Below are 60,948 nucleotides of genomic sequence, written 5' to 3'. Positions count from 1 at the left end.
TTTTTTCACACAACACATAGTCAATCTGTGGAACTCCTTGTTATACTATAAGACTATAACAGGGTTCAAAAAAGAACTAGATAAATTCATGGAGGATAGGTCCATCAATGGCTATTAGCCAGGATGGGCAGGGATGGTGTCCCTAGACTCTGTTTGCTAGAAGCTGGGAGTGGACCACTGGGAATGGATCATTTGATGATTACCTGTTCTGTTCATTCCCTCTGGGGGACTTGGCCACTGTTGGAAGACAGGATGCTGGGCTAGATGGACCCTTGGTCTGACCCAGTATGAACACTCTTATGTTCTTCGAAGGCACCATCAGTCCATGGTCTGTTTGACTTATTTGCACTAGAGCTGACACAGAGTTTCTCTGCTCTGTGGCTCCCAGGGGCTTTTGTAAGAACTGGGGATCGTCCTAAGCCGCAATTTCTCTTTCCGTGTAGTGCTTTGTGGAGTTTAAAAGCTGTGAGATGACTGCAATTCAGTGCTACAGTTAGTGAAGTATTTCAGGATGAAAGGGGCATTATAAATGCAAATTATTAAAACTCTTGCCAGCAGAATTACTCACTTATTAAAGCTTTTTTCTTTTATACTTATTTCTGGTTTCAGACTATTAAAGGAAAAGAGCAGTTGGGGTTTAAATGGTTCAAATAACAAAGCACATGAAAAGTACTATAGAAAGTTTTAAGATGTACTAAGTGCTGTTAAAGGTCTGTTCAATCATATCACTTCCTCAGAGGGGAAATCAGCTTCAACTAAAATATTACAGCTAATTTCCTTGGGTGCAAGCATTTGCAAATTAATGATAATGACATAGCAAGAATTGGGAAATTGGAATCTATTAAACCAGCATTGAGACAACATCTGAACAGCTGACATTTTTCATCTAGTCTAATATAAAGGTCTCTTCTCAGAATCAAAGTCAGGGCCAGTTTAATGAGCAATACCAGCTGAAACCTTAGTATTTTATTAACCCAAATTAATATTGGGCTTCACAATTTGCAAAAAAAGCCTACAAGCATAAAGAAAATGGAAAATTATCTTTCCTTTACTTGAGGAGTCTTCAAGAAACTGAGGTTAGAGCTGAAACAGTTTTATTAAATCTAGTAGATTAATATGAGATAGCACAATATTAACTGAATTGACCATAAACCCAAGATTATGGATTTCCTGCAGGAGTTGAATGTGCCTCTAGCTTTGCAATACACACATTCTTTGTGTCGGGGTTACATTAGAATATGTAATTTTTTTTAAATCATACACATGAGGGAAATCCAGCCTCATTATCCATGGCTGTAGAGATCTTCATATTGGTTCCACTGCATGAGTAAGTGGTGGGAAGGCTGCAGATGGAAGGTTGTGTATATCCCCTAAACAGAGCTAAGCCTTCGTCCTACTGAACAGCTGCAGAAAGTAAAGGTGGGCAAACCATGGAAGAGTTAGGAGCAATTAGTTTGCTACTGCAGAAATATGTGTCATTGCCCTCAATATAGGGGCCATCCGGAGGATTTGTACAGGCCACTTCAGTCTGTACTCCTGGAGTCACTCTGCAGCCTGGCACGCATTGAGGATTATGTTTTTCCACAACAGACCGAAGCTCAACCCAGCAACTGTGGATTGGACCCTTGGTGTAGTTCAGACCCCAGAACCTGCACCCCCAGCCAGAGCCCTCACCCCCTCCCACACCCCAACCCCTTTCCCCAGCCCTGTGAATATGAGTGAGGGTGGGGGACAGCAAGCAACAGAGAGAGGGGATGGAGAGAGTGGGGGCATGGCCTTGGAGAAGGGGAGGGGTAAGAGAGTTTGGTTTTCTGCAATCAATGTGGATTTACTATTTAAACTGCTCTGGTGTACTTTGATACAATTCTAAGTGCTGTCCTGGTTTTAGTATTTCTTATTATTCCACTGATGGACATATGTAACATCAACAGATCCCAGTCATGGACAGGTGAGATCAAACCTGGGGCTCTGGAGCTAAATGCATGAGCCTCTGCTACATGAGTTAAAAGTCACATGGCTATTAGCTAAGGCTGTCACCGATTCATTAATCTCAAAGTGGTCTTGGTCCCACTAGTGGGGACAGAACACCACACCCAGGAGATAGTAGCAGCAGAAAAAGCTACAGAAGTAGGTTCTGAAGTTGAGAGCATTTACACTTTGGTAGCCTGTCTGAGGTGTGCTTGGCATCTTTATACTACAAAAACATAACGCAGTATTTTCTGATACTGAATATCAGGGTTTCAGATACCTCCAATGGAGAGAAATATACTACAGAGATGTGGAGAAACAGAAGGGCTGGAAAATGTTTAATCCAAACTAGTATTTGTTATATATCTTCAGTTAAGCCATTTTCAGTAATAATCACAAAAACAGAACTGGAGGCCTTAACTTACATTGTTCAGAATGCATCTGTTATGTTTGAGTTGTACCAAGAATGTTTTTAAAGACACTTTTGACATGAGCAAAAGTTACCCAAATGAGTTAGGTACGATTAATTTCAATTGAATGTTTATGATCAATAACACACCAAACATGGTGGGAAATGAACAGTGAAAGGGTTAATCAAGAATGTGCTTCTGGATTACATACTGGAATTTGGTGCCCTAAAAATGGGTTTAATGTAAAATCTTGGGCTCATCCTAATTTCTCCTCTGCTTCTTCCTTTGAGTCACCTAAGATAATAAAGGAGATGTATCTTTAAGTGGCTGAAGATCTGTCCAACTCACAGTTAAGAGCCATAAGGGACATCTGCTGTGAAACAATCAAATGTTTTTGCAACCGTATTTTTTTTAAAAAACAAACACTTGTCTGGAAACTCTGGACTCACTTAAATAGAATGATCATATTTTTTAATAAACCAATGACCTTTTACATAGAAAACAGATTTCATGTTTTCCTGGTATATAATATTGTATGTGCCTGCCTGCAAAACAAAGTGAAATAGAAGTCAAGTATCCCGTCATGTCATAGTACTTACATTGACTACTGTCATTCTCTATTGGGATAGCTCCCCTTGTGGAAAGCAGTTATCAATCTGACAAATTAACTGACTAAAATATCAACATTTCCCTGTTGGGACCCTCTGTTTTTAATCTAATCTGTTTGACAGTTCTGGCTACAAGTGAATTAGACTTTTTGGATTCCCTTTATTCCCTAGTCAAATAATCTATTTCCCAAAGCAGTCACAACCTATGTTTGTCTAATCCAGGGGTAGGCAAACTTTTTGGCCCAAGGGCCACATCGAGGTTGAAAAACCTGTATGGAGGGCTGGGTAGGGAAGGCTGTGCCTCCTCAAACAGCCTGGAATCCATCCCCTATCCACCCCTCCACTTCCCGCCCCCTGACTGTGCCCCTCAGAGCCGCCAACCCATCCAACCCCCTCTGCTCCTTGTCCCCTGACCGCCCCCTCCCAGGACCCCCTCCCCCTAACCGGCCCCTGGGACTCCACCCCATATCCAACCCCCCTGCTCCCTGTCCCCTATCCACACCCCTGCCCCCTGACAGGCCCCCCAGGACTCCCACACCTATCCAGTCTCCCCCTGCTCCCTGTCCCCTGACTGCCCCCTGGGACTCCCTGCTCCTTATCCAACGCCCCCACTCCTCATCCCCTTACCATGCTGCTCAGAGTAGCAGGAGCTCGCAGCCTGACCGGAGCCAGCCATGCCATGGTGCTGCCCGGTAGGAGCAGCAGGCCAGAGCACTGGCGGCACGGTGAGCTGAGGCTGTAGGAGAGGGAGGACAGCGTGGAAGGGGCCGGGCGCTAGCCTCCCCGGCCGGGAGCTCAAGGGCTGGGCAGGATGGACCCATGGGCCAGATGTGGCCCACGGGCTGTAGTTTGCCCACCTCTCGTCTAATCTCTGCTCAGGAAAGGCCAGGGGTGAAAGTAAGCTGGTATGGGCCGGTAAGGCATACCAGGGAAAAAAGTGCAGCAGCATACCGGTAAGAAAGTGGCTGAAGCATTCAGTAGTGGCTTACTTTCACCTCTTTAGGCTGCATAATAGCTTAAACTTAGAGCCAATAAAAGCCTGGAAAGTGAAAACTCACTGTTTCTCTCCTCCCCCTTTCTCTGGCCAGGCTGCAGAAGGCGGCTAGGCTCTGCGCTTCACCCCCATCTCGCATTCAGCAGTGACTGCAGCTCCTCTCCAGCTTGCAGCCCAGCTTTTGGGTTTCTGGGAGCTGCTTAATGGTGTCCTGCCCTGGGGGGCTGTTGGTCCTACAGTGAAAAGATATCTTTGAGAGATCCATTCATACTGTACATATACATTTAGAACATACATGTATCAGAGATATAGGTCTGTCAAGCAAGACAAAAAGATTTTGTTTTTACAAGAAGACATTCACGTGGTTGTTCCAAACATTAGCTTTGAGTGCTATACCGCCACATGGTAACCACACAAGCTTGCTTCTTATTGGTCAAGTCTTGTCAGGCACGCAATTAACTGTAGGACAGCAAGTTGTGGGGGAAAATGCAGCTTAAGACGATATACATTCAATAGACCCTAACAGGTATGTTTAAACATAAGTGAGGAAATGGGGGATTGTCAGTCAAAAAGAACAGCAACAAATGAAGACGCTGAAACTAGTTATCCACAGGGAAAAAAACACTGACACTTTTACAATCTTTGTCATGTGGGAGCAGCAGCCACCACAAAGAGGAGACAAATGAAACTGCTAAATTGCCTGGTAAGAAAATTGATATTCCACCACCATACCTTGCTGAGTGGTCAAAAACGCAATTTGAGGAGTTCAAAAAGAAAAAGCTACTGGCTTTTTGCTTCAGGTGGTAAACTTGGGTGCACAGTATGTCACAACGTTTCTGATTTGAATCTGCATTCTGCAAGAGGGGTTAACTTCTCTGCAAACTGGGCCTCTTGTGAAATATCCTCGTATGGAGAGAATAAAGAGACAGAGCTGCCCTCCCTTTACAAAAAAAAAAAAAAAAGGAACATAAGAAATCTGCAGCTTCATATGGAGACTGAAAAAATTCAAGCCATGGCTAAAAAATCTTAATCTGAATGCTAAAAGTGAAGCAGCATTTGAAACTACTGCTCGTGTATTCTGAGCAGCCTACTACATTGCCAAAACAAATCAACCACTCAGTGACCACGAGAGCCTCACTGACCTACAGAAAATCAACGGAATTGAAATGGCACGTTTGTTGCCGAGTAGAACAGTTTGTGTAGATGTAATCAATCATATCCACTGAAATGATAAAAGAATGGTCAGCAAAATCATCAATAAGTCAAAAATTATAGTACTTGTCGATGAATCGACTACTCTCGCTGAAAACTCAACTCTTATTTTTTTGAAAGCCAGTACAGATGGAATTATGAGGCCACTTATGTTTCCCCTGGACTCGATTGAGCTGCAAAGCTCAACAGCAGCAGCCATTAAATGGGAAATTTTAAAATGCTTGCTGCGTTGTGAGTTCACTAAAGAACTATTATTGGAAGTGTTGATCAGCTTTTGTAGTGACGGTGCAAATGAGATGTTAGGAGTCAAAGCTGGTGTTGGAAAACTACTACAAATGGACTTTCCTAATGTGATATTATGGTATTGTCTCAATCACAGACTGGAACTTGCTGTTGATGAAGCTTTAGAAGTCACCGTAGGTACAAATGACTTGCCTTTTTTGGATGTATTATATTCCTTGCACAATCACCAAAAAAACTCTCATGAACTGAATGCTCATGTCAATAAATTACACATTGTACTTCAAAAAATCAGCAGTGTTCAATTTAAGGTTAGTGGTGTCAATGTGGAGAGCAGTCAGTGTAGTGTGGCAAACATACACTGCTTTGGCAAAACACTTTGAGGCAGCCCCACAAGACCGGTCAAGAGTCGGAAGCGAACGTATTAAATTTCGAGGACTACACTCAAAGCTGTGTTCTGTAAATTTCATCAGAAGCCTTTCTTTAATGCTGGATGTGCTGACAGAACTGAAGAACTTCTCATTCTTGTAACATCTCAGACAGGACCATTCCAAAAGCAGACAACCTAATGAAAACATACATCAAGAGAACCGAACGTCTAAAAACAGACCCAGGAGTTCACTCTATAGAAGTTCAGCAGGCTGAACAATCCATGATGTTCAAAACCAGCAAATTAAATGGTGCTGGAAAGCCCCAGAATCAACTCATCTCAATTCATTCAAGCAGTCATTGACAACATTAGGACAAAACTATTCACAACTGCCTCAAACAAAGCCTATCAAAGCACATGCGAAGAAAGGGCTTCCAATTATAAGAACTTAATTAACAATTTGTCGGTTTTGAACCCTGAAACATGGCAAGAGAATCCAAAGAATCCCCACTTTGGAGAAAAGGAAATAAGAGCATTGGCTGATCAACTGAGAATCAACCAACAGGAAACACACTTGGGATTTGTGGAATTCAAGGCTTCTGAAGGAAAAAAAATATTCCTGGAAAACTTAAACTCATCCTTGCAGTGGACACCCTTGCTGCTAGCAACGCTGACTGCAGAAGGGGATTCAGTGCGATGAACATAATTACAATGAAACAGACTGTACTTACCACTAGTCATGTGGTGGACTTGCTATTAATTTCATGTGTGGGACCTCCTTATACTCAGTGGAATCCCATGCCATATATGAAATTGTGGCTTGGAAAGCGCTGACGTGGCCTTCAAAGGCACATTCATCTCAAGACATGGCATGACAACAGAGAGAGAGCAGCGAGGTCAGCTGTACGGCCCAACGTGGGAGTTTCTATAAGGATGCTTTGCTCCGTCCAGTCCCTCCCATGGATGCCCCTTTCCTGCCCCTGCTGGCGCCTTCTACATGCCAGGACTGAGCTGGAGGCTGGGGCGGCTTTGCTGTGGGTAATGGTTCCCCTTGGAGCTGCAGCCCTCACCTGCCACCCCCTACTGTGTGTGTTGCTGCTGCATGTCCCCCTGGACCTCTGTCTCCTCCCCTGCCTCCCGGGCAGCTCCTGTGCATGGCTCTCTCCTGCAGCCTGGCAGAGCAGCAGCTGCTGAGGCCTAAAGTTTTCCTGGGGACACCATTAAGCAAAAAACAACCCAAAAGCTGCGTGCCCACAGATGTGCTGGCGGTGCCCAGCCAGACCTTGCCTCTTGCAGAAGTTCCTGAGGTGTTAACTGCGGAAACACAGTCTCCCTCATCCCCCCCACCCCCACCCTCAAAAGGGCTCTGCTGCCCACCCCACTCCAGAGTCCCAGGCTGCGCACCTGAAGAATGCCCCCAGCCCCTGGAATGGGTGGTTGCTTGCTTGCACAAGGACAGTAAATATCAGTAATATTGTATGTATGTGTATGAATGTGTCACAAACAATGCAGCTGCAGCCTGCAGCCAACTAGCAGCAAACCCTGCAAACAGCCCTTGCGGGCTGCTGCCTGCAGAGAGCTAGCAGATGCCGCTGCGCCTGGCACTGGGCTAGGCCCTCCAAGGAGCAAGTAACCAAGGTAAAAACCACAGCCAGCCAGCCAGGGGGCAGGGAGCTGTGCTGCGCCATGCCCGCCAGTGCCCCACCTGCCCTAGACCCTCCCAATTTCCTAGCAAGTTAACAGATCTCAGGGATAGTTTAATCTCCCTCCCAGGCACATAAAAGAGTGCAGGGGGCACACCAATGGGTGGCTAGTAGTAGGGTGAAGGAGAATTGAATTAAGAACAACTGAAATAGCCTTCATTAAATGTACAAGGTACTTAGAGAAAATTTTGTCAGTTTCAGCCTCCGCACTCCTCAGGACACTGAAACAAAACAAAAAGATCTGAGATCCTTAGGACATTTCAGGTGTTTAAGTCAATATATAAATAGGTTGGAGTGGAAAATATTTTTTCTTTCAAAGGTGGCACAATAATTTCCCTGAATATCCAGTTTTCCCCACCAATCTTTGTGGTTTTGTCTATCAGGCTATTTGCTTTCCCTATGATTCTTTAGTTGCTTAGCAAAATTTCTTTGCCAAAAATAAGCCCCAATCATCATGATACATCTTCCCATCATGTTCTCCATGTTTTTTTTAAAGTAACATTTCAAGGAGGATCTGCAAGCAGTCTGGGCATCACAACCATCCTCTGATGGGGAGGAAATGGGATAGATTTGAACTTGGAAATGGTCCCTGATTCTAATTGTATTTGTTTATTATTGGTTCCCCAATCCAGGGCAGAAAAGAACTGCCCCTTGGTCACACCAACTGTGACATAAATAAGGATGCCAGAAATGGCCCCTAATCCTGTGGGTTGAACCGCAAAGGGAGCAGCTGAGTTTAAGCTGTTATGCAGGCACCCTGGGCAGGCTTCTCCCTCGGCCAGTCCCTGTCCTCCCTGCCGCAAACTGGAGAGGAGCCGCAGCAGCTGCTGCTGCATGCAAGGCAGGGGTGAAGTGCGGAGCCTAGCCGCCTTCTGCAGCCTGGCCGGAGGAGGAGGAAGGGTGAGGGGAGAAATGCAACAGTGAGTTTTCACTTTTCAGGCTTATTCCAATATTAAAGTTTCATTAGAGACAGTATTGGTTGTAGTAGCTTTAATTTCTATATCTAAGTCATGCAAAGGGAGGTATCCATGAAGTATGTAGGAGAGGTGGGTTGCTTGTGATACAACCATACCAGTAAGAAATGTAAATTACTTTCACAGTTGGGAAAGGCCAACATTATCATTACACGGAACGTGAGCAAACTTCACACCCAGTATAGAAAATCCTATTAGAAAAGTTACTAGCGTGAAGAGGGGCACAAGTAGCTAGCTGCACATAGCAGAGTTTCCCATCAGCTAAAAACAAAGGACAAGACAACTTCTGAAATGTACTGTCTACATTCTAGTGGAGTGGTCCTCAAACTTTTGAGAATTGCACTCTCCCTTACCCTTGTCTGTGCCACCTGGGAGCTGAGAACAGGGCCGCAGCTGCGGAGGTGGGGAAGGGAACGCATACAGAGGTATGGAGGCTGAGGTTGGGGCCGCAGCTGGGGGTAGGTCTAGGGCTAGGACAGAGCTGCGGTCAGGGCCCAAGGCTGGGGGGGGCATAAGCCTGAGGAGAGCTGCAGCCAGGCTGCTGAGAGGAACAGCAGCTGAGCCTGCGGCCAGGTGTGGCTCCGCTCCTAGACCTGTCCCTGCTCCCAGCCTCAGGCCTGGGCCGAGAATGGAGCTGCAGCCAGCGGCTAAGACTGGGGGCAAGGCCAGCAGCAGACTCATGCCGAGGCTGGGGACAGGGAGATGGAGATGTGGCTGTGGGCAGGACCAAAGCAGAGCTGGAGGCAGAGAGGGGCTGGATGACACTTCCTCCTTACACACATGGGGGCTAGCCCAGGCCCCTGCACAGATTCCTCCGTGCCCCCCTTTAGGGGGGGCATGTGCCACAGTTTGGGGACCTCTGTTCTAGAGGGAGCACCTCTAAAATCATTTATTCCTTGAGGGGCTGTGTAGTCTGGAGAAATGAGCAAAAGGTTTGGAGCCAGGATGTCTTGAGTTGTAATCAGCTATTTGGACAAGGTACTTACCCATGTTGTCCATTTCCCATATTAAAATATCTACTTCTCAGAGATGCTGTTAACTTTTATAGAAGCTTACTATCCTCCTCAGTTGCATCTCGTAGTCAGCAGTGCTTAACTAAGAAAAAAAGAACCTTCTACTACTCAGAAATACAGTTGTACTGTAAAAATACTTCATCACTCAGTGTGACCAACTCTTGCCACTTTTTATTGCAAATCTTGTCATTTTTGGTGTTTTGCTTAAATCCCCAACTCCTGTAATCATGTGAAAATTTCAGCTTTTATTCTAAGAGTTGCTAGCCCTCACGGTTGTGGAGAAACATTCAAAAACATGAACGAAGTGCATTCTAAAGTCTCAAACTAGAAGGTGAATAAAAAGAATCTACAATGAATTCTAACATATTGATTTTTAGTCAGACTCAAGATATTTCTTAATGCTTGTCAGTATTGCACTTTTAAGTCATTCTCCTACCTTCACTCTATTCTGTTGCAGACTGACAGAGGGCAGCATTGTTACTTCATGAGCTGATGGCAAAATCATTCCAAGAGACAAGCAGGAAATTTTTGCAGAAACATATTTATCTTCAAACCTTCTGTGTCATGAGCTCTTTTTAACCAGTTTGTTTTTCAAATTACTACTTGGGATCAACATTTTGTTACAGCTAGTGTGCCCAGTTAAATCATCTTTTAGTCTCTCCAATAGCATCCTGTACCACAGAATCATTTAATTGATCTATTCATTACTTCTCTTCTGTGATGTTACAAATGTGCTCTCGTCATGAAAGCATACAGACATAAACCCAGTTTCACTGTCCTAGGAGGTTTCCCCCCTTCATGTTGGGGACTTGTCTACTGGGATAGTGCCAGTGTGGCCCAGTCTCCTTCTCTCATAGGACACCTGTCTGTTGTTGATGGACCCAATGGCTGGATCCCATGTGCTTCTAAGCCCTCGGGGTTTGGGTACTGACTAGTCCACTCTTCCTCACTCTGCACCTCTCAGGTACACTTCCAGGTCCAGACCCAGTGTCTGACACCTTTCTTGGGCAGTGGTAACTCACAGTCTGGCTCCAGAACCTTAGACTCCAGAACGAATGCCCCAGCCCTCCTGAGCCTCCATTTGCTTATAGAAGCTCCCTCAGAATTCCACCTTGCTGTAGAGAACTCTGAGCTTCTTGATTAACCCCTCCAGACATCATTTGCTTCCAGAATTCCACTGAAAAGGTGTTCACTTCAGACTATGATTGACAGCTGTACTGTACAGCCACACCAGAAAAGTGGTGTGTAATATGCAATAGTGCATGGTAACCTTGGAGGTTCTGCCGTATTGCAATAGCACCTTTCACCTAGGAAGGTCTCACAGTACTTAACCTATTTAAAATGATACAAACTGTAGACAAGTTTTTTTGTCATTACTGAAATGAAGACTCACTCACCAAAGAAAGAAAAGGAGTACTTGTGGCACCTTAGAGACTAACGAATTTATTTGAGCATGAGCTTTCGTGAGCTACAGCTCACTTCATCAGATGCATACCGTGGAAACTGCAGCAGACTCTATATATACACAGAGAATATGAAACAATACCTCCTCCCACCCCACTGTCCTGCTGGTAATAGCTTATCTAAAAGCCATTTCCAGCACAAATCCAGGTTTTCTCACCCTCCACCCCCCCACACAAATTCACTCTCCTGCTGGTGATAGCCCATCCAAAGTGACAACTCTTTACACAATGTGCATGATAATGAAGTTAGGCCATTTCCTGCACAAATCCAGGTTCTCTCACTCCCTCACCCCCCTCCAAAAACCCACCCCCATACACACACAAACTCACTCTCCTGCTGGTAATAGCTCATCCAAACTGGCCACTCTCCAAGTTTAAATCCAAGTTAAACCAGAACATCAGGGGGGCGGGGGTAGGAAAAAACAAGAGGAAATAGGCTACCTTGCATAATGACTTAGCCACTCCCAGTCTCTATTTAAGCCTAAATTAATAGTATCCAATTTGCAAATGAATTCCAATTCAGCAGTTTCTCGCTGGAGTCTGGATTTGAAGTTTTTTTGTTTTAAGATAGCGACCTTCATGTCTGTGATTGCGTGACCAGAGAGATTGAAGTGTTCTCCGACTGGTTTATGAATGTTATAATTCTTGACATCTGATTTGTGTCCATTTATTCTTTTACGTAGAGACTGTCCAGTTTGACCAATGTACATGGCAGAGGGGCATTGCTGGCACATGATGGCATAAATCACATTGGTGGATGTGCAGGTGAACGAGCCTCTGATAGTGTGGCTGATGTTATTAGGCCCTGTGATGGTGTCCCCTGAATAGATATGTGGGCACAATTGGCAACGGGCTTTGTTGCAAGGATAAGTTCCTGGGTTAGTGGTTCTGTTGTGTGGTATGTGGTTGTTGGTGAGTATTTGCTTCAGGTTGCGGGGCTGTCTGTAGGCAAGGACTGGCCTGTCTCCCAAGATTTGTGAGAGTGTTGGGTCATCCTTTAGGATAGGTTGTAGATCCTTAATAATGCGTTGGAGGGGTTTTAGTTGGGGGCTGAAGGTGACGGCTAGTGGCGTTCTGTTATTTTCTTTGTTAGGCCTGTCCTGTAGTAGGTAACTTCTGGGAACTCTTCTGGCTCTATCAATCTGTTTCTTTACTTCCGCAGGTGGGTATTGTAGTTGTAAGAAAGCTTGACAGAGATCTTGTAAGTGTTTGTCTCTGTCTGAGGGGTTGGAGCAAATGCGGTTGTATCGCAGAGCTTGGCTGTAGACGATGGATCGTGTGGTGTGGTCAGGGTGAAAGCTGGAGGCATGCAGGTAGGAATAGCGGTCAGTAGGTTTCCGGTATAGGGTGGTGTTTATGTGACCATTGTTTATTAGCACTGTAGTGTCCAGGAAGTGTATCTCTTGTGTGGACTGGACCAGGCTGAGGTTGGTGGTGGGATGGAAATTGTTGAAATCATGGTGGAATTCCTCAAGGGCTTCTTTTCCATGGGTCCAGATGATGAAGATGTCATCAATATAGCGCAAGTAGAGTAGGGGCTTTAGGGGACGAGAGCTGAGGAAGCGTTGTTCTAAATCAGCCATAAAAATGTTGGCATACTGTGGGGCCATGCGGGTACCCATAGCAGTGCCGCTGATCTGAAGGTATACATTGTCCCCAAATGTGAAATAGTTATGGGTAAGGACAAAGTCACAAAGTTCAGCCACCAGGTTAGCCGTGACATTATCGGGGATAGTGTGGAAAAGAAGCCCTTGAGGAATTCCACCATGATTTCAACAATTTCCATCCCACCACCAACCTCAGCCTGGTCCAGTCCACACAAGAGATACACTTCCTGGACACTACAGTGCTAATAAACAATGGTCACATAAACACCACCCTATACCGGAAACCTACTGACCGCTATTCCTACCTGCATGCCTCCAGCTTTCACCCTGACCACACCACACGATCCATCGTCTACAGCCAAGCTCTGCGATACAACCGCATTTGCTCCAACCCCTCAGACAGAGACAAACACTTACAAGATCTCTGTCAAGCTTTCTTACAACTACAATACCCACCTGCGGAAGTAAAGAAACAGATTGATAGAGCCAGAAGAGTTCCCAGAAGTTACCTACTACAGGACAGGCCTAACAAAGAAAATAACAGAACGCCACTAGCCGTCACCTTCAGCCCCCAACTAAAACCCCTCCAACGCATTATTAAGGATCTACAACCTATCCTAAAGGATGACCCAACACTCTCACAAATCTTGGGAGACAGGCCAGTCCTTGCCTACAGACAGCCCCGCAACCTGAAGCAAATACTCACCAACAACCACATACCACACAACAGAACCACTAACCCAGGAACTTATCCTTGCAACAAAGCCCGTTGCCAATTGTGCCCACATATCTATTCAGGGGACACCATCACAGGGCCTAATAACATCAGCCACACTATCAGAGGCTCGTTCACCTGCACATCCACCAATGTGATTTATGCCATCATGTGCCAGCAATGCCCCTCTGCCATGTACATTGGTCAAACTGGACAGTCTCTACGTAAAAGAATAAATGGACACAAATCAGATGTCAAGAATTATAACATTCATAAACCAGTCGGAGAACACTTCAATCTCTCTGGTCACGCAATCACAGACATGAAGGTCGCTATCTTAAAACAAAAAAACTTCAAATCCAGACTCCAGCGAGAAACTGCTGAATTGGAATTCATTTGCAAATTGGATACTATTAATTTAGGCTTAAATAGAGACTGGGAGTGGCTAAGTCATTATGCAAGGTAGCCTATTTCCTCTTGTTTTTTCCTACCCCCGCCCCCCTGATGTTCTGGTTTAACTTGGATTTAAACTTGGAGAGTGGCCAGTTTGGATGAGCTATTACCAGCAGGAGAGTGAGTTTGTGTGTGTATGGGGGTGGGTTTTTGGAGGGGGGTGAGGGAGTGAGAGAACCTGGATTTGTGCAGGAAATGGCCTAACTTCATTATCATGCACATTGTGTAAAGAGTTGTCACTTTGGATGGGCTATCACCAGCAGGAGAGTGAATTTGTGTGGGGGGGTGGAGGGTGAGAAAACCTGGATTTGTGCTGGAAATGGCTTTTAGATAAGCTATTACCAGCAGGACAGTGGGGTGGGAGGAGGTATTGTTTCATATTCTCTGTGTATATATAGAGTCTGCTGCAGTTTCCACGGTATGCATCTGATGAAGTGAGCTGTAGCTCACGAAAGCTCATGCTCAAATAAATTCGTTAGTCTCTAAGGTGCCACAAGTACTCCTTTTCTTTCTGCGAATACAGACTAACACGGCTGTTACTCTGAAACCACTCACCAAAGAGTGAGACATGTTGCCTATTTAACAGCATGCAGTAATATTACAGATGGCCTACAAAAAACTGCACCTCCTCAGTAGAGTGCAGATGTATTAATATTTCAGACATTGTCACGTGTTGTATTACTAATACTCCTGTACTGCTCAGGTGTTATTTGGAAGACACTTACCCAAATACTGACTACCCATCCCACCTTTGTTTATCTTGTGGGATCAAAGGGAACAGCACTGCATTGTATGGGGTGAGGCAAGTGTAATGCCATCTGCCTGAATCACAAAGAGTTACATAATGCTGGTAGAAAAACAAAAACAAACGAGAGCAGTGCTCATGTGAACCACCTTTCTGAAAGTCTTAAGGCAAACATGAGATCTTCTTTCACATCAACATTATTATGGGATTTCCCCAGGCCTGTCCCTTATTTACTTAAGGCTTCAAGTGAAGTTCCCCCTCATGCTTCCCCATAAAATAATCTATTATGGTATGTCTCCTTTCAAACACACACTTCCTTTCTTCAGCTTTATCCGCTCACTTGAAAGAGTTTGTGCTACATCAAGGCAGTTAAAGCAACCAAGTAGAAAGACACACTTCCCTTTCTGCAACCAAACATGATTAAACTACAAATGAACCACAGTGTCAAAATGCTAAGGGTCTAGCTATAACTGACAAAGCAAGAATGTTCACTCCTTCCTTGTCTACCTCACTAACACAGATCCCATTCAGAGCAATAGGTATATTGTGCCAATATTATCCCTGGGGTAAGCCCCTTGAAGGTTAGAGAATTACAGCAGGGATGGATTTGGCTTAGTCGATACTAATGGCTGGCTGTTCCACTTTTCACTTCCTCCTTCTCTTCCTGCGAGCTAGGGAGTTTCAGGGCAAAATTCTCCTGTAGCAACAGATTTTTATCGATGTGTTATTATACTCCTTGTCATTCCTGCTTCTTGTTGTAGACAGAGAACTGGCTGTATTGTAGCTGAATGATGTCCTGCATTGCTGAGCACTAGCAGCCCCTCTTCAGATTAATAGACATTGGTTTGTGGCTTTGCTGTTCCTGTATAGGAGTAAGGGCTCTGTCCCTTTTCTTGGGACCTCTCCTCTCCCTCAAGCTGATCCTAGGTCCACATTGGCACCTCATTGCCAATAAGTCTTCATTCTGTACACTCCCATATCACCCTGTCTGGGAGCTTAATGCTGTTTGAAAACATAACTGCATCCTAGTGATTGAATATCCCTATTGTATTAGATGAGGCCCTGTTGTGGCTTCCCACTGCCTTTTCTATTCCCTGGTGACAGCACTCCCAACCCTCATGGCCCAGTGAACTAGAGGGATGCCCCACAACAAGGTAGTCAACTCTACCAGACACTAGAGGTATCCTTTCTCTGATTCCTTTTGGATCATGGCCCGTTCTACCTGTGCTAGGTACACAAAACTTCTGAGAGCTGACATACATGCATGATCTCAGCACAGCCTACTTTTGCAAACTGACTAGAAGGGATGAATATAGATGGGTTAGCGTGAGAGAATCTATTTAAACTTTTCCTTAAACATGCAAAAAAATAAGATGCACCAAATATTGAAAAAATCATAACTTAAGGTGGCCTTACTATAGGAGGGAGACCTTACCAAAGAAAAAGTCTGGGTGGTGTGACAAAGTTCCTCCTCTGCCTTGGTGGGTCCTGCGCTTATTGACGAATTTGCTTGCCGCAGAGATTCACGGCAGCCCTCAGCTTGGCCACATTTGCTCGTGGCTCAAACCTGCCAGTCACTCAGCTAACCTCATCACTGGCCAGCATGGGGAAAAGAAAGGAGAACAATCCCCATGGTCTCTGCTGATCCACCATGTGAGTCAGGGAACAGCCCAGAGATCTTCCCCTCTGGTGGAACCCACAGTCCAGGTCAACTCCTCCTGTGTCTGATCAGGAGTTGGGAGGAACCCGGGCCTACCCTCTACTCCGGGTTCCAGCCCAGGGCCCTGTGGACTACAGCTGTCAAGAGTACCTCCTGTAACAGCTGGAACTCCTGGGGCTACTTCCCCATAGCCTCCTCCCAACACCTTCTTTATCCTGGTATCTGATCATGCTTGTACTCCTCAGTCCTCCAACAGTACTCCTTCTCACTCCTAGCACCTCTTACTCCCAGCTCCTCACACACACACCACAAACTGAGGTGAAGTCCTTTTTAAACTCAGGTGCCCTGATTAGCCAGCCTGCCCTAATTGCTTCTAGCAGCTTCTTAATTGGCTCCAGATGTCCTAATTAGGCTGCCTGAGCGAATTTGTTCCAGCAAGTTCCTTCTTGTTCTGGAACTGCCCCTGTTACCTTACCCAGGGAAAATGGACCTGCTTAATCTGGGACTAATACATCTGCCTTCTAAGGTGAGCGGCGGGGCAGGGCTTGCTCTCCTGTCTCAAAGGGCTGCAGCTCAGGGGCTCGCGTGGGGGTGACCGTCCGCAGATCAGTCAAAATGCAGACTCCAGTGGCTCTCCTTGCTTCTCCAGCTCTGTTCCGCTGCTGTTCCAGGGCTCTGCAAAGGCCAGTTTCCATATCTGTACTGAGCAGGCCTGAGACTCTGACTGTACAGCTCTCTGGTGTTTCCCATCTACAGCTGGCTCACCGGGAGGTCCAACCGAGCACTACCTCTAGGGATATTGATATTGCTCTAAGTTCATTGGTGCAGGTGCTGCCACAGTTGGGGTGGCTGGTTCAGGAGCAGGTATTGGAACAGTGTTTGGCAGCTTGATCATCAGCTATGCCAGGAATCCCTCTCTCAAGCAGCAGCTCTTCTCCTACGTCACCCTGGGCTTTGCCCTGTCCAAGGCCATGGTACTCTTCTGTTTGATGTTGGCATTCCTCATCCTGTTTCCTATGTGACAGCCTCTGGGCCAACCCATGGCTTCCATCACTCTGTGTCCTGTCCGCTTTGAGTCTGTCTCCTTTACCAGAGCATTCCAGATTTATTATTGAACAAAAGCTTTCCTCCTAAACAAACAAAAAAAACCCAACACTCTCCTGTAGCCATCTGGCCTGACCCTGTCACAGTGAACATTGTTGTCATTAACTCTTGCTCTTCCCAGGCCAGAGGAATTGCACTATTTTTTCCATTAGAATTGGTGTCCAAACACTGCTTAGAGACTGTGAGGGGCACAAGCTCCTATTGAGATCTTATACTGAACAGAAAACTAACAGGCTGTGTTTAGGGCCCTCCAGAATTCTTCCACTATCTCTAAGTCACTGTTTGTGTCCAAAGGAAGGCTTGATTCATTGAAAGAAATTTCATACTCACAATTTGATACCCCATTGGTTCACTCTTTGGGTTGCCATCAGAGGTGAAAGTAAGCCGGTATGGTATGGTACGGCATGGCATACCGGCAAGAGCCGGTACATGGCTGACCGTACTGGCAGGGAGCAGCTTCCTCAGGCCAGCAATTTAAAGGGCCCAGGGCTCCCAGCAGTGGCCAGAGCCCCGGGCCCTTTAAATCGCCACCAGAGCCCCGCTGCAGGAGCCCTGGGGTAGCGGTGGCAGCAGCTGGGAGCCCCAGGGCTCAGGCAGAAAATTAAAGGGCCCAGGGCTCCCGGCAGTGGCTGGAGCCCTGAGCCCTTTAAATCACCACCCGAGTCCCAGGGCTCCCGGCAGCTACCGTGGGGCTCTGGCAGTGATTTTAAGGGCCCAGGGTTCCCAGCCGCTGCTACAGCAGCTGGAGCCCCGGGCCCTTTAAATTGAGATTTAAAGGGCTCGCGGATTTAAAGGCCACGCCTCTTCTGGTTGAGGCCCCGACCCCTGTTCATGACTCCAGCATACCAGTAAATCCTTTAAGTTACTTTCACCCCTGGTTGCCATGGACCTAAGCCCTGCAGTGATGTATGCACTATTAACGCTTCTCTTCAGCATGGCATTGCTAGAAATCTAGAAACTCAGACCATTCTCTGCCTCACCCCCACTGTGAGAGTGTACTCCTTCTCTTTCCTAGCCCAAAACTCATACTCAGCTGTGATATCAACTAACATTCTGATCCTATCTAATCATGTACCTGTTCTTGTAGGCTTACTGTATATTTCAGTACATTGCTAAGCCTAGACTTTCCACTTCCTTCCTACCTAAAACAGGATCTCTCAAAGGGCTTGTCTACACTGGTGCTTTACAGCGCTGAAACTTGCTTGCTCAGGGGGAGTGTTTTTTCACATCCCTGATCGAGAAAGTTGCAGCACTGTAAAGTGCCAGTGTAGACAAGCCCTAGTCTCTTCCTGGAGACCAATGAAGCCACAGCCCCTTCCAGGACATCTTGTGGAAGTCACTTAAGTTCTTTCACAACAAAATAATGTCATTCACATCTAAGAGAATCTGGAACGATTGAAACAATAGGATTTGACCAAATGCCTAAGAGTAGATGAGTAGTGTGTATACCAACCTAAACCCCCGTGTAGACAGCACTATAATTGTGGCAGAGCTTCTCCTGTCAAGAAAGCCACTGCCTCTCGAGGAAGTGGATTAATTACGCTGACAGCTGTGCTAATGTACTGCTGTATGTGAAGAGAAGCCCCTAGCTTACAACCCCAAGACTCTTTAGCCAATGGACCTAAAAGCTTGTGCACTCTCTCTCTCTCAATCTTTGTTTGCCTCTGCACTTCTATTCTTGTCTATCCTCAGGTTTCTCTGTGTTCCCCCTCACACCCACACACCTGGTCACAATACCCAATCGAACCCTCAGCCCACATAGTGCTAGTCTTTGGGCAGACTCTATTAGGCTTTGTTTTAGGTGTGGTCCCTTAACTGTCTCTTACATCTGTCTTAAATAGAGGACTTGTTCTCACATCTGTTTGAATGAGGTTTTAACTCAACCAATAACAACATTTCACCCGAGCTCATAACAACTTTCTGCTTGCTCCAGGCATTTTGGGAACCTAACATAAAAGCAGGCAGATTGCTTGTTGTCTGCTGCAGCAAACTAGCTCTTCAAATATTTGCCAGCAGGGATCCAAAGGAGAAGTATCACACCTCACAATTTAGCTCATACCCATTTCTTCTGCTTCTGACCCACCATATTCCACTGACACCACTCACTCTAAAGGTCTTTAGAAAGTCAAGGACTTTCATAGATTTTTAATTGCCTCACCTTCCCCAGATACTGCAGTGGCCTCAAGCTCCTTGTGCCTGCCCATCATCCTGGAAGAAGCTTAGGGAGCAATCCAGAGCATGAAGTTCAGGACAACTCTTGGTTTCTCAGTGTGCTTTAATCCATAAGGTTGTTGGTTACTTGCCCTCATTACTGTGCATGTTTACAGGAGGCTTAAGAAGGATGTGTTGTACCTCTCACCCAGCAAGTCACCCTTAGCTTGATACTGCTAGTCTGGCAATAGCCTAGTTTATTCATTTAGTGCCCAATATTCTTTTTTCAATGCTAGCTATGAGATGCTGGCAAAATTATTTATGAAGAGACAAGAACCTTCTCCCGAGTCCCAGCCATTATCCAAAACAACCAAATTGGCTAGAGCTAGAACACTCTTTTTGTTCCCTAAAGGTTTGGACCAGACTCCAAATTCTGCCCTTCAGTGCATCATCTTAATGCAGAGGTCTCTGCCTTCATACACTGGGATTCTGGATAGTTCTTGTCAGGCCACAGGATGGTGATACTTTTTACATAATTTAGCCTACAGTAATCTGCTTTCACCAGCATACAGACATGTATGGCATTAAAGTGAGACAGTGAGCATAAATTACCGTAATGTACTAATGGCCTCCTAGCAGGAGGCACAGCCTCTATGGAGTTGATCTTCATGTGGCTTTACTGCACTGTTTGTTACATAACCTTCTGTGAAACTGTATTATATCTAGTTATCTTCTATATAGTTATTGGAAGAAAAGATAGGGATAGGGAGGAGAAAACAAGATTCTCTTGTGAAATACATGATCAGGATGGAATCTGCTATTAAATCTGACTTACTGTGGGCAACTTTACAATAGCTTGAAACTCTTTACACCTTACTTTTCTTTTCTTCCAAGAAAGAAACTGTCTGCTCTTTTAAGACTGCCATCAATTGTGACTACTAATTACAGGTTTGTGTAATTGCCTTTCCTTATGAATAAAGTTATTTGCTTTTAAAGTGCCACTTACATGGTGTGCTTGCTTAATGTTCTACTGACATTCGATATACTGCCATTTGCAAAAAGAATTAGAGCAGTTTGGAGAAGTTACAGGTCTCTAAATCTGATGTCTACAGGGGCAGAATTGCTAACAGTTACGTAATCGGTAATTATAAAGTTGATGATCGAAAACACTACCATATGAAAGTGGATAAAAAATAGTATTTTGTCCTAGGCATATATTAACAAATAAGCATATACTGTGTTCTGCTTCTTATTTAAATAATATGAACACTTAATGGATGGTCAAAACCAAACTACATTTCACTAAATTTGTTCATAGTGTCTTCTCTGAACCAGCATTATATTCAGTCATTTTTTTCACGTCTATGCTAGAAACAAACATCCTTAAAGACAAGCGACCTTAAGACATGCTGTTAAAAATTAACTCAGGTAACTGTATGCATGGGCAACTTGGAATGATTTACAGGGCTCTATCATATAATCAAGTGGAAGAGAATAAAATTTCCAAATAACTCAACTCAAGTACAAGTTAAATAAGTCTGACACAGCAACAGCTGTTAGTGCTGTTTTTAGTTTATAAACAACTAGTAAACAGACAGAAATATTTGCAGGAAAAGAAACTTCTAAGCTACTATTGGAGCATACTCATGGATACTCTTATACTGGTAAATGAAAATAATCACACTTCAAATCAGATAGTAAGAGTGTGTTTATCTAATGGGGGAAGAGAGAATACCATCAGACCTGTGAACAATCAAAATGTACCAATATAGCTCAAATTTTGCATATTGAAAACTGTTACAAGCTTAACTACCACCCTGCATTTAAAACAAGTTAATCAAAAACTCTCACCTAAGACAAAGGATATGTGAGCCCATACAGAAACTTGTAGAATAAATTAATTAAAAATTAGTGTCAATTCTGCTCCCATTTAACCTTTCTTGAAATCCCCATCCTTGTGAAAGGCAGCATAGGTAGAGCAATGGATTAGGACTCAAAAGAACAGTACTGTATTCCTAGCTGTCCCACTGATTTGCTGTGAGACCTTAAAATCACTTAATTGCCCTGTGCCTCAATTGCCTCCTCTGTAAAATGGGGATAATAAAACTTAGCTCTTTTTGTAAAGTGATATGAGACTTAGCGACAAAAAGTGCTATTGAAGTGGCAGGTGGTGTTCTGTGCTGTTCTTTTGGAAAGATAAAATTGATGTTGTAGCCTGACAATGCTTTTGTCTATGCTTTTTTGCTTAAAAATTGACTTAAGGAAATACTGACTGGTACATTAAACCAACAAAAAATAAAATGAATTCTAAAAGTGACTCTGAGTGAAATAGAAAAATGTGCACTAGTGTAGCGAGGCGGTGTGGTGCCCCACCACCCCGCTGAGGGTAGAACCTCCCCAGACACCAAAATGGGTGGAGCCAGTGGATCCTGTGCCCACCCCCCAGAGGTCAAGGCGCAGAACAGGAATTATAAAAGCCCAACCCCAGAGCTTACTTGGGCTGCTGCTGCCAGAGAGGCCAGATACCTGTGGCCTGATTCCAGCTTGGGAGACCCCGGCAATCCGCGGCTGACCCGAGGACTGGCCAACCCGGCCAATGCCGACCCGGCCACGGAGGAGCTGCCAAGCCTACCCGTTGCCAGCTACCCAGAGGAGCTGCCGAGCCTACCCCTTGCCAGCTACCTGGAGGATGGTGCTGGAACCTTCCGAGGATGCCACCCTGACCCAGGTACCCTACAAGGGGGAGTCCGGAAGTAGCCTGGGGACAGCCGACCTTAGTCTGGCTACAGCACTGCCAGAACCAATGTCAGTGTGTTGCGGCCAGGATCCCCACTGACGCAGCAGCGGGTCTTCTCCCACTGCTATGGCCCCAGGCTGGGACACAATGGAGTGGGAGGGCCTGTGTCCTCACGGGTGGCAGTGTCCCCCTCTCCCTGGTCGCTCAAAGCCAGGGCCCGGGCATATATCGAACTATTTGCTTAGTCCCTGCCTGAGGGCCTGAGCTTCTGGCTGTTTGTTTGGTGCCCTGCCCTGACCCAGGGCCCGGGCTTATATTGAACTATTTGCTCAGTCCGTCTGAGGGCCTGAGCCTGTGACGATTTGTTTGCTGCCTGCCCTGACCCAGGGCCTGGGCTTAAATTGTAATCTTGCGGGGCCCTGCCTGAAGGTCTGGGCCACAGACTGTGTATTCCCCAACCCAGCAGAGAGGGTATAGCAAGGCGATGTGGTGCCGCACCACTCTGCAGAGGGACAAGCCCCGGCCGAGTCCCCTTTCAACTAGCCACAGTACTTCATTCATATTGCAGAAGGAAAAACTGAAGTACATTTCCTGAACATGTGGACAACTAATCATAGGAAGAAAGGTCTTGACTTTTTGTAACCATCATTTTAAACATAATGTTTCTGTCTTAGGAAGTTAGTCTGTGGATTCCACATCCATATTTGGAAAACATCATAGGGGGTCCAGGATGGGATTGACAAAGTGATATGCGGCCAAACTTTTCTTTTCCAGTCATTATTTCAAATCCACTAGGGAAAAGATCCATATTACAAAAGCATCCACTACAACTGTTGCTAAGCAAAGAGGGCCAGGATTGTGTGGACCTGGAAACTAGAGTTGCTTTTAGGCATATGCTATTTTGGGGTAGTTTCCCATGTTATTGCCCATATCTTACTGGTACCGTTGTATTAATAACTAGAGAATTTCAGTCTGTCTCTCTAGCCCAATTCATGAACTCTACATTTACTTTGTTATAACAATGTCAGCTTTGAGATTGAGATAAGAAAATAATAGGTGGAGTGGCAAAACATTTCAGTCCTTTTATGGGAGAGCGTGAACACATGGGAGGAACAGGATTCTTACAATCAATAGGCATCATATGGCAAGTGCCACAGCAACTTACCTTGAATATCAGAAAACTTGGGAGTTTGATTTATTATAAAATGACATTGATTATTGTCACCTTGCCTTTCTTCTGAACATTTGCAGTGAGGGTGGCAGAAAGTGTGTATTGCCTCCATTCCCATCTGAAAAAGCACTACTTCATTATATGTCTTTCTTTGATTGAGGCTGTAGGCTTTTGTCTAATGAAAATGTATGTATACCTTTTCAAAACTAAAATGCAAACTTTCCTGATTTGTTAAACCAATGTGACTCTACCAGAAGGATTATAATCATTCTTGACACTTACTGTGTTCAGAATATTGTACCAATATCCACTAATCTCTACAACCTATATGATAAGTGACTAGCATTATCCCTGTTTGGGAATGGGAAAACTACTGAGGCACAGAGAGAATGAGTGATAGTCTCAAAAATGCATAATGTGTTGGATTCAATCAGAGCTGGGATCATGCCAGTCCTGTGATCAGATCCCTTTGGCTTATATGCATGATGACATAAAAGTACAGCTGGGATTTTCAAAAGTTCCTAAGGGAATTAGGCACACAACTAGCATTCATATCCCACTGAATTAGAATGCTAACTCCATTAGACTCCTTTGAAAATCCCAGCCAATGTTCATAAGAACATTTCAGCTACAAGGCTTTCAGGAAATCTTCTTTAGCCATTTCTCATGACAAAGGCCTTTAGACTGAAAAATCCTTGCAGCATAAATTTAAGAAAAATCCCTTTTATGCAACCAGGACTCTAACTTAACATAATTGTTTACTTCAGCTACTTCACAGGGTTCTTCTAGTAACTAGGACAGGGGGATGAAGACTTGCAGTGAGAGACTCAGAGCATTTGTACCTACATTTCACGTATTCCAGGAGTGGAGTTTCATATAAATCTTTATATTCTTAAACTGCCCTTGAGTTGCAGGGATATATGCTACTAATTGAAGTGTTGTATGCATATTGGTTCTGACATTAATGCATTGAAAGCAGTACACTGCACTACTTTTAGTGACTGCCACAGTACAGTGCAGAACATTGGCCTTCTGCTGAATTACAAAGCAATTTTGGGGGGAGCTTTTGCTGTAACTCAAACTAACTAAGCCAAACTGTGTCAAATTTGGCAACAAAGAGTGATTCAACCTAAAAGATTATATTTTTCCAAAGTTATGAGTGACTGAAAAGAGAGGCTTTGCCTCTGATTCAGCAAAGCACTTAAACATATGCTTAAATCCATCCCTATTCAGCAACGTTGTTAATTACATGCTTAACTTGAAATAATTGCTTAAGTCCCATGGACCTCAACACCATTGTAGTTAAAAGTGCATGCAAGTGCTTTGCTGAGTGAGAACCTTTGTGCAGAAATGCCTCCTTTACTGCATGTCACTATTCAGTCTTGATGTCCTAGCTGTCACTTTTTAAAATAGTATTCTCAGTCTGGATGTTTTCACAGGAGTTATAAAACTTCCTAAGCACTACACAGTATATTGACGGCAACTGACAAGTAGAAAACACCAGTTCTTTACCATATCTAATATTTTTGGATTAGATTTGTATATCAAAGTTTTATGTCCTGTCTTTCATAAACCACTCTTTCATCCCAAAGACCCTTTCTTTTTATGTAGAGTCTTAAATCATTTTGTTCTCTGTCACAGGAGCTGGCCCCAGCAAGGCATTAGGCATCCAGCCCACCTGGGACAGGGCTAGTTAAGGAGAATGAGCCAACCCAGATCCAAAGTGGATAGTTAATTCAATAGGTAAGATACACCTGGGCCTAATGTGTAGGCTCAGTTAAGGAGAATGAGCCATCACAGGTAGGCTGGGTGCCTGATGCCCACTGGGGCCAGCCTTATGACATCCTCCAATGAATAGTGACAGCCTTGGGGTGGACCACTGCTGTTTCACAGTGCAAGTAATACTGCCTATAGGTTAGGACAGGAAATGAAGAATATTTATTCAAATTAAACTGCTGGTTGAACTGAGACTAAAATACAGATAAGCACAAGGGTTAACTCCCTAATCTTGCAAAAGTGGCATGGTATCTTTAATCACAGATGGTCAGGTCCCCTCCATGACATGACTGTAACCGAGCAAGCTGACCCTTAAAGAGAGAGGTGCTGCCTTCCCCCATAACTAGAAGCATGGGCCCTACTAAAACCTGACCACAAGGTCAAGTGACTGAATATGGATTGAGTGATGACAGGGTTACAAGACTCCTTCAGTAAGATCACCAGAAGCAGTACATGCTTGGGAATCTCTCAAGAGTAACTAAGGAAGAAGCCTGGAAAGAAGACCTGAAGAACAGCAGTGGCTATTTCTTTTCTCAAGAAAGAGGTTAAAAGGGTTTAGAACCTGGAAAGAGGCCTAAGAAAATGCCTGGTAAAAATCCCTTTAGGAAGGGGTGGTGTCTAGGTTAGAAATCTACAGGTTTGTAGTAGAAGCCGGGTAACCAAGGACTATATCTAAGCTCTGATGCCAAGGAGAATTAAAAGCTTGCATTTGGGAAAAGGACTGTCTGGCCTAGCACGCTTGCAGTGGTGTGGCCTGGTATATACAGCTGCTCTTTGTCCTAGAAGCCCTGGGGAGGGTCCAAGGAAATCCACACTTTCCTCTGCCACAAAGTGAAAGGGCTCAGCTCAAGAGTGTGTGTGGGATTTTTAGTCTGGTTTGAACTCTCATTTATCCCCAGAGGGGAACGCTTTTGATGTAGCTAGAGGGTAACTGGCCTGAGGGAGACTGTGTACCGCGAGGGAAAACTGAGGTAGAGAAGGGGAGACTGAGGCATGGCAACTGAAAAGAGTTGGAGTGAGATGACCTTGTTACAAGGTCTCCTCAAATATTAGCCAGCAGCCATTTGAGCATCATAATTGATGTGAAAGAGGCAATGTAACAACCCCTTTTCATGTCATAGACAAGACAGAAATCAATCAGTCCTGTTTAAAAGTTTCCAGTAGCTGCAATGGGAGTCTCTTACCTTGTCCTCACATACTGGAGGAGTGATCCCGGCATGCAGAAAACATCTATTCAATCTACTGGTCTGCCTATTTGAAACAGTTGCTGAACTGCCTACACCAGACAGTCCTTTTTGCCATTGTCCTAGTCCTCTTATCTGGACAAAGGGAATCATTGCTAATGAGTCTCCTATCCATGTATTATTTGAGAAATAAGTGGGAACAAATCTAAATGAGCCAGATCAACATGAGTGATTTCCTGAGTGGTATCTTTAGTTTGCTGTTCATGAAACTAGCCAGGGATGGTTTCATTTCAAAGAAGACAGCTGTCTTGACTGACTCAGATTGTTACTCTTAACCCACGCACAATGATTCTTTAGCTCTTTTCTATCATGTGTCTTACAGCTGCAACCATGAGATTTCATGCATGCCTGCAAAGAGTGAGGTACCTCCAGCTATAATTTAAATCTGGTCACAAGTAATATAGTCTGTTGCTACACCATATGATATTTTCATCACTTCTGAAAGTAGTAGCTCTAGAATATTATGTAACAATCTTAAGGTTATATATGTAGTTATGTCATTTATCTGTGTACTGGATTTACATTCTAGGAACTGCTGTTTATAGGGGCAGCTATTACTTTGTGGGACAGTTGATGCAAAATCTTTCAGAGGAGGCACGCTTTTCCAGTTGCTGCATCTGTAAAATGCAGCTAATGCTTATTTCCAGAGGGTTTTTTGAGACTTAGTTTAGTAATGATTATAAAGCACTTTGAGATCCTAGGATGGAAGGACTGTAGAAAGGCAAAGAATTGTAACACAGAAGTGTTACTATACTGGAAATGCTTTTTCACTCTCTTGCTCCTTCTGCTTTTCTGTACTTTCATTTTCAGTAGATGATTTTCAACTGCAGTGTAGAAAATCCAGCAGTTCTTGCATACAACCAACACTCCTGTGCTCTGCTTTTTCACGTCTACCTATCTCTGATACACATAGTATGTAACATTCTATTCTCTACTCTTGATTGGGATATCAATGGCTTGCTGACATTGAGTCAGATGCCCATGGCTGCTTACGGTTTCAGTGTGCACTAATGTTTGACAGGCAGAGGTTTCCATTTCACAACTAATCACACAAGCTGACTGCATCCGTGTATTGCACAAAGGTCCAATTTCAAGTTGGCAGACGGAATGACAGTACTAGTAAATTCAGCTCCATCTCCAGTGCCTGTAATTTTGTCATGAACCACCACATTTCCCAGGAGACATTTGTCAGGATTAACTTTTACACTGAGTTGGAGGCACCAATGGACCCCCTCTTCAGGGATTCTTATATCCTCTGCAACTGTGGAAGAGGATGCTGTTAAATTACGGAATCTGTGCTTTGCTTGGTCTTGGGGTTTCTTAGCCTTACAAAACTAGAATATCTTGTCTAGAGAAGCAGTGACTGTTTGTGTATTTGAACATAAAAGTAGACTAGTGTTTAGTGCAGTAATATGTCTTCAGCTGTGCTGCTGCTATTGTCAAAAATTGGCCCCCAAGTATGTCTGAAGATACCAAAAAGAGAAGGTAGGTGAGGTACTATTTTTTTTATTGGACCAACTTCTCTTGATGAAAGAACAATTTTTTGAGATCCCTGTGAAAGCTTGTCTGTTTTAGCAACAGAAGTTGGTTCAATAAAAGATATTACTTCACACACTTTGCCTCTCTAATATCCTGGGACCAACATGGCTACAACACTGCAAACAAGAAATGAAGAGATCAAATGCAGTTAAGCTCTCCTCTTATGAGAGCTTTTTTAGATGAAAATAAAAGTCCAGCTATGCCTTCCCTGGGAATAAGTGTCTGCCTGTGTTACCCATTTCTGAGTATGTGTTAAAGGTGTAGTTCTCCTCCCGCCCAGCCCCCGGCCATGCCAGTCCACAGAGAATGAGTTAGTATAGCCCCCACCTACAGAGTTTTAGCTCAAGATGTAGCAGCTCATGCTTTTAGCTTTGGATGTCCCTAGCTCATTGCCCAGTTTGTCTGCCAAGATGGTGTCCATCACACCTGTCCTGCCTTTATTTGATAAGAGGCAAAGCTACAGGGAAGCTTCCACCTTCATCTGGCTACAGACTGCTGGCATGCTGAGCTCTTTCTGAAAATCTGACAACTTAATTTGGTATCTGAATAGGAGCCGCACTCCTTAGAAAACCTGGCCTATGTTTGCCCAGAATAACTTCAGAAAGTTGGTGGTAGAGCCAGGAATGAAGTCCAGATCTTCTGACTCCAGTTACATGCTCTCCCCACTAGATCATATCTCACCCCTTTGGTGGGGTTGGAGGAAATCAGTTACAGGGCAGTGGCTGGGAGAAGTTATTATTTTCTAGCTTGTATTTTTTGTGGGGAAAGAAGCATTTCGTTCTCATTTAATGAGTTGACTGGCCAAGCAAACTGCATCATAAAAGGTTTCAGAGTAACAGCCGTGTTAGTCTGTATTCGCAAAAAGAAAAGGAGTACTTGTGGCACCTTAGAGACTAACCAATTTATTTGAGCATGAGCTTTCGTGAGCTACAGCTCACTTCATCCGATGCATACTGTGGAAAGTGTAGAAGATCTTTTTATACACACAAAGCATGAAAAAATACCTCCCCCCACCCCACTCTCCTGCTGGTAAGAGCTTATCTAAAGTGATCACTCTCCTTACAATGTGTATGATAATCAAGGTAGGCCATTTCCAGCACAAATCCAGGGTTTAACAAGAACGTCTGGGGGGGGGGGGGGAGAGGTAGGAAAAAACAAGGGGAAATAGGTTACCTTGCATAATGACTTAGCCCCTCCCAGTCTCTATTCAAGCCTAAGTTAATTGTATCCAATTTGCAAATGAATTCCAATTCAGCAGTCTCTCGCTGGAGTCTGGATTTGAAGTTTTTCTGTTGTAATATCGCAACTTTTATGTCTTTAATCGCATGACCAGAGAGATTGAAGTGTTCTCCGACTGGTTTATGAATGTTATAATTCTTGACATCTGATTTGTGTCCATTTACTCTTTTACGTAGAGACTGTCCAGTTTGACCAATATACATGGCAGAGCAGCATTGCTGGCACATGATGGCATATATCACATTGGTGGATGTGCAGGTGAACGAGCCTCTGATAGTGTGGCTGATGTTATTAGGCCCTGTGATGGTGTCCCCTGAATAAATATGTGGGCACAGTTGGCAACGGGCTTTGATGTAAGGATAGGTTCCTGGGTTAGTGGTTCTGTTGTGTGGTATGTGGTTGCTGGTGAGTATTTGCTTCAGGTTGGGGGGCTGTCTGTAGGCAAGGACTGGCCTGTCTCCCAAGATTTGTGAGAGTGTTGGGTCGTCCTTCAGGATAGGTTGTAGATCCTTAATAATGCATTGGAGGGGTTTTAGTTGGGGGCTGAAGGTGACGGCTAGTGGCGTTCCTTGCAACAAAGCCCGTTACCAACTGTGCCCACATATCTATTCAGGGGACACCATCACAGGGCCTAATAACATCAGCCACACTATCAGAGGCTCGTTCACCTGCACGTCCACCAATGTGATATATGCCATCATGTGCCAGCAATGCCCCTCTGCCATGTACATTGGTCAAACTGGACAGTCTCTACGTAAAAAAATAAATGGACACAAATCAGATATCAAGAATTATAAGCTCACAAAAGCTTATGCTCAAATAAATTGGTTAGTCTCTAAGGTGCCACAAGTCCTCCTTTCTTTTTGCATCATAAAAGTAACAAGCAGTCTTATGTGGCTCTCTGCTAAAGTTTATCATGTTTTGATTCACACATCAGTTTTGACAGCTGAGGCTAATGCATTGTGACCTCTATGTCCATAGGATAGCAAATTATGTAGCTTGTTGCTGGTAAAAGCATCTACATTTTAATCCTAAATGGAGACTAAATATACTGAAGACTCCACTTACTGCATAGCTGTTTGTGGAATTCCACTTTCCACTCAATAGGTGGATACTAAAACTACTTGACCTCTTCAACTGCCTCAAGCTCCAGGTGCAATGCTTGCTGTGGGAGATGGCATTCACAGGTAAAACTGGATATCAAAAAATGGTTTTCAAGAAGTACGAATTAATTTTTAAGCTGCAGCACACAGTGTAGTAAATATGTTCAGACACATGTTTGATTAACATATCTATTACTAATACATTATTCACTTTCAATATTTAAGATAGCAGCCCTTGTATGTACTTCAGCATGCAATTAAACAAAGTAATACATGTCCTCCACTACATCTGTTGCCTCCAGCCTTAAAAGCTAAGGGCCAGATCCTTCTTCCAGTGAAGTCCATGTCAAGGCTCTCATTGACTTTGATGTAAGCAGAATTAGGCCCTCACTATTTGTCCTCTTCACGGAGGCCTCTTCATTGGATTACCTCTCATCCCTATTCAAAAGAATTTTGGATTGAGGGCTCAATCTGATGACATGCTGAGCATTCTTAGCTCACATTTATTTAGGGGTGAGGTTGCTCTTCCCATCATAGAGACCCTTAACCATTTTAATAGTAATGCTGTTATCCTGGGAGCTGCAGGAAGGTCCGCATATTACTGGACATAACCACAAAGTATTTATGGGAGGTAGGCACTGTCAGCCCTTGGATAGGTACAGAAGCTTCTGCGTGCCATGTGCCAGCATAGATGAACAGCACTGTGATTCAGGAACAGTTTCAAAAACTTTCTGAATGCATCTGTAAACTGATGGAGTGAGTATGAAAAATAAAACAGCTGTAAGTGTTCTTCAGTAGGACCAAGTCTCTACCAGCCTAAAACAAAACAAGTTCCTACGAACCCGGGAGGCTTACACAGACTACAGAACCTGGGTGTAGATGCCTGCCCTCAAAGACATTCTCTTTCCAACTTCACAGTAGGTATTCTTAAAGCTCATGATTGGGGGAAAAAGTGTGGGGGAGAGGGAAGGGAAAGAGTTAACTTTTGCTCCTTGCACCCTATACTAGCTAAGGAGGATGTGAAATCTTCCATAGAAATAGAAACAGAACCAGTGTAAGATTGGGAGAAGAACACTAAAGCTAAGCATCACTAAACCAGAAATAGAACTACTGTCCCCATTCAATAATTATCATTTTTTATTAAATCTACAGCCTAATTAAGTGGCTATACTAACACTTCAGTGTGTATTACTTTATCCTGTGAATGGATAAAGGCTTGGTTGTGCTGTTAATCCAATAATGTTCTTGGAAGCCGTATGCACAAATTGATTGATTTAGGAATTAGAGGTGAAAAGCAGAATTGTGCACCACTTGGCATAGCTGCATAATTTAATCTTTTCTCTCAGGCTTTTACTTCACTGACAAAGGTGTTTGTTTGTTTTTGTTGTTGTACCATGGGATAACTAAAGTGCATTAGCTGCCCCACTGTAAAATCCTGATTGGAAACTAAGCACCTGTAGTTTTTAGTGCAAGGTGAGATCAGCTACAGGCAGGAGATATAGCGTTGACTTGACCCCTAGCTACCTCACAGTAAAATCTACAAATGCCTTGTCTCCACTAGGATTTTGCAGGGGGATAGCTGATGTACATTAGTTATCCTCCTATTAAAAAACACACAACTTTTTTTTCGTGAAAACTTAACCTTAGATATTTTAGAAACTACTGTAGTTTTTCATTTGCATAATGCCAGAGCACTCTCCTAAACCTTTATTTACTTTGAGTGATTTGACACTGTCAGAAGGATTTCTCACAATTTTTTTTTTTACTGAGTATGACCATGAAGCTCCATTTCTTTTGGAGTGTGCTCACCAACATCAAATGGGCAGTGTAAAGCAAGTTTGTTTGTTTGTTTGTTTTTCAATGCAGCTGTGCAAATTGACTGGGTTCTAGACTTGCAGCTCTCCAGCTATTTCAGTATTCTGTGTCTGCAAAGCAGAAATTAGTGTTTCAAATGGAATTTGATCTAATGGTTAAAACAGGGGATTGAGAGCTAGGACTTCCATATTCTGTTTTCAGCTCTGCCAGTGAGTTTTGACCTTGGGAAATTCATCTAACTTATCTGTGCCTCATTTTCAACCATATGTAAAATAATTCCTTACCTCATAGGGATGTGATATCACAAGATGAAAAATGCTGTATAAATACAAAGTACAGTAGAAAGTTTTAATAGTCACTAAAAGACCTATTGTGAAATACTGAGACAAATAGTACAGCTATGCTTACACTTCATAAAACACTAGTAAATAACCTGCAGTTTGTTTTGTGAAAGTAATGAGCACCCTGCTCTTAAAACCTTACTGAAAAGTAGGAAGAGGTTGTCACTATTCTGTAGGCAAATTATGAATTATGCAGATTGCAATCTTACTAATTCCTAGTTCACTAATATATTGTACTTTTACCCATTTGCTAAATCTTTCAGCAGGAACTCTTCATAGCTCGATCCTAATTTTTTCAAAATTAAATGTCACCTATAAACTGCTTCCAGATTATATTTTTGAATGGTGTCTGCTGGATTAAAATAACTGTGGCTCTTGCTGTTGAGATTGATTTAGCAACTAGAGTGTCAAGCACTTAGAACAACTTTGTAATAATACACATACCTTCCCAGGCACAGCAATAGTACTTTCCCCATGAGATCTGCTTGGCAACATGCCTCATACAATGTTTCACACACTATATTGAAGGGGTATAGGTATAGCAACCTGTAGGTGATGCAGAACAAACAGAAAAGTTTGTATTAATAGCCTCTTCAAACAAAAGCCTCCTAAGGTCCACAGACAGTAAATTAACAGTTGGTGCAAAAGACTGCAAGAATCAATACAAGATGTAAAACATGAATACAATTAAATGCCAGTCACTGTAGTGAGGCATTGATTATCTTGTCAAACTATATTAATTTCTGAGGAACATCCACTGCTGACTTGTGGAGTGTCCAAATTTTGTTGTGTACTTTAGCTTTCAAAAGTACGTCTGTATTTTCTTCACTTGTGTATCCCTATTTACTTTGTAACTGCCTCACACAAAAATTTCATAAAGCATAACTGGGACAATGTCCGTGTACTTTCTTTACTATCACATTCACTCATTAGTAATAACACATCTAGAACTGCTGTGTGCAAAGTGTTAGGATCAATCAGTCTAATTTTCTCACCCATAGATTTTTCTGCATGTCTTTGTCTACACTACCCGCTGGATTGGCGGGCAGCAATTGATCCAGTGGGGATTGATTTATCACATCTAGGCTAGATGCGATAAATCGATCCCCAAGCGCTCTCCCATTAACTCCTGTACTCCAGCACTGTGAGAGGTGCAGGCGGTGTAGACGGGGGAGCAGCAGCAGTCGACTCACCACAGGGGAAACACCACGGTAAGTCGATCTAAGTACGTCTACTTCAGGTATGTTATTCACGTAGCTGAAGTTTCATAACTTAGATAGATTTCCCACCCCCCTAGTGTAGACTAGGGCTTAGATCTTGTCTCCGCTGCTTAGCATCATTCAACTGTAATGAAAGACAAATTGAAATAGAGAGAGGGGAATTCCCTCAGGCACACAGCAGTCTGCCTGTCAGGTTGACCTTACTACATGGGCTGTGATTAAGATGTATTTGCCTCCTAGGAGTATGACCACTTCTGCCTCTTGTTAGACGATTGAAGATACCACATCTTTTTTGTTGACTTATGGATCTATTTAATATACACAACTGAAATATATATTCTGCCTTTGTCAAGGCGGGGAAGTCAGGAAAAACAAGACTGAGAGCAAGCTGACTAGTGGCCATGAGGCAAGCATTGAACAGTCCTCTTCAGTTTTATTAAATACGTTCATATTCATGCCTAACCAAAACACTTGGAATGCCTTTCAGCTGTAGATCTCAAAGTGTTCATAAAGAAAGATGAAAATTGTCCGCATTTTATGGATGAGGAAACTGAAACAATTTACTAATGTCATGGAGCAGGTTGGAAGCACAGCCATGGCTAGAAACCACTTCACAAAAATAATGGTGGCCAGCCAACTGTTAATCTATGTGGAATTACCATAAAACTATGCACTGCTCTTAATTCTGCATGCACCCTTTTGTACATGAAATTGCACACTTTAAACCTTCTGGGCTGATTCTACTTCAGTAGCCTCTTCATGACAAAAACGGTCTTGATTAAAATCACTGCGTACTACCATAGCATAAATAATAACTGAGTAATAGGGAAACCAGGACCAATGTTCATGAACTAGCTTAATTCAATATAAAGATGAATACTTATACAGAATAGAATAGTACAAGAGTGTTAGATTTGAAAAAAATGTTTGTCAGTAAGAAACTTAGTGGGTAGGGTACTATAGGAGGAATTATTAAAATTTATTTGTGTGGAAAAATAAGATGTAGAATGGTGAGAGAACTGAAACATTACTTCCTCCAAAGGAGGAAAAAAGAATAGAGGGGAAAAAAACCATGAAGCAGTTAGTTAGTTAATAAGGTTCCATGAAGAACCACAAAACAATTTGAGAGTAAATAACACCATGCAATTAAATTGGAATGGGGGAGAGAAATAAAAGTTTTCAGACAGATGATGGCAGTAAACGTGTGTAGTGATTTAGTGCTGAAGAGTTGAAAGGAATAAGATGGACTTTAAGATGACTATCAAATGGAAAATATTACTAGAGCAAGAAAGTAGCTCTAATAATACATGGTGAGGGGAATGAAGAATAACTAAATTGATGAGGTGGGAATGTCACTTCATTATTTCTTAATAAAAAGAAAGAGGGAGAATTGGGAGGTAATGAAGACCTTGTAAAAATAGCTATTGGTAAAATCCAGATATAGAGACACTGCGAAAAAATTGAAAATACATTGGGAGGTCTGGATGGCATGTGTCTGATCACATTAAGAAAATATCAACCTGATAAAAGTAATTTAAAAAAAACAAACAAAAAAAAAACAACGAAGAGCTATTGAGATGCCAGAGGACTGTGGGGGGGCACAGAGGAAGCAAATCCTACCACTCAACAGAAAAGGAAACGGTGATCTTGCCAACTAACATCCAGCAGAATATTAAAATAATCCTTAAATTCTGGAGGATTAGAGCCATAAGCAATAAACAGCCCAGAGTTTTGTAAAGTAAATATACCAAATAAGGTTGGTGTCTTTTTTGATGCTACTGGAAAATTAGGAAAAGATCATATATTATCTGTAAGTCAAATTAATTTTAGAAACAAACCTAAGACACTGTTTCCCAAAACTTGTGAAATTGATTTGATTTTTTTTTCCTCTGTGAGGAATAGTCTGCACAATATATGTAATAAAGTATTTTTTAAAATGTAGGTGTTGCAGAAGTGATACATAAAACAGGACATGTTTATGCTGCTTAGTGAAAGAAGGCTGAGGTAGAGGCAAGCTCTAACACCATTTGATTACTCTGTGATAAGTCAGTTTCTGGTAGTAAATTTAGTCCTAATGTTTTGTGATAAATGAAGGGGGGGTAGCTCCCTTTTATGGACCCCCAGCCAGTTAGCTATAAAATTCCTCTTAGTAGCTGTTCTCTACTTGCTTTACCTGTAAAGGGTTAAAAAATCCACAGGTAAAAGGAAAGGAGTGGGCACCTGACCAAAGAGCCAATGGGAAAGCTAGAACTTTTAAAATTAGGGAAAAAACTTCCCTTTGTCTGTGCTGTTGTCATACTCCAGGAAAGAGGGGAACAGGGAGCAGTTATACTGTGAGAACTGAAGGCCAGATATGAAAATCATCAGATCATATCTAGAACTACTTATTTAACAATCCAGATATGTAAGTAGATAAGGAATGTTTGGAAAGACGCGATTAGGTTTATTTCTGTTTATTTCTTATTGACTTGTGGACTCCTATGTGCTAACCCCAAATGCTTTTTTGCTTTGCTTGTAACATTTAAGATGGACCTCAAGAAGGTTACTCTTGATGATTAATTTTTGTAAATGGGTTTTTTAAATCTAGCAAAAGCCTAAGTTCCAGATGTATTTTCTTTCTTTTTGTTTTTAATAAAATTTACCTTTTTTAAGAACAGGTTTGGATTTTTGGTGTCCCAAGAGGTTTGTGCATATATTGTTTAAATTAGCTTGGGGCAACCGCTAATTTCCTTTGTTTTCTTTCTCTGCTTTTCCTCAGAGGTGGGGTGAAAGGGCTTGAGGGTACCCCACAGAAAGGAATTCCCAAGTGTGCCTTTCTGGGTTCTCAAAGGGGGGATTTTTTTGCATTTGGGTGGTGGCAGCATCTACCCATCCAAGATCAGAGAGAAGCTGTAACCTTGGGAGTTGATACAAATCTGGAGTGGCCAGTATTAATTTTTAGAATCCTTGCGGGCCCCCATCTTCTGCACTCAAAGTGCCAGAGTGTGGAATCAGCCTTGACATGCTTAAAGGACCACATTCATTCCTGGATTACTCCACTGAAACAATTGTCAAGGTACTGAAACCAGGGGGGGAAATGGCCAAAGAATGAGGCTTGTAAAATAAGGAGTGTATATTCCTGGGGAAAAACAGAAGAGATACTATTAACTTATATTACTGCTACTTAAAGATTGTACCATTGATAATAAACAATGCTACCAGAAGAATCTAACTGCAGCACAGAAGAGATCAGATATTCCAGAAATGCAGTGTGATTTGGATTCAATTGAGCCAATGTATGTTTGACTTCCAGTTTCTTCTTGAGGTCACAAGTTGTTTTGGGATGGGGTGTTGCCGACTCAGAGCTTAGTAAAAAGCACTGTGTGCTAATTTATGCAATATATGAGTTGCCATTATTCAGATGACTGACATAGGAGTGATTAGGGGAAACTTTATAAATTCACTTTGATAGTCATGTAGATTGGATGGTTTCATAAATATATGTTACAGATGAAAGGCACTAGGTCACTAATTGAAATCTGAACCAGATTGGGAACTGGTAGGACCATGACTTGGGTGGTCTCCTACTAGTTCCTCATGAACAGATAGGTATATTAGAAACAATATGACTCTTGGCTTCCTTTTTGGCAGGTTCAGCTGCTCTGGGTGTTGGCCACAGTGATCAGAAGCATGTGGTATTACAGCTGTTTAACTGGAGGTGACATAGTGCATTTAAAGTGGAAATATTGATTAAATTGTTAACAAGAGCCTATGAATGTGGTGCAAAGAAATAGCCATACAGTGAACTAACCAAGCATGCTTTTGTAAGAATAATGGAGGCTTTTCATCAAGCATCTAAGGAGAAAGAAGCCAGGTAACTGTCTTTCTTGATAAACTGTTCAGTAAAGCAGAATAGATTTTGCTCAACTAGTGCAAACTACACAGAATTGATTGATTCCTTGCCTCAGGCTCACTACAAACTTTATTTGCATTAGTAAACTACCATTTTCTGAATGCTACCATTTTTCAGGCCCTGACAAAAGCTCCACAGTAGCCTCCTTTTTACCTCAGATAGAAAGCAACTCTGGTTTTCATAGGTAGGTATTTTTGAATTTAAAGAAAAAGATCCTAAATTACTTTGTTTCGGTATATGCACCAATAAGAGAAACATCACCCAAATTTTTTTTGACTAGCCCAATAATGATGCATAGCTAATTTCAAGGTTAATGAGTAACTCAAGCAAAAGATAATTGTGTATTTTGCACAGAAGCTCATCAGGACTAGAAATATGTGAGCACATATATGATAGGATTTGTATTTGAAGGGGATGAGAAGAAGAATTGTTCAATGTGGCAGAATGGGTATAATATAGTTAAACTGGTGGAAATTTACACTAACTAACCCATGAGCCTTGGAAAGATAGATGAGTCTAGTGGGAAGAAGAAAATATTTTGAAAAATTGGCCAAAATCATTAAATTTTCAACAGATGGTATTGGTTTCTGCTGTTCTTAATGTGGGCCTTTAAGGGATCCTCTTTAAGGGTCCTTCTCCAACCTTGCCTGCCCCTAAATCCCAAATGGTGACAGTAATCAAAAATGCTTTTTGCAGCTTTAGCTGACTGGGAAGCTTTGCACTTTCTTGTTGAATGACCAACTAGCCATGATGGTTCAGACTGCTAATCTACAGGGTCAGTTATTGCAGTGCACTCTCTGGGGATGGGGGTGAATGCCTTCAAGAAGTTTTTAGATCTCTAACACATGGTGACCCAGCAACACAAGCTGATAAAAATGGATGTTACAAACATTCCACTGGTTTCTGGTCTAAAACTGTGATCCTCTTTGTCAAAGCCCTCTATGGTCTGGGACCTGGCTATCTCAGGGACAACTTCTCCGCAGGACAGTGACCTGTTACACTAGCTGTAGTCATCAGAAACAAAGGCACTTTCAGCATCAGGACTCACTGAAGTGAGTTCAGTGGCTGGACCTAGCAGGGGAATTCCTTTCCAGCAGACTTCTGAATGACTGTGGACCTCAATACATTTAGTGACAGATGTACGAATCATCTCTTTGCAACTGCATTCCTTTTATATCCATCTAAGAAGTGCTATGTGTAGACACGCAGTGAGATAAAAGAGAGAGGGAAGCAGAACAAAAAATAAAAGTATATCCCAATGGAATTTAATAGGGTCTTCCTACTTCATATGCTGATATAATTTGTGCATTATAAACATGTGGCTAAATTGATCAAATTGAATATACCGGCCACCCTGTAGATCAGGGGTCTCAAACTCAATTTACATTAGGGCCAGTGCCAGTCCTCAAATCCTCCCAGCGGGCCAATAATGTCGCGGAAGATGGAGTTCAGAAAAGAAACATTTTTTTTTATTTCGAATTTCTTAGAAATAATAAAACTGTCCTACAACTTTATACAATTCTTTGCCTGTGTAGGGGCAAGGTTGCGGAAGATTGGCGAGGAGCTAAGTGATGGACTGAGTACGTGACTGGACGTACGTGGAGGATGCAGGCAGTTTCAATGAACTTTGTCCGACAGACCCTGCCAAAAGAGATTGTAGCATAGCTCAGCATATTTTTGCCTGTAAACAAGTTAGTTTACGTAATAAGCATAAATCATACATTATAAGAGTGTAACAAGCTGTTGACCCCACGTAACCCTGAGATAAGCGCGGAGAATATAGCGCCACAGAGGACTCCTCCCCCTCCCCCCAACGCAGATTGGAGCGTAAGTTCTTCCTTGCTTCCTTCAATAAACCATAGTTTACTATTCTTAGGCCTGAGTGTTCTCCTTTCGCTGGTATCTTCCCCCCCGCCATCCTTCTCTGCCCTTGCGGGCAAAGCCTGCCAGAGTTTTTTAGCGTTTGCCAGACCCCTTGCAACGCTTTAGTTCTGTCAGTTTGTTCATGTTTGGCCTCAGTGACTGAGCAGTTGAAACCTTCAGGATTACAGCAAGGTGGGCATCAGATATTTGTGTTCGGTATTTTGACTTGTTTATATTCATTGTGGGAAAAGTGACGCCGCCTCCATGGCTGACTCTGCCCAGCAACAAATGATGCTGCCTCCATGGCTGACTCTGCCTGGCAACTAGTGATGGCATCTCTGTCCCTCTCCCCCAGCCAATGGGAGCTGCGTTGGGCGGCGCCTACAGCAGACATTGGGCAGCATGTCGGCATGCGTCTCGCCTCCACAGGCTGCAGTGGGGAGGTTCTCGGGCCGCAGATGGCCCATGGGCCGGGACTTTGAGACTCCTGCTGTAGATTGTGGGAGAAAAGCTTTCACTCTGCTCATCCCAAGAAAGTGCCTAGAAAGGAAAGAAAGTAACTTTGACTTAAAAGGACCACTTCTAAGGGCAAGAGTAATGCATTTTTCATGTTCATTCAATACTTGGTGTGAGGACTGGGATATGGGTGGTCTGAAATGATCATCAGGCCTAGTGGTCAGAACCAGAGTCCAAGCCAGGAGCCAGAGCCAGAATCAGGAATGAGGGATCAAATAAGAGTCAGTTCTGGTACAGAAGCTAGTCACATTGTCTCTCTCTTACTCAGGCAACTTCATGTTTCTTTTGGCTTAAGAAGTAGGGTCTGCCCCACTGGCAGGGCTGGTTATTGTCCCCAGTCAGGGTCCTTATGGCCAGTACCTCTGAGAGGGGTCAGAGTGCTGCTAACCCCTCACTTCCAGTATTTCTGGGTGGGCTGCCTGGGAACCCATGGGTCTAGGTTTGAAGCCCACAGGCTCTTACACTTGGTCTAGCTAGCATCCAGGATGCCAAATTTATGATGCGGGGACTGTCCTTTAGAAACTAGACTGAGATGACTAGCTCAGAGGGTAATGACTAAAACTTACCATGGACAAATTCAGACTGCATGTTCCATTGTCAAACCCTGAGTCCTCTAGGCGTGGTGGGTTTTTTGGGGTTTTTTTTTTTTACTGGCATAAAAAGCATTATTAAAATTGTCAGGTGGCATAACTCACACTAGTTTTAATTATCTGGTGCACCTGCTCAGCCTAATACTATCAAGTCTTCCTAATTCTAGGTGGTAAAAGCTGGATTTTTCTAACATCTGATGTTGTGCCTGGCACACCTGAGTTTCCTAACCTAGACTGCAAAAGCAAATGTGAAATACAGTGCTACTTGAGAGAACTACTGGCACAGCATGTTGAGTCAAATGGCTATGTTAAAAGGGAAAACAAAATCATTTGTCTTTCCTGAATAGTTTCCTCTGCAGGGATAAATATTTCTATATTTTTAATAAAATGTTAACACTAGACTGGCACATAACCCTTGGTGAACTAAACAATGTGTGAATGAAATCTGACACAGCAGTCACGATGATCAAAGAAAGTACTAGTGGAAACGGAAGCAGCACAGGATTCTACTTACTGTTCGGGAGATAAGCAATTTATTTTTAGGGGAAATGAATTTAATGATAGATCAGACTTGCTCATCTGCCAAATCCTATCTACGAAAGGCTAGAAAAAAGCACTGAAGTCAGTAGGACGGAAAGGAAAACAAGACTGCCTTTCTGAAAGACAGATATAGATGATTGCAGCATCTGCAGAAAAAGCAGACTGATATTGGCAGGCCTTTCAGATGCATTCCATGTCCTTTATCTTAACAGAGCTCTGCTCAATTAGCCATGGAGAAAAGTCTCTCCATTTGTCTAAAGTGGAGACAAATGTACTGAGATTCTAGACTAATCTGAATCTCATAAGTAAGCAGCCTTCAGAAACACAGGATTGAAATCCTCCCATCCCTCAAGTTCACTCAATCTGTTGTCAGCTAAGATCAAAATGCTGTCGCAGAAGAGGGCTAGGGCTTATAACTTTCTAAGGGAGCATTTACTTGCTGCAAGTTTCTCCCCGCCCCATAATAATAAATAATATGTCAGAAGGACCTTTCTAACAATGAGGGAATCCTAACAAAAGTAATTTTTATTTTCAACTTAGCTGAAGGAATCTCAAAGGTCATAGTGAAGCAACTATGACTGAGTGGCTCCAGCCACCAAAGTGTGGATTTTGCATTCTTTTTTGCTGTACTGATGATGGTACAATCTGGAATTAATCTCCTTGTTCTGTTAAACAAATTGTGCCTGTTTTTTCAAATGAAAATATAGGCTAAGAACACACAAGACTTGTCTGTGTTCCCTGATTCTAGTGTAAATAATACTTTGCAATAACAACTGTAATTGCACAAAAGGAAAGCACATGATGTCCAAATGTGTACTTTCACTAAAGGAACCAGGAGGTCTGCACTAAATTTCTAATCCTTCGTGAGGTTCAAAGTTTTTTTTCATTTTTTGAAAATGGGAGGTCCTTCCCTGCTGCTCAGCAAGTGGTTTACTGCAGATTTTTTGCTTATGAACCATGAGAACAGTTTGTTAGAAGCCACTAAAAATCCAAGAGTTACTGAGCTTTGAGAACATGGGCATATGACGCCCAGTCTCCCACAACAGAGAACCTCATACCCCCAACTTGTGCAGAAAGTCCTTTCTGCAAATAAGGGGGGGGGTCTTTCTGCCTTCCCCTGAACTCTGTGGAGGCCTCTCCACTGGTCCAGGGGTCTGTCAAAGGGGAAAAGACATCCCATCAGAGCTTTTCAAAGAAAAGAGGAACTTTTCCAGAGTGCCCGCTGTAGTGACTCTCTCCCTGTAAGGAGACAGGAGCAGCTGGGGGCCACCAAGACCAGAGCTGATGCAGAGGCACATAACTTCTGCAGGGATGGCCTTAGTCCCCTGTGGATCTCAGGAGATCTGTGAGATGTCTAAGCTGCTGGATGTAACCATCGGATGAGATGGTCCAGCCCTGAGGAAATATTCATTTTAACAAACGAGGATTAGACATGCTTTGTGAGGACGAAGTAAAAGTGTTGAAGCAACTTTTAAAAAACTAATGAAGACTCTAGGTGTCCCGGTCATGCTAGAAAATGAGCCATGTTGTTGAATCATTTTGAAATGTGGCTGTTTCCCCACCCAACTGGTGGAAGCACTAATGTAGACAGGGCTGCAGGTGGACATTTTTGTGTATAAAGAACTTTGTTAACTAAACCTGCTCAGAATTACATGGTGGTAAAAGGTCTGATGGACCTGAGAGTTCTATAAGGGAAGTTGAAAAATGAGCAGATTCTCCCTGGCACAAGAGAGCACTGATATGCTCTAGCTGTAGGCAGCCTTTGTTGTCTTTGAATGTTTGTTGTGGGAAGCTTGCTTATTAATCTTTGGCCACAAGAGGCCTGTCTTGAACCTTCAGCAGCTGGATTGTAACCATGGGTCAATTAATTTCTGCAGCAAATGGATATCAGCCTGGTGTTGCTACTAGTGTTCCAAAAGGGTAAGATGTGGTGATGTCCTTAAGTTAACATTTATCCAGGATGTGAGAAAGCACCAACAATGCTTTACACTGCTAGTATGGACATCAGTGCGGTTACTCATTTATGACCAGGAAATCAGGCCCATAGTGTCTAGAGGCCATGTGATATGCAAAATATAGCTAATCAAATGCATTCTCCATCAGGCAACCTGAACGATCCATCTTAAGTAACAGAAACTGTCACTCAGGATGAAAATCTCCCTCATAGACTCAATCATTCTACTGCAGCCTGCCTAGCTTACTGACAGTATGTAGCAGATTGACTGTATCCATGTAACTTTGTGTAAAATGCCTAACTTATAAAACACCACCTACCTACCATATGTATCTGTGCTCTACCTATCACTACCATCTAGATGCCAAATGAATTGAGGCACCTGTTTTCCAAAAAGTAAATGACACATTCATGGCATCCTTACAACTACACAGATCAAGTCACTGGAATTTAATGTTGCCATTTTGCTAACTCAAGGGGACATCAGTGCAAGCATTGCAAATATTGAGGCACACATATTGCTCCTAGCAGCCAGGAATGCCTTACTTTGTGGTCCCTGCATGGTTGTATATTAAACCTACACAATAACATATTAAAACTTTAGTAGTTCACAATGCTCTCAAAAAATATTGCTGACTGTACACTAAGGTAATGGTGACATTAATATAATTAGTCCCCCCATTTCAAAGGCCACTGCCTTGACCTATCCTTCTCTTACAATGTGGTCCAGTAAGCTTAGGAAATATGAGCCAATGCACCCTGGGTATGTTTCTAATATTTTAGCCTAGTGTGACAGAATTGGGAGTGAACTGAATTTTACATATAGGGCCAAATGTGTTCAATTTCACACGTTGAGTTTGGCTCCTTGAGTTACCCCATTATCTTAAGCATTGATGTAGCAATTGACAGCAAGTTGCATATGTCATACAGACGGGCTCAGAACTAAATATGTGCAAAAAAGCTTTTGTGCAAATATAGTCAGTTTCATTCTTGGCTTTTCACAATATAAAACTTTTCATCTTTGAAATGTTCACAAAATGGTCACTTATACCAAGACAATTGCGTATGTTGAAAGTGAAAAATTGTTGTTTCCTAAAAAGGCATGTTAGAACTACTGAAAGGGAATGAATACTTGACTGGTTGCCAGTTGTCTAGGCTCTCAGATGGAATACTGTTCAACAGGGCACCAAGGAATGAGCTCACCATCCTAGAAGTTTTTTATAAATCTGACAGTACACTTTCTAACTTTTGTTATTACTTTCTTATTTTGACTATTGCACTTTGATATTTTTTTCTTAAGTGAGATCTGTCTCCTAATAGCCTTGTACATTTTGTGACTGTTGCATTTTGTAGCATTATGTTGAGTGCCTCTATACTTGAGCATGCACACCCTTATTGTCTGTGCCACTAATCAGGTATATTTCTGGTTCATAGTTCATCAATTTCTTAAAACATTTCAGTGATTTTTTTATTTATTTATTTGCATAGAATTATGGATCATGAATGGAGGCCTTTAAACTTGTTTAACCTCTTTCAGCAGTAAATAAAACAACAAAAAAGATGCCATGGGACTCATTCCTGTATTCCTAGTGCACTCAAAACTTACATTAGCTTCAAAAGAAGTAGTAGGTGTGCCTGGAATACAAGCTCCTGTCTCCAGTGAACGCCATATACTTCAGGTCCCCACAATAAGCTGCTGCCTCCATGTATGTGCTTGCAGTTGGAAGACTGAGTTAATACTTTGACTGTGGCAATTCAGAGCCTACATGATTTCTAAAATTAGTTAAAAATCACAGCTTAGCAAATAAGCCAGCTGTCTTCAATAAAGACCTCACCCACCTTTTGTCTGCGAATATCTGATTAAAAGCAGGCAGTGGGTGTCCTCCTTTTACATTTGTCTTCTCTGGTGTTAGGTGGTAATTTAAACCTCTTAGGGCGGGTCTACACCAGAAAGTTTTACTGACATAACTGTCAGGTGTGTGTGTGTGTCTGTGTGTGTTACTGATGTTGCTATATTGAGATAAATCCTCGAGTGAACACAGTTATACCAGTATTAAAAGGTGTCTTATACTGGTATAATTTACTCAGCTTCCAAAAATGGAATACCAGAATAGTTGAAGTGGCACCACTTACTTTGTGAATGGGGAAAGGAATTGGTTGGATTAACTCTTAACTCTTATCAGACAGCAGACAGTATTAATCCCAAGCATTCATTTTGCTGGCAGTTTGGAAGCTGCCAGTGCCATAAAGATTTACACTATGGCCTGGTCTATGCTGAGTAGTTACATCATAGCTACATCTCTCAGGGTATCTCTCAAAAATCCAAATCCCTGAGAAATGTATTAAGCCAAGCTAACCCGCAGTGTAGACCGCATTAGGCCGATGGAAGAATTCTTTCATCTACCACCTCTGGGGGAGGTGGGTTATGTTTAGCCTTCTGTAGTAAGTGGCACAGCTGCAGTACTTCCGTGTGGACACTGTTGCGTTTTAAATGTAAACATAGATTAAGTAGAAACGGACTTCCAGAATCACGGAGAGTTCCAGCCCAATATGTATATGACAGTAATACAACACAAATAGGATCAATATGAAGAAGCAACAGCTTCACTGAATAGATGGAATATTTTCATGAACAAAGTGAGGCCCCTCTTACATGAAGGGAATCACCATCTTCATACTATACAAATACTCCTCTTCCTTCTCTTCTGTATCTCCTAAGGATTGTCCCTGTTTTACTGACAGAAGAAAGAGAGGCATAGAATGGTTTCAGGACTTGCTCAATTTGTAGTGAGCCAATTGGAGGAAATATTAGATTCCCTCCTCACTTCTGATTCCAGGTCACATGCTCACCACCAGAATAAGGTTGTACCTGACCTGCATAAACTAATTCCATAGCTCAGTGTAGTTGATAGTGTATTACATTTTCCAACTGTTTTAGAATTCCCTATCTGCTCTCCATGTTAGTCACAGCAGTTACCAGTCTCCACCAGAGCAGTAATTGACCCTCTTGTTGCCCCTCTATTTTTTTAATTGGAAGAGTACAGGGAATACTCTTTGACCATCCATAGTTAGGAATAAATTAATTCCTTTCTTTATCACTCTTGGAGTGCTATAAAATGTCAGGTATACTATGGAATAGTTTAAAAAAATTTCTATGCCGTAAATATTGAATGCTTCCTACAAAACATTTTATATGATGTCTTCCTATTTATTTTTCTCCATTTGTGATATCACTACATGTGACTTGAATAATTCCCATCTTTTTTCTTTATCTGAGCTGGTGCCCAGATCTGCTGGTGTTGAAATCAAGGGCAAAACACCCAGTGTCATAAATGGGAGCATTTTAGTGCCCAAAGACTAAGTTATTCAGAGCAAGGACCTTGGGCTTGAACCTGCTCCTATTGAATTAACTGGGAGTTCAGATGCTCATGTCAGTGGGAGCAGGATTAGGCCCTCTCTTACAAATGCATCCAGTGCCATGTACTCTATTGGTAAACACACAAAAAGAAATAGTACAGGCAGCTGCTAGCTGCTCCTTTGATTCTTTAGGCTAACTGATGCAGGAAGAAACTAGATATGGGCTGGACTAAGAAATCCACCTCCCCGGGACAAGCCTCATCCCTGTCCCCCCTTCCCAATCAACTTCCAAGGATGGATTTTAGGTTTCCATAGACCATGTATTAAACTCTTAAATTTGTGCTGTAATGAAGCCTGTAACATTAGACTCTATCCTGTACCTTGTCCACTGGGAGTGCGAGGACTAAGGATTCTTCCTAGACCCTGCTTCACAGAAATGCATGAAGGCTTCTTACAGCCTCTCTCATCCTAACCTCCCTGACTGGGGTACTCTGCTCAGGAATAACCAAATTCTTGATGCAAAATGTACAGCTTAAAAATCTTCCAAGGCTTGCCTGTCACCTCATCTTGCACTGGTGCTGTGGAATGCTGCTGTGTGATCTTCCTCAGCCCCCATACAGGAAATGCTGCTGCTTTTCTAATGTTACAAGGAGAATGTCGAAAAGTGTTATGCTAAATGGTGAGTGTGGGTGGGAACCTAGGGCTCTTCCCTTAGGCGCCAAAGACATGGTCCAAAAATGTACCCAGCCCCCAAAATTAAAAACATATTTTATTGTTTGTAGGCTGTAGCTTCTCTTACTACAGATAATCTTGTCCTCACCTTGATACTGCAGCCTGTCTTGTAAGTATTTCAATTCCAGATAGCAAACTTTAAATTTGAGGGGAGGGGAAAGATTTATGTTGAGAAGAGTTGGTATTAATGACTTTGTAGTTATGGGCCTTGTGTGTAAACAGCAGAGAGTATAAATGTGTGTCAAAATGTATGGTTAACAAAATTCAGACTTAGTTTGTGATTGTGATCTGCTTAACCAGTGGAAGTGTTTCTTTCTCTACTTTCCTCAAGAAGACATCTAGAATCAGCAAACTAGTGACTGTTAGGTGTGTGACCTACTATAACAAACAGCCGGGGAGGCGAGCCAGACAAGTTCCTTTCCCTGCATCCCAACCCTGAAGAGAAAAGTTGAATGAAGTAATATTCAGTTAAGAATTAAGGCAAACTTTTTCTGTGAAGGTGGCAAACAATGGCTTTTAGTATCTTGTTGAGGGTTTCACATAGCTTTATAGAGTCAAACCTTGCAAAATAAGTTAGAGACTGAGGCAAAGGAGTCAGTTATCTAGGGATTCTGTTCCTAGCTCTGCCATATTTCCTGCATGACATTGTACAAGTCACAGAACCTTTCATTGCCTCAGTTATCCCATGTTCAAATAGGGATGTTTCACTACCCAATAGAAGAATTGTAAAGAGTGCTTACTTACTGCTCAAAAACTTTGTACTGTACTACCTTCCATATCAGGGAGAACTTGGCAAAAGCATTAATTTTGGTCTATTATGTGTTGGAGTAACTTTGATGTTGAACAAGTTCTAACCTTTTTACATCATGGTGTGGTATAAATGAGAGCAAAAAAACTCTGAAATAATAAGAAACTATTTGTGCAAATCTGATTTTTGGATACATTCCACTGGCAGACTGAACATACCAGTCTTATATTATCCAGTTGCCCAGGCAGTTGTAAGATCATTGGAGAGTTAAACTGAGGACAGTTGTGATGTACTGTTTATAAAACCTTTCTTTTAAAAAAAACAAAACCCTAACCCATGTAAACTTGCATAGTCATGGTAGTTTCCTTCAGGTAGTGAATATTCATTTCTCTATTCAAGAGTTACTGCAGTTATTACCCAAGACCGTGTTTTTTACCTTAACACTCATTGTCGTTTTATCTGAAGTCTACATTATATCAGAACGTTAGTTTTGTAAAGATTTTAATCTTTCTGAGTCATTGTGCTTACTTCTAGGAAAATTACGACATCTGGTTTCTTGTTTGCTTTGAATTGTATTAAAACCTGTCCCCACATTCTCAGGTCTGAACTTGTGAGCATAAAGTTTTTAGTCAAAAGCCCCCATCACGAACAATTTTTATCACTGCAAAAAGGGTAAATTTGAAAAAATTCTGTGAGTTGTAACACTTGTTGTTGTTGTTGTTGCAGTACAAGGAAGTAAGTGACTTTTGGAAGATGTCGACAACAGGAGACATAATACTAGAATCCTCTAAATTCTTGCCATTGTGTGGAACCCACAGCAATTAGAAGACCAATCTGAAGAAGACAACATTGACCATGACATAAAATATTATGCTGGGGAACTGAAAAGGAAAGAGTCCTTTCACAAAAATAGTTTCATTTTATGCTTTATCGACTTTGCAAAGTGTCCAAGGAAAAGTTGTTGTTGTGTTGTTTTTAATTCACAATTCATACAGGATATGTGCAAGTGTATTGGCCTAACTGTAACGTCTCAAAAGCATTCATGGAATAATTCTTCTAACAAATCTAAGCACAGCTTGAAGGTGGCTGGAAAATGTGAGTAGAAGGGGAGAAGAGATCTGAAAGTGTATTTCATGCAGGAAAGAGTTCTTTCCCCAGGTGTTTGATATACTATTCAAGATGAAACTATCAGAATGCCTGCTTCCTGCTAACAAAGACAGAAGTGTGCTAGGCAATCTTTGAATGATCTGTTTCTCAAGGGCAATTCTATTTCTACCCTTTAGGAGGGCACAGTCAAATATGAGGGACCTGGCGGCTGCTTCTGGGAGCTGCGCAGAGCTAGGTCAGGCAGGGAGCCTGCCTTAGTCCCAGGCCCATGCTGCGTTGCCAACCGGACTTTTAACAGCCTGGTCGGCAGTGCTGACTGGAACCGCCAGGGTCCCTTTTCAATCAGATGTTCTGGTCCAAAACCAGGGGCCTGGCAATTATGCTTGTCTAATCTTAGTCTCCAATAATGTAGATTCCACACCCTCCCTAGGCAATTTATTCCAATGCTTACCCACCCTAACAGTTAGGAAGTTTTTCCTAAAGTCTCCCTTGCTGTAATTTAAGCCCATTGCTTCTTGTCCTATCCTCAAAAGTTAAGGAGAAAAATTTTTCTTCCTCCTCCTTGTAACAATCTTTTATGTACTTAAACTGTTACCGTGTCCCCTCTCAGTCTTCTCTTCTCCAGACTTAATAAACCCAACTTTTTTTTTTTCAATCTTGCCTCATAGGTCATATTTTCTAGACCTTTAGTCGTTTTTGTTGCTCTTCTCTGGACTTTCTCCAGTTTGTTCACACCTTTCCTGAAATGTGACACTCAGAACTGGACACAATTCTCCAACTGGGGACTAATCAACTCAGATTAGAGCAGGAGAATTACTTCTCATGTCTTGCTTACAACACTCCTGCTAATACATCCCAGAATCATGTTCACCTTTTCGCAGCAGTGTCACACTGACTCATATTTAGCTTGTGATCCACTATGATCCCCAGATCCCTTTCCGCAGTACTTCTTTTTAGGTAGTCATTTCCCATTTGTGTGTGTGCAATTGATTGATTGATTGTTCCAAAGTGGAGTACTTTGCATATGTCCTTATTGAATTTCATCCTATTTACTGAAAACCGTTTCTCCAGTTTGTCCAGATCATTTCGAATTTTAATCCTATCCTCCAAAGCACTCACAAGCCCTCCCAGCATGGTAATGTCTGCAAACTTCATAAGTGTACTCTGACATTATCAAAATAATTGAAGAAGATATTGAACAGAACCAGACCCAGAACTCAATCCACTCAATATGCCATTACCAAACCTGAACCATTGTTTGGTAACAGCCATCTTAGACAGAAAATGCCAGAATAAACAGATTCTTGCTGAAAATCTTTGCCAAAGATCATGCTGTCAACAAAGGAAATGGAATGGAGCTAATAATAAATAATTTATAGTCTGTGATGCGTGCTTTATTTATTAATGACCTTATCCCTTTACAATGAAGGAGCACTTGAGGCATACTAGCCCATCTCAAAAGCTCTGTAGCATTTCCAGCAGCAATGGGACTCTGGTGCTCACAATGGACATCAGCATAAATTCAGAAAGAAACCTCCTGTTAAACTGAGAACATGATACTGGCAAGGAAAGGGCAACTTCATTTGTCACTTATCATTTTAATAAAAACATGGTAACTCGATAGAACTGTAACATGTCATATCTCTTGCTCTCCTTGTAGCAAGCTTGTAGAACTTGGAGACAAGCCCAAAGAAGCTTTAGCGCTGGATAAGTCTTGAAGATTCTCTCCACCTAAACATGCTATATGAGTTCTCCTAGCTCACAGGATTCATTCAGTGGTTTCAGACTCATTGGTAGGGCCATCTCTGTGTTGACATAGAGCAGCTGTTCAATCTTGCTGTGCTGTTAAACAATTTATGCCCAGAAAAGAATGCTGTCGCCAACTGAATTTAAATGTGGCAGAAAGTAATGATCTAATAGTTAAAACTTGGTCAAAATCTTGGTTTAACACATGTCCTCTTGTGCAAAGTACCATGGATCCATGACGACTATAAGTGGTCAGAACCTTGATTTTGTTCATTCTGAAATACAGCACCTTCAAGAGCTGTGTCTCTAACACAAAGCTGGGGCATTGGTTCAATACGGATTCAGGGCTTATGCCATGTAAGGAATCACCAGCATTTTGTGTGTCTGCTTTGAAAGGCTCCCTCATATATACTGACCTGGCCCTTTGCCATGTATTTTGAAATCTAACCTTTTGTTGCAAACATACACAAATAGCAATTATAAAAATGAATCTGTAGGAAAGTCCTGAAATAATTCTTAACATCCAAAAGGCTTTGGACTACAGTGATCCCAAACTAGGCACGCACAAAGGGGGAGTGAACCTGCCCCTTATGAGCCAGATCAGGGTGACCCAACTCAAAACAAAAGCAGATGTTAGTGCAATCTCTTCATTTTTGGGAAAGTCGGGCTACAAATTGAATTGCAATGAACGGATAAGTTGTTTGCAGTTTAAACCAGGGTTGTTATAGCTCTACTAACATTTCCAAGAAAGTCAGTATCTGAGCTCAGAAACAGAAAGTATAAAGCCTGTGCTTCAGAGATGGACACGATGAGTGTCCTGGGAAATAACTTACTTAAGAGCTAAAATAGACCATTCCTGTGATAAATGTGGAATTCTTGTTAATGTGTTGGAGTTCATCTTTTTTGAAGCATAGTTAGAATGGATAAACAGCATTTCTGGCCATAAAAGCCAAAGTCTCGTGTAAGAAGGAAGAGGGTGACAAGAGATAAGAATACAGCAGAGCTCAGGCACTTGAGGCTGAGTTAGAGTAAGTACATACATATGTAAGTTATCATTGGTGTTGCATTTCATCTCATTTGGCCCACTTCTCATCAGAAGTTCAGTTCTATTAAAACTGTAGTCCTTGATCTCTCAATTCTAACTCTGATCAGCCACATTTCTATAAATAGTATTTGTTTTTGAAACCACAGTGGTGCAATACATATATTGGTTACAGTTACAAGTTTTCTCAGTGAATATGTTTAAGTTTCACCAGTTGGGATGCTTTCACCATAGCAGTGAAAGTTTGGGAATTCGTAATGGAGTCAAACCAAGTTTCAGGTCCAAAACAAGGTTTTGAGGAATGCTAAAGTTTTTGAAGTCTTTGTTTTAGTGCCTTTATAAAGAAACAGCAAGGGCCACTTGCAGTTTCAAACACAATATTTTGGATCTGGGGATTTGGTTCAGGGACATCAGTGTCTTTATTAAGGATAAGTAAATAAGATAAGAATTTACCTGACCCTTCATCTCAAACTGAACCAAATCTAAGCTTTGTTTTTTGTAAATTTGAAAGTAAGCTTGATATTTTTTTTTCCTTTTTTGTTCCTCCAAAGATGTCTGAATAAACATCTGAACATTGGATGTTTAACAGACCCACCAAACCTACTGAGGTTTGCTCATCACTAATTCTTAAACTCTTAATGGGGGAGCTGAAATTCTCTTGAGATTTTTTTAATTTAATTAAAGGTGGTTTTCAATAGCCTGATTAAAATGCATCGCTGAAAGTAAGATTGCTAAGAGGATCTTGCTGCCTAGGGAGGATTTGGAAAAGAGAAACAGAAGATGAAACGAGAGAAAAGTAGACTGGCTTAATCATAAGCAGACAGCATGGCAAAAAACAGCCTATCAGCAGTGTTAGAGCTGAATACTGTTTCAGGCATCCAATGGAAGTCTTGATGCCATTGAGTGCTGTCTGAAGAGATGAAGTGGAGTATAAGAACGTGGCCTTTAGGAAACACAATGACCCAGACAACTATTGTGGGGGAACAGAATAGTGTACATAAGTTTAAAAGCTAAGACCTATTTTAATACATTTTTAGCTAAGGAAAGTCATTATTACATATGACTATTAGTAGTTAATGTTAGGTGGAAAAACTAAGCACACCTATGGTTCTATAAAATATTCATTGCTAGGGATTTTTAATGTTTTGAATCCATTCCTCTCCGGTTCTCTCTCCACTTTCATCCAATTCTTAGATGATACCTTTGAATAAAGGCGAGTGGGTTAGTAACTCTTGGCTCCGAACCATAACTATCAGCTGATGCCAGCTCCTTTTTTGAGCTGTGCTGCACAAGGTTTTATGTCTGAATTAGTACTTCATGGAACAAAAGGTTGAAATTATAAGGCTTCCATACTTCAGTCTTACCTGCCAAATGGACCAAATTCTGTTACATATATCCAGTGCTGATCAAGTCCATGATGTTCCATACATAGTATGAAGCTAAACAAAACCAGAAGAGAGTCCATATGAAAATTACTCCACAAAAAGGCTTTGCAAAGCTCAGTGTGTATTGTCGTACAGATTTCCTAGTCAAATTTGCTGATAACAAAAAGTGACTTATCTACCTGTCAGTCTTGCAAACTCAGTCTGGAAAAAGTTCAGCTGGATTCTCTTCCCAAGTTGGCTTATAGATTCTTCACTGGTAAGAGTGCCCAGGTTCTCCCATCACTTACACGCTGCAGCTTTTGAGGCTTCAGTAGAGTTTCACTGGCGTAAATTAAAGCCACTGAACTCTGCATTTATAATGATTTGTTGCACAAACCAGAATAGACTCTCTTCCATAGCCATGCTGGTTCTACAAGGTGTGATAGACCCAGGCCAGTTGGGTACAGCCGAGTAGCCTTATTGGGGTCCAGGAAGTGGGCGGGCAAAGCCTGCCCACTGCTAAAGGATCCCCCCCAGCCTAAGGGGGGGGGGTCCACAGGACCTGGAAAACCAAATAATTACGGGGGACAACTAATGAACAACAGGGACAGGAGTGCGGTCAAAGGGTCAAACGAAGGGAACCGGATGGGGACACCGAGCAGAGGACCCCGGACAGCATCCACTGCTCCTCAAAGGCGTCAAGGGAGTCAGTGGACACCGCCCAGAGGAACTCTGCCCGGAGGCGTGAACAGACAGAGGATCAGAAATAGGCCCCACAGTCACAGGAGATTCCATCGGCCAACCTCCTCACCCTGGTTTTATAGATGACCACTTTAGCCAGGGCCAGGAGGAGGTTGACCAGGAGGTCCCACGACTTAGTGGGGCCACGGACAAGGAGTGCATAGATAAGGAGGTGAGGGGAAAAGTGCAACCAAATACAGCCGAGTAGCAGAAGGCAGATTTCTGTTCCCTGACTGACTCCAATTAACCTGCAAAGAGTCAGGTGAGGCCATTAAGCTAATGTGACCACCTGACTCTAACTAAGGCCCCTCTGATAATATAAAAGTGCTCACTGCAGTCAGGCAGAGGGGAGCCAGAGGAGAGGAAGTACAGCTGAAGGGCTTGTTAATGAAGACACCCTCAAGTCATTGGTAAGGGAGCCCTAAGGTAAGGGTGAAGAAGTGAGAAGCAGGAGAGCTGTTGGGAAGTGGCCCAGGGAAATGTAGCAACTCTGGCAGTGAAAGGTTGCCTGCCAACAGCTGCTACCATTAGGCTTCCTGGGCCGGAACCCAGAGTAGGGGGTTGGACCTGGGTTCCCCCCAACCCACCACTACAGAAACACCTCCTGGGAGGGGGAAACAGGCCCCGGTCAGGACAGGAGGCTAAACTGTTTTGGCATGATGGCTATAGGAGCAACAGAGACTGGGAATTCTCTCACCAACCTCCATTGCTGGCTTATGATGAAAAGGGCTCAGTAGACTGTATCCCTGGCCCTAGAGAGAAAAGGGCTACGTGGAGGGTTGCAGTGAGCCTCTGAAGCTAGTATAAACCGCCTGGAAGTGCAGGACCCACGGGGACAAGGTCGGAGCTCTGCCACAAAGGCTAACAGCAGTAATCACTGTTGTTTAATGTAAAATAGATCTAGGGGATTAGCTGCACTGTTTTAGAAAGGTGCTATTTTTTTACAATGTGAACTTTCAGAGTAGAACTACACCTCAGGGTGAACTATAGAAAGTTCTTCCTTTCAGGTGCATCACCTGCAGGAATTCATCATCTAACAATCCAGAAATGCATGGATCAGAGATTATAATTGTAAGAAATCCCCATCTTGGTTACTATCACTGAAAATAACTATTCTCCACTATTAAAGTTCATGTATTAAAGCACTGAAAATGTGCTCTGAGTTGTAAAAGTCATAAAAATAGTCCCTGCTCTAACAAGCTTGCAATCTAAAACCGAAACACTTGTGGGGGAGACCCAAAGGAAGGAGTATGTTGGATTCAAATTTTTTGTTGCAATCTGACCCACTTTGCCTCTAATGTAACAATAGGGTGGTAGTGGTAAAGTTCCAGGCTTCAAAACATTAATAATTCTTGCTTGTTTTATTAGTAGCCACATATCTTTGCATCGGATCCTTCTTATTTACAGTAGTGTTAAACTATTGTGTTGCTATACTGACTTTAATGGATTTATGTCTGATATATTCACTGGTGTAAGAGGAAAATCAGACCCTCTGTGTTTAACTCTGGGGTCAGAAGAAGAAAATCCCATCTCCTCCTACGGAAACTAGTTGTAGGGCAACAAAGGTTACAAAGCTTTTGGCTTAGATTCCCTGCTGAGTCTTTATGCCATCAAGAATCTAAGCAGTAAAGTCCACTAGTACCAAGAAGGATCAGGTAGGGTAAACACCCAGGGTTTATTTTAAGGAACTATCCCTTATTTCATTGATTTGTCCCTTAGGATGACCTCCTGTCCCTTTATTTTGAGATGTATTAAAACTCCTAAATACCATTTTAAACATCAAATTGAAGCTTATGGTAATTGCTTTGTCTACTTGAGGGCAGTAGAAATGTATACTGGAGAGAAAAATACATGATATGTTTAGGAAAACTGTGTTTCCCTAAAAAGTCCCTTAAAATAAAGCATTGCCCCTTATTTCCATACAGGAAGAGTGGTCACCCTAGGATCATGACTACTACCATCAAGCAAGAACACTTGGTTTGCTGCTACATAAAATTACTTCTGTGGGACCTGCTTTCTTGCCCTGCCAAGAAAAAACTGAAGTGCAGCAGAGCAATATTTGGACACAGTACCTGTCAATACCATGGTAAGGCAGGAACTGAGAGAAGACAACCAGATTTTTTCAGCAGGGGATGTAAATGTTTTTAGTCAGGAGATTGACATGGTCACTTAAGGAGGCACAACACATAAATATTACTGTTCTATGACAATTGCTAAGAGTAAGAACATTTTTTACAGTGTTACTCAAATCACAATTTACATTGGCAATTGCACTGCATAATCCAACTGGCCAGAGATCAAGGATTAACTGGTAACAAATGGACTTTAAATTCCATCTCATTCTCTGGTCCAGATTAATCCTTTCACAGACACTGGGGTGGACTAAGGGGAGGTGGCTTGCAACTCCTTTTTTTTTTTAGGGCCTTCTGGGGACTAGTGTGGCCTCTGGCTAGGGCAGGTCTGAGGGCTACCCAGACTTGCACATCTATAGTAATGCTCCCCCCATGGAGCACTGCAGGGGCAAAGAATCACTATGGACATTCAGTGCACATGGGGATTCTAGCAAGACTGAAGTTATTCCTGTCCTTTCTCTGGATCAGCCAGTGTAGATTCAGCCTAAAGGTCCTGTGGCATTCTTTGCAAGAGTAGGGTGTTCTTGTGTCCTGCCCAAACTCCAGCTCTGATCCTTATGTTCTGTCTCCCTATATTCACCCTGCAGTTTCAGTTGCATAGGGGACTTCTCACACCCTGCCTGAACTGTTGTTATAGCACTGCTATGTTGCCAAGTTACTCTCTGGTGAGTTGTTTCATGGGTGGTTGCTGTGATGTGTAGTCTATGTATAGTTTCAGTTTCATAGGGCTTTTCTTCCTAAAATATTCTATCTAAGCATGAGGTATCTTATTTGACACTTGAACATTCCCTGAATATCCAGCTGCCTTTTGTCACATGATTAAAATTGTAAGGCTATAATAAACAGCAAGGCCCTGGATCAAGACACTGATACACAGAGTTAGTCTGTAATTTGTATTGTCGCACTGTTACTCCAGGATAACAGCATAGCTATTTGCAATGCCATAAAAAGGACCAAAAAACCAAGCCCTGCCCATCTTGGTCAGTTGGGACCCTGTAATTTATGGTAGCGGCAATGCAAGTATTTGTAGGAGGGGTGTCATGGCACTATGCTAAGGTGTTTCATGTATGGTACTAAAATGGAGCTGGTGCAAACGTTAACCTCAGAGTTCAAGGGAGAGAGAGGGTTGTATTTCCAACTCATATCTGCCAGTATGCTGCCTATTTACTCACCTCTGCACTAGGGTCGCCCCCAACCATAGGATTTTAAATATTCATGAAATCTGTATTAAGGTGCATTGTCCATATTCAGTCATGTAATATGCTATGCAAGTATGAGTATGAGACAGGTTTAAATCTGAGGTTTGGGAGGTGTCCTAAGGAATGGTTAGCCTCAATGAATGTTAGCATGATTGCTAGCAAAAAATATTTTGATTTGAAATGTAACTAAAATCCTTTTCTCCTCACCAATGGATGATACTTCTTTCAAGAGAGTGATAGAAATAAGATGATGAAGAGCAATTTGAATGTATCGGGGGGCCATTTCTGTCTCATACCAGGAATTAATGTATTTTTATTGATTTAGCCTGCTTATCTCCTCTTGTACCTTTCTTCTTCTTTCTTAACTGTATTGTATCTCTTTAGATTTAGAAAGTTAGATTGAAGATGCTTTTGGCTATTACCATAAATGTATATAATTTATGGTTAAATAAACACATACTAGACACATGAGGGTCAAATTGAACCATGGACTAAATAGACCAACTTAACTAGATTCGATGGAGCTACACCAGAGCTACATTTGGCTCATCAAGTTTACTTTTATTTTGTTTTTTCCTCTGTTTTCTGACTTTCCTGAACAAATCAAAATAGTGTGCTAGCTATGTAGCTTTTACAAGGAAAAGATTACATTTCTAAAAGAAAGCAGGGCAGTTATAACACTGAAAATAATTAGGAAAGCAGAATTGTTGGGGGCGAGTGTTTAAATTGTGACAAAAACAATTTTGACTGCATGGCCAAGAGGTATAAATAGGTACATATAGTTTAAAAAAAAAAAACTGTAAAAAAGCTTATGTAACAGTCTTACCGTAAGTATACTATATTTCTGGTACTAGAATTGAACTATATGCTCCTTCACCATGATTTTCAGTCCACGGATGTGGAGGGTATTAGATAAGTCTCTTGACAGATTCAGATGTATTGCAAACCTAGGTGTTAGATAACTTAGATTGACAGCATCAGCAATTGTTGGTTTCCTTGTGGCTGCCTATGTAAACTCCACATATACAGGGTAGAGTGGTGGATTAGGAGAGGCCAGGACCAGACAAAACTCAAGTTCTGAAAATATGACTTAGTGTTTTTACTGAAGGAAAAAAAAAATCTTAACTAGAGGTGGGCTTCAGTCCTAGCTAAAGGACCAAGAGTTGCATTCAAATGTGAACTTGCCTGAAGTTGAGGGAGGATCACATCTGATGTGTTAGTGCCCATCTTGAAACTTCAACTTCAAGGAACAGTATAATAGGTACTCAGCTCTGTATTTATAGTTTCAAGGCTAGAATTTAATTAGATGTTCAATTTAAGGTTTGTACAGTCCCCACATCCTGCAGTCTCTCCAGTCTTCAAGGCAATTGTTGTGTCCATTTGTATAGAACATAGGAATTTTGAGGTATTGAAACTTGAAGTTTCATGGGGCCTGCCCTCAGCAGGGCCAGAGAGGTAGGTACTATGCTTTCTCAGTGAGACTTTACTTTTGTTCGTTTCTAGGTTTTATCTATCCTTAAATTAAACCATTCTGAAAGTATTCGCTCTGTGTGACAAGCCTACTAGGGATAGCTTCCTCTATGCACAATACCTCACCAAATGTTTCTCACCTGGGTTTGTCTTTCAAGAGTTCACAAAGCAATGTTTGTGACATTCTAGAGGCACCATTGTTCCACTTTAATATTATAGCAGTGACTTCGGGGGGCAGGAAGGTTCTTCCTAATGGAGAGCAGGAGGTTTACAATTAACAGAGGCCCTTGTGTATGGGTACATCACAGACACAAACATAAAATCATTTATTGGACAGTGGAGTTTACTTTGACTGTCTTTTTTTAATCCCAGATCCCTTTCACAAAATTTGTTTAGCAAGGTACATATCTGAAGGACAGTTGAGTTGTCTTTGGCATATTAAATACTTAATATCCATTATTCAGAAGTCACTAATGCCCAAAGATACCAATCAGAATTAGGCCCCCATTGTGGTAGGTGCTGTTCAAGGAAGATGTGGTATCTGGGATACACTATACCAACAAAATGACCAGGGAGACAATAGGCATATACCTTGTGATATACATTCTCCTTGGCTGCCTTTTCATTTAGGCATTATTTGCACCTCTTATGTAAAAACACATGAACTATCATCTACCATTTGAGTTAGTTTCTGGGCCCAGAAATAGACATTATACTAATAATTTATCTTGGTTGCTTTATCACCTCTTGTCCACCTTTCTTCTTACTCATCAAATGTAGAATAAGATTCCATTGCCTTAGAACCTTGAGCCGTGTGTGGGGAGAGCGGCAGGAGGGCCACAAGCGCACCCAGTCAAAAAAAACTCTCAATTGTCAAGACTCAAAATTCTTGACCATCTTCTCCATCAGTTTGAGGGTGGTAGGGATTCTTCTATGCTTGGCCAGTTTCCGCACACTCTAAACAGTTCCAATCCCTTACCTTGCTGTGGGGATGTGAAAGAATAAAGGGTCTTGTCTTACTATCTTCAGTAGGAGACAGGAAACCAATGTTCATTTATGCAGAAAATAATACTAAAAAACAAGGTGCTAATAAAGGCAAAAGTGTAACTCGAAAGTAACTCTCCTCATATAGATTAGCATTAGCAGCAACTGCTGTACCAAAAAGAAAAGGAGGACTTGTGGCACCTTAGAGACTAACAAATTTATTTGAGCATAAGCTTTCGTGAGCTACAGCTCACTTCATCGGATGCTCAAATAAATTGGTTAGTCTCTAAGGTGCCACAAGTCCTTCTTTTCTTTTTGTGGATACAGACTAACACAGCTGCTACTCTGAAACCTGCTGTACCAAAGCTCATATAGGCTCCAGTCCATCCCTGCCCCTTGCCAGCTGCACTCTATTAGTCTCTGATGCAGTAATAAGTTGTACCTGAACTAACCAGGACGAAGTGACTCTATAATACAATATCTTTTCCTTCCCCCCCCACCCCAACACTACTCCTGCTGCAATAATGCCTAATAGTTTTTAGGTTTCAGAGTAACAGCCGTGTTAGTCTGTATTCGCAAAAAGAAAAGGAGTACTTGTGGCACCTTAGAGACTAACCAATTTATTTGAGCATGAGCTTTCGTGAGCTACAGCTCACTTCATCGGATGCATACCGTGGAAACTGCAGCAGACTTTATATATACACAGAGAATATGAAACAATACCTCCTCCCACCCCACTGTCCTGCTGGTAATAGCTTATCTAAAGTGATCATAAGGTTGGGCCATTTCCAGCACAAATCCAGGTTTTCTCACCCTCCACCCCCCCACACAAATTCACTCTCCTGCTGGTGATAGCCCATCCAAAGTGACAACTCTTTACACAATGTGCATGATAATCAAGTTGGGCCATTTCCTGCACAAATCCAGGTTCTCTCACCCCCTCACCCCCCTCCCAAAACCCACACACACAAACTCACTATCCTGCTGGTAATAGCTCATCCAAAGTGACCATTCTCCCTACAATGTGCATGATAATCAAGGTGGGCCTATTACCAGCAGGATAGTGAGTTTGTGTGTGTGGTTTTTGGGAGGAGGGTGAGGGGGTGAGAGAACCTGGATTTGTGCAGGAAATGGCCCAACTTGATTATCATGCACATTGTGTAGAGAGTTGTCACTTTGGATGGGCTATCACCAGCAGGAGAGTGAATTTGTGTGGGGGGGTGGAGGGTGAGAAAACCTGGATTTGTGCTGGAAATGGCCCAACTTGATGATCACTTTAGATAAGCTATTACCAGCAGGACAGTGGGGTGGGAGGAGGTATTGTTTCATATTCTCTGTGTGTATATAAAGTCTGCTGCAGTTTCCACGGTATGCATCCGATGAAGTGAGCTGTAGC

The 60,948-nt window shown here is 42.4% G+C and overlaps 1 long non-coding RNA gene and 1 pseudogene across 1 annotated transcript; one reads left to right on the top strand and one right to left on the bottom strand.

Moving 5' to 3' along the window:
- Window positions 1-4,140: 4,140 nt before the first annotated feature.
- Window positions 4,141-32,866, bottom strand: LOC144267457 (uncharacterized). The gene is made up of 3 exons (XR_013346619.1): window positions 32,800-32,866; window positions 32,299-32,332; window positions 4,141-4,213 (listed from the first exon to the last, which is right to left on the bottom strand). It is a non-coding gene; the product is annotated as an uncharacterized LOC144267457 (long non-coding RNA).
- Window positions 16,705-17,157, top strand: LOC144267822 (ATP synthase F(0) complex subunit C1, mitochondrial pseudogene; annotated as a pseudogene).
- Window positions 32,867-60,948: the final 28,082 nt, after the last annotated feature.

Source organism: Eretmochelys imbricata, chromosome 7 (genome assembly GCF_965152235.1).
Source record: "Eretmochelys imbricata isolate rEreImb1 chromosome 7, rEreImb1.hap1, whole genome shotgun sequence".
Lineage (NCBI taxonomy): Eukaryota > Metazoa > Chordata > Testudines > Cheloniidae > Eretmochelys > Eretmochelys imbricata.
Note: the sequence above shows the minus strand (reverse complement) of the source record. Positions and strands in the feature narration are given on the sequence as shown.